This window comes from Hyla sarda, unplaced genomic scaffold, assembly GCF_029499605.1.
Source record: "Hyla sarda isolate aHylSar1 unplaced genomic scaffold, aHylSar1.hap1 scaffold_734, whole genome shotgun sequence".
Taxonomy (NCBI): Eukaryota; Metazoa; Chordata; class Amphibia; order Anura; family Hylidae; genus Hyla; species Hyla sarda.
In genome coordinates, this window is record NW_026610756.1 from 110,001 (window position 1) to 175,661 (window position 65,661).

Below are 65,661 nucleotides of genomic sequence, written 5' to 3' on the forward strand. Positions count from 1 at the left end.
ACAGACCCCCCAGTGACCTACAGACCCCCCAGTGACCTACAGACCCCCAGTGACCTACAGACCCCCAGTGACCTACAGACCCCCAGTGACCTACAGACTCCCAGTGACCTACAAACCCCCAGTGACCAAAAGACCCCCAGTGATCTACAAACCCCCAGTGCCTTACAGACTCCCAGTGCCCTATAGACTCCTAGTGACCTACAGATCCCCAGTGACCTACAGACCCCCAGTGACCTACAGACCCCCAGTGACCTACAGATCCCCAGTGCCCTACAGATCCCCAGTGACCTACAGACTCCCAGTGCCCTACAGACTCCCAGTGACCTACAGACTCCCAGTGCCCTACAGACTCCCAGTGACCTACAGATCCCCAGTGCCCTACAGATCCCCAGTGACCTACAGACTCCCAGTGACATGCAAGTCCATTGGGCACAGAATGTCTTGGGCTGCACACTTTGAGAGCCCCCCCCCCCACACACACACACACACACCTTTTATCCGCATCTATAATGCCCCAAACAGTAAGTTTGCTCCCCTGATGTCTCGCACAGTAAAGTGGGTAGGTAAGTGGTTGGAGTAGGTAGGTCGCTTCAAGGGTAGGTCCTCCAAGAAGGTAGTTCTCCCCCATTAGTCAGATCCTCCCAACAGGTAGTTCTCCCCCATACAGGCCGACAAGTCTGGCTCTGTACGGATGTGCTTAATGCCCACGGAGAATCCGGTCAGCGCCCTTATTGGGATTCATTGGGATTCGGTTGTTGGGATGACAAGAATATGTGCTGCACTATTCCTCCTGCCAAACCTGATGGAACTACGGACAGAGATTTCAGGTGTGAATAGAGTCTTACAAACTCGTCCACCATCTTACATCTGTTTCTCAGTCCATGTTCATTCTGACATTTACGGTGAATTATAGAGCTACATATGGCAGGAACACAATGGACGGAGGACTCACATATCCATATAACAGAAAACTCTTCTCATCTCCTCAGCCACAAACATAGCAAGAAATGGAGAAGCCTCCCAGGATTCTATCTATCAATATACTATAATGGGATACGCCAAAAATGCCATAGATGGGGTCAAAGATGGAAATTTTCACAAGAGCTCCTGCACGCACACCAATGGGTTAAAAGATCCCTGGTGGAAGCTGGACCTGAAACAGACCTACAAGATATCAAACGTTGTCCTAACAAATAGGCAGGACTGCTGTCCGGAGAGGCTGCTGGGGGCCGAGGTCCGAATTGGGAACAACCCCGACAACAACAACCCTGTGTAAGTTCATAAACGGCAACAATAACTCTTCCCTGTCCTACAGATCGAACCATAAATTGTCCTTAGTTCCTCTAAAATCTTCTACTTCTGTCTTGTGTTCCTCCACAATCTTCTACTTCTGTCTTGTGTTCCTCCACAATCCTCTACTTATGTCTTGTGTTCCTCCACAATCTTCTACTTCTGTCTTGTGTTCCTCCACAATCTTCTACTTCTGTCTTGTGTTCCTCCACAATCCTCTACTTCTGTCTTGTGTTCCTCCACAATCTTCTACTTCTGTCTTGAGTTCCTCCACAATCTTCTACTTCTGTCTTGTGTTCCTCCACAATCCTCTACTTATGTCTTGTGTTCCTCCACAATCTTCTACTTCTGTCTTGTGTTCCTCCACAATCTTCTACTTCTGTCTTGTGTTCCTCCACAATGTCTTGTTGGAGCAGAGATAAATATTTCGGCCATGTGATGGGCACCTTGGGGTCTTATTCAGTCACCATATTTCCCCTTATTACATTTGATTCCATACACATTGTATAACATGGGGAGGAGTCTACTGCTCGAGGGGGAAGGATAGTGATATGAAGGGGCAGGAGAGAGACAGGTATACATGTGACAGCTAGAAGGAGGGGTAGAGGGATAAGGGTCAGGGAGGCTAGTCCAGATCTGGAGGGGTAGAGGGATAAGGATCAGGGAGGCTAGTCCTGATGTGGAGGGGTAGAAGGATAAGGGTCAGTGAGGCTAGTCCTGATGTGGAGGAGTAGAGAGATAAAGGTCAGGGAGGCCAGTGGCCTAAGTGACATAGATTGGGACTGCGCCCTCAATGATATAGATTGGTGATAATGATCAGAATATTTGCCTGTTTTCTCCTAGATGCGGCAAAGTCAAAGGTCTTGCATCTGCCGACTTATCATTTTGCTGTAACGGGATGGAAGGTCAGTACGTCAGTGTGGTGATCCCCGGACGCGCGGAGTACTTGACACTGTGTGAGGTGGAGGTTTATGGAGACCTGGTGACGGAGGGTAAACTCTGCTGGTAGACACCTTCAGCCCCGATTCTTCAGCTCTGGTTCTGTTTTGGCTAAAACTGAAAAATAAAGATGTTTTCTTTGCTTTGGCTCGGACCTCTTCTTGTGTAGATGGCGCCTTAGGCCCCTTTCACACTATAAAGTTGTTTCCTGAAAAGATCCGTTATAAACTTCCATTAGAAAAGCCTTAAAAACTGATACTAAACGTCTGTTACAAAATCCCTTTCAAGTCTGTGGGATTTTTTGATTATCCGTTATGATCCGTTATAACCGGTCATGAATAACGGACGTTAATTATGACGGAAGAAAACACGGCACATGCACTAATTTTTCTTCCGTCACAAGAAACGGGTAAATTAACGGCCGTTATTTTTAACATTGACGTCTATGGGTGATGGATGAACCTGTATGTCATCGTCTGCACCCGGTTTATAATATTCGTTATTACTTCTGAGCTCAGAAGAGGTGACATCAGCGACTCCTGCAGTGCTGAGGGACTACTACTACTCCCATCATTGAACAGACGTTTCCATGATGGGAGTAGTAATTCCCTGGCTGCGGGAGTCTGCCGGTGGCTGGGAGGCAACATTAGTGTCTGTACTACTTTCCCCATCATGGAACAGAGTCTGTTCCATGATGGGGATTGTAGTACAGGGGCTGAGGGATTGATCTCACCGGGATTCACTTCTGAGACCCGATGCGATCACAAGTTATTAAACAGGGGAGCGGGCGACATGCTCCGCCACCCTGCGATATATCATGTGTTTTAACTTTTGTATTGTGTGTTTTAACATTTTTGAATCCCCCGCGGGGAGCCCTAAATGGTCAGTACTGAGGAGCCAAATAGGGCTCCTGGCGGAGTTTTTAAAATTAACATTGTGAGTGGCAGCGGGGGCTATATCTATATTAAAAGCGCTGTGGGGGGCAGACATATAGCCTATATATCTAGCCCCCCCCCCCCGCATTAATAAAGATATGACCCCCGCCAGTGCATTTATAAATATATCCCCCCCCTGCAGTGCATTAATAAAGATATGACCCCACGCCGGCACATTTATATATACCCCCCGCAGTGCATTAATAAACATATGACCCCCCCCCCCCCCCGTCGGCGCATTTATAAATATATACCCCCCGAAGTGCATTAATAAAGCTATGACCCCACACCGGCGCATTTATATATACCCCCCGCAGTGCATTAATAAACATTTGACCTTTATAAATATATACCCCCTGCCGGTGTCATATCATGCCACCGCAGCACTATATGTGAAAAGTATTTCTATCAGCATCATTGGGCCGGCCGGCTACTGATAGAAATACTTTTCACATATAGTGCTGCGGTGGCATAATATGACAAATGCGCCGGCGGGGACATATATTTATAAATGCGCCAGCGGGGGTGGGTTGGGGGATATACTTATAAATGCACTGGCAGTGGGCATAGTATACATACACTGCGGAAGTATATATTTATAAATGCGCCAGCGGAGGTCATATCTTCATTAATGCGCTGCAGGGTGGGGTATGTGTGTGTGTGTATGTATATATATATATATATATATATATATATATATATATATATATATATATACACACACACACACACACATGCACTGACAGGTGTCATATCTTTATTAATGCGCTGCGGGGTGCATATTATAAATGTGCTGAGGGGCTAGATATATAGGCTACATGTCTTCCCCCCCCCCCCCCCCCCCGTAGGGCTACATATCTTGGGCCCAGAGCACTTTTTATATATATATGGCCCCCGCTGCCACTCACAATGTTCATTTTAAAAACCTCGCTGGGAGCCCTGATTGGCTCCTCAATACCGGACATTCAGGGCTCCCGCCAGGGATTCAAAAATGAAAGTAAAAACATACGATACATCGCAGGGTTGCGAACAATGCCGCCCATTCCCCTGCTTAATAACTTCTGATCGCATTGGGTCTCAGAAATGAGACCCGGTGCAATCAATCCCTCAGCCCCTGTTCTACTACCCCCATCATGGAACGGAGCCTATTCCATTATGGGGGTAGTAGTACAAACACTAATGTAGCCTCCCCAGCCACCGTCAGACTCCCGCAGCCGGGGAACTATTGTCCCATCATGGAAACAAGTCTGTTCAATGATGGGAGTAGTAGTAGTCCCAGCTGTGGGAGTCTGTAGGCAGAGGTGTTACGGCCGTACATGAGGGATGTTATAATGGGTCTTAACTGATGACTATGCCCGTTATTTTGATGGACATTATTCAGTCGTTACCGCCCGTTACTTCATCCGTTATTATACATTTGTTTTTTAACAGAAAACGGACGTTTAATAACGGATGAAAACGCATAGTGTAATGGAGCCTTATCTACAACCTCCGCCCAATAGCGACCCTAGTAAACCCCAACCCCCAGTAATAAGGAAGGCGCAAATACAGAAGAATTGGAAGGGCGCAGTGTTGGAACTTCACTAGTGCAGATTTCTGGCCCCAAATGGGCAGTATGGGGGAGATTTATCAAAACATGTCCAGGCCTCTGCAGAATGAAAGAAGCAATCTGATTGGTTGCTATGGGCAACTGGGCAATGTTTCCTCGGGACAGGTTTTGATAAATCTCCCCCTTTGATATTAAGTATATTGTACTTGTTATATGTATATATTAGGGATCGACCGATTATCGGTATGGCCGATATTATCGTCCGATAATCACGATTTTGGGCATTATCGGTATCGGCAATTATCTTGCCGATGAGCCGATAATGCCCCGCCCCCACCGCACCGCCACCCCCTTGACCCGCCGCACCGCGTCGCACCCCCCGTGATGCTAGGCGGTATACCGGTATGGATTTTTGCCCATACCGCTATACCGGTCGGGCCTCTCCCCCACCCTCCGAGTCAATAAAAAAATTAAACTTATCCGTAATGGGGGTGGTCCGGGCCATCCATCCATCGTTCCTGTAGTGTCCGGGGGCGTTCCGGGTAGAGGGTGGTCCGGTCCGGGCTGTCCTTCTCCCACGGTCTTCTTCTCCACTCCGGGCAGGCTCCGGCCTAGTACGTTGCATAGACGCCGCTACGCCGCGACGTCAGGTGCGTCGCTGCGCAGCGGCGTCTATGCAGCGTACTAGGCCGGAGCCTGCCCGGAGTGGAGAAGATGACCGCCGGAGAAGAAGGACAGCCCGGACCGGACCACCCTCTACCCGGAACGCCCCCGGACACTACAGGAACGATGGATGGATGTCCCAGACCACCCTGACAGGTAGGGGAGAGAAGTGGGTGTTGGCGGCGGCGGCCTATGGCCCCGCAAAAGCCACTGCAGATCATTGATTTAAAGCACCCGCTTTAAATCAATAATCTGCAGCGGTGTCGCAGGGGGTTAAATAGCAGATAACTTATACCGGAATATCGGTATCAGTTATCGGCTATCGGCCCTAACCTGCACCGATTATGGGTATCGGCCCTAAAAAAACGATATCGGTCGATCCCTAGTATATATGATCATTTTATCATTTATACAGATCACAAAGACCAGGATATGGTGGGTAAACCAATGAACAATATACTACAAAAAGTCACCTGGGTGACCCAAAAATACCCAAGATTTCCTATATATACAAATTAAAGAAGTGCTCAAATTTACTCCGATCCAGGATCGCTTTTAAAGGGGTACTCCGCTGCTCAGCGTTTGGAACAAACAGTTCCGAATGCTGGAGCCGATGTCGGGAGCTTGTGACATCATAGCCCCGCCCCCCTCAATGCAAGTCTATGGGAGGGGGCATGACGACTGTCATGCCCCCTCCCATAGACTTGCATTGAGGGGGCGGGGCATGATGTCATGATGGGGCGGGGCTATGACATCACGAGATCCCGGCTCCAGTGTTCAGAACTGTTTATTCCAAACGCTGACCAGCGGAGTACCCCTTTAAGGAGAGAAAAAACAAAAAATATAAGGGATAAGAGGGATTTTGATCAAGGTCAAATAGGTGAATTAGGTGAATAGACCACCAATAAATAATTACCAAAGATACACTGACATATCAGAATCGGAGTCAGCCAGTGCTGTTGTCCAACACGCTCCATTACCATATAACGAAAAATATAAAAATAAACACAAACCCAACTATAAAAAAAATCAAACCAAAATGGTGGGCGATCAAGAACACAACCGCATCCTCCGACCAACTCGCAACCCCCCCCCCCCCCACTCGAACAAATCAATCTTATCCCACAGGCAATCCCAACAGTGAGCTGCCATGCATAATGGGAAGCATCCCCACCGGATTACCCTCTTCGGCAGTATCTTAGGTTTCATCTACGCAAATAGCGCAACCGATCATTCCTACAGCAGCTCCGATACAGAATACCATCAATGCACAAATTCCTTTTTTAGGGGGAGGCCTACAATTGCGCAACAGAGAACGGTGGGCGTATCCATCCAGAGAACATAAGTGAGGGATGGGATATGCAATTTGTCATCGGTCACACTTACATCTACACCACCATATGATTCCTTTATATGGGTAAAGGATATCAATTTTTTTTTTTTTTTGTTTTTTTTTAAGAGCTGTGGCGCGTGCTCTCTATCACCCAAAGATACCCCTAAAAAACGTTTACAAAGGGTGCGGTCTATTGCTAAGCCCTTCTCCAACAGGAGAGAGACCCCCCCCCCCCAACAAATCTTACCCCTCACCTACGGGCTAAAAGGCACCTGCAAGGATCCAGGTTCGATGCCCCTTTTCACTGAAGCTACTAAGGGGCCGAAAATGCTCCTGGTTTCAACCTAGGTGTTAACCAAGGTATCAGCCGAGGAGCCGTATACTGATGGCATCTCGACCGAAGCCAAGATGTCCAGGGGTTGCAGGGAGGTGAGGAACCTAATGGCCACACACACCTCCCCTAGACCGCCAGGAGGGACACCCAGAAGGGCTACCGCATCCTGACAATCCTGTGTACAAATAAAGATACAAACGTGGCGCAGTGACAAACAAAAAAATAATAAATTAGTGGAAGAGTGCAGATATACTGCCCGGTCATCCGGACGGATCTATAAAAATTTCCCCGATCCTAGCCAGAAGGCCGGGATACCAAGGGTGAGTGCCAAAAGTGAAGAGTAATGGTGCAGAGCGTTCACTCAGTGAGTTATAACACCCAGTGAGTTTCGGCACCTCAGGGTCACCACTCCCCGAGGTACAGAAGTACCTCATCTCTACACCCCTCTACCTCATGGCGAGACCCTGAGGAAACAGGTCAAATCAGGTCAGCCATTGAGCTGGTTATGTGGCCCCGGAACGCCCGGTACACCTGCTCCCCCATGCAGCATCCATCCCCACACTGGCGTGTCTCTCCACCGGCATGAAACTGATAAGAACAGATACTACACTTGATCTTAGCCAAAAGGCCGATATCAATTTGTTTGCCAGGAAGTTGGCCCTTCATAAAGTACATAAAGCAAGAGACAATAATCCACAATGATGAACAAGTCCTATCCGATTTACAGCAACTACCACGGGAGTCATGACACCTGTGCCACCGTACTCTCACATGAAGCCAAAGTCAAACACACAAAAACAACGCCCCCCCCCCCCCCCTTTAGTCAGTTTAATAATATTGACACATTTGTCACGATGGTAACCAATGAGCCGACATACGAGGTTCATGACAATCTGACACCTAATGAAAAGAAAGCAAAATACTGCAATGGTGGTGAAGCCCCCCGATAAGGGGGTCAATATTGTCACAATGAATAGAGAGGACTACAAACAAATGGCACTCCGACTTCTAGAGGATCCTAACACGTATATCCACCTTCACCATAACCCTACAGAAAAATATCTACTTGAATTAAAAGGAATCCTAACAGATGCACAAACCAATGAGTACAGGGTCATGTTTAAAGGGGTACTCCACTGGAAAACATTTTTTTTTTTTTTTATCAACTGGTGCCGGAAAGTTAAAAAGATTTGTAAATTACTTCTTTTAAAAAATCTTAATCCTTCCAGTACTTATCAGCTGCTGTATGATCCACAGGAAGTTCTTTTCTTTTAGAATTTCCTTCCTGTCTGACCACAGTGCTCTCTGCTGACGCCTCTGTCCATTTTAGGAACTGTCCAGAGGAGGAGCAAATCCCCATAGCAAACCTCTCCTGCTCTGGAGAGTTCCTAAAATGGACAGAGGTGTCAGCAGAGAGCACTGTGGTCAGACAGAAAGGAAATTCAATAAGAAAAGAACTTCCTGTGGATCATAACAGCAGCTAATAAGTACTATTAGGATTAAGATTTTTTAATAGAAGTAATTTACAAATCTGTTTAACTTTCCGGCACCAGTTGATTTAAAAAAAATGTTTTCCAGTGGAGTACCCCTTTAACCCTAAACCTGTTTTGGCAACATTTTATGCATTGCCCAAAATGCATAAACAAAGGAACCCGATTCCCGGTCAATTGATCATCTCGGGAAATCAGCAATTAAGTAGATGAGATATTGACACTATATGTTTCGAGTTTACCGTCTTTCATCAAAGACACGCGCAACACTGTCGTCAGGCTCAATGATATTTGTTTCCTGCCAAACACCTTTATAACATCCAACACAAATTAGGTTTGGAGGTGGTAAATTTCTTTCTTTACAATTTAAAGGGGTACTCTGGTGGAAAACTTTTTTTTTTTTTTTTTTTTTTTTATGAACTGGTGCCAGAAAGTTAAACAGATTTGTAAATTACTTCTATTAAAAAATCTTAATCCTTCTAGTACTTATTAGCTGCTGAATACTACAGAGGAAATTATTTTCTTTTTGGAACACAGAGCTCTCTGCTGACATCACAAGCACAGTGCTCTCTGCTGACATCTCTGTCCATTTTAAGAACTGTCCAGAGTAGGAGAAAATCCCCATAGCAAACATATGCTGCTCTGGACAGTTCCTAAAATGGACAGAGATGTCAGCAGAGAGCACTGTGGTCATGATGTCAGCAGAGAGCACTGTGTTCCAAAAAGAAAATAATTTCCTCTGTAGTATTCAGCAGCTAATAAGTACTAGAAGGATTAAGATTTTTTAATAGAAGTAATTTACAAATCTGTTTAACTTTCTGGCACCAGTTAATAAAAAAAAAAAAAAAAAAAAAAAAAATGTTTTCCACCGGAGTACCCCTTTAAATCCCGTTCTCCTCCGTGCCTTCTCCTGTGTCTTATGGGACTTACAGGACCTTCCTGCTCAGGCAATCACTGACCTGACACATGACACCGCTGCAGCCTATGTTTGGCTGAGCTGGAAAGGTCCAGGAACGAGCTGGGAGTACAGAGAATATACTGGGACCGCTCGGAGGAGAGCAGGATATGTGGAAGAGAGGTAAAAATCTGTTTGTTTGTTTTTTCCGCCCCCCCCCCCCCCCATTATTACTTAGCACAGTGTTTCCCAACCATGGTGCCTCCAGCTGTTGCAAAACTACAACTCTCAGCATGTCGTGCTGGGAGGTGTAGTTTTGCAACAGCTGGAGGCACCCTGGTTGGGATGCACTGACTTAGCATTTGAATTTTGGCAGCGGCCCAGTCCCAGACTCTGCATGCATACAGCTGATCACAAATTTTCTATGCAACAGGGGCTGTAAAGTTAATGTAGTCCATAATATAGGGTCTGTCCTTGTGTTTTGTGGTCTCATAATTCTTCTGTGATTTTTGCCCTTGTTTATTTTTAGCAGCATACAAAATGTGTCATCTCAGGTTTTCCCAGGTTGCAGTGCAGCCGGAGACATTACATCACTATTCAGGTGTTCAGAGGGAGCTTGTCTGTGCTTCAATGGCTTGAGCAACCACTGAATTGTAGTTTCAACGACAGCATGTACGGAAGGGAACTCAGCTGTGCTGCAATGGGTGGGGTGGTTGATGTGTGGGAGGGAGAAAAGTGACCTCACACTTACAAACAAGAAATCCTGGGACTTGTAGTTGGAGGGAGGGAACTCCAACAGGAAATAGCCATTTCACAAAAAGAAACCAGCAGCGTTATGGTGGACTCACACCACAGTCATTTAGCCCCAAGAAAAGTGCAGATCCATGCTCTATATATGTTAGTTTGACCGCACCATGAATGGCAAAAGAAAGAAACCCACCTCAAATCTTCCGATTTGAAGCATATGTTATGGAAAAAGGAATGAAGACATTACAAAGTATAATTGGTCCCGTATAAAACCAGCCCTCATATGGGTGTGTAAATTAAAAAATAAAAGTGTTACAGCTATTAAAAGGTGAGAAGGAAAAAAAAAACGAAAGTGCTACAACAAAAATGTGTCTAGTCCTTAACCCCTTAAGGGCGCAGCCCTTTTTCACCTTAAGGACTGAGCCCTTTTTCGCAATTCTGACCACCGTCACTTTACAAATTAATAACGCAAAAACGCTTTTACCGAATATTCTGATTCTGAGATTGTTTTTTCGTTACATATTCTACTTTATTTTGGTGGTAAATTTTCGGCGTTAATTGCATCCTTTTTTGGTGAAAAATCCCAAAATTTCATGAAAATTTTGCATTTTTCTAACTTTGAAGCTCTCTGCTTGTAAGGAAAATGGATATTCCAAATACATTTTATTTTTCTTCACAAACACAATATGTCCACTTTGTGTTGGCATCATAAAATGGAGATATTTTTGCTTTTTGAAAAAATTAGAAGGCTTCAAAAGTAGAGCAGCAATTTTCAAAAAGGTCATGAAAATTGCGAAATCTGAAGGGACAGATGTTACAGAACTACAACTCCCAGCATGCCTGGGCAGTCAAAGCATGCTGAGAGTTGTAGTTTGGCAACATCTGGAGGGCTACTGTTTGGGCACCACTGTAACAGTGGTCTCCAAACTGTGACCCTCCAGATGTTGCAAAACTACAACTCCCAGCATGCCCAGACAGCCTTTGGCTCTCTGGGCATGCTGGGAGTTGCAGTTTGGCCCTCCTAGTGGTTGCCACAGTAAAGATAGATTTACTTTCACTTTCAATTACCCCCCCCCCCCCCCCCCCCACTGTCGATTCCCTACCTCATCAGGATCCTGCAGGCTCCAGTGAAGATCCCAGGTCCCCAGGCATCTTCTCCTGCAGGTACGGCCTCCATCTTCTTCCCAGAGCCCCTCGAGATCCAGGGGCGGGCAGAACGGGGGGTTGCCATGACAACCCCCTGTCCTGCGCTGCCATTGGTCAGAACTCCGTTCCGAGTAATGGCAGGGGATAGGAGTAGATCGCAGCTTTGCGATCTCACTCCAATCCTTTAGGCTGATCGGGGGTGTTGCTGACAACTCCGATCAGCCCTATTTTCCGGGCGATCGGGTCACTAGAGACCCGATCAGCCCGGAATTGGAGAAAATCACATGTCTGAATTGACATGCGATTTTCTCTGATCGCCGACATGGGGGGGCGATGTGCCTTGGTACCTGCTGAATGATTTCAGCAGGCATCCGGCTCCGGTCCCCAACCGGCTAGCGGTGGGGACCGGGATTTCCCACGTGCGTATGGATACGCCCTCGGTCCTTAAGAGGTTAAAGGGGAAGTCAGTCCCTAGACATCTTATCCTTATCCGCACAATCTCCCTACAGCACCCGGCATTTATTTAGAACACTGGCCAGGTCCCCTCAGTGTAAGTCTATTGGAGGAGACGAGGCCGTGAAGTCATCTGGCACGGAGCAAAGTTCGCTCTGTGCACTGAATGTCTGGGGCGCCACAATAGAGATCATGAGGGGTCCCAAAATAATCCTATAGTAATGGGCCCCCACCCCCGTGGAGGGGCAGGAGCCTGGAACTTTTATGGAATAGCAGCTGAAGAATATTTGTAGTTATCTGCTGCCTTCTCTCTGGCACACAGGGTCCCCGCCGGCCAAGTCACCACCTGAAGCACCACAAGGCCTTTGTTTGCCAGATCCTAAACTGTAATGACCGGCGCCTGGTTTCGCATCTAGCAAGAAAACTTCCTGCACTCACGTTAAATGGAGCATTGGTTTCCATTTCTCCAAATGTTTCTACGGACCTGCAGACGTGACAGGTGCCACTACTGCACTACAAGGAGGCGCCTTAAAGATCTGGATATTGCCGACTCGATGGCCTATCCCACATGTCGCAGAGTAGTGAGATAGGATGGGAAACATTCTAACAGTGGTCTCAAACTGTCTCTCTCCAGATGTTGCAAAACTTCAACTCCCAGCATGTAATGACTGGCACCTGGTTTCGCATCCTTGTTTCTATGGACCTGCAGACGTGACAGATACCACTACTGCACTACAAGGAAACGCCTTAAAGATCTGGATATTGCCGACTTGATGGCCTATCCTACATGTCGTGGAGTAGTGGGATAAGATGGGAAACATTCAGTGACAGTGGTATCAAACTGTGTCCCTCCAGCTGTTGTAAATCTTCAACTCCCACCATGCCCGGACAGCCAATGCATGCTGGGAGTTGAAGTTTTTCAACATCTAGAGAGCCCCTATGATGTGTGCACATTTCCATATACATAACCAACTTATCTCACATAATGTTGCCCTTGGTCCAGTAGGCCAAACACTCATAACGTCCTTTCTACGTTGGGAGGAGTCTCCATTTTAATAAAGGTTTTGCTATTATTTACCTGGGAATGAGAATACTGAGTATAGAGTATTCTAATATGGTTATGAACCCTTCTTTTGACCACCACTCTGTTGCTTGAGGTGGGTTTGGAGGACATATTTCCATACATTTTCATCCAGCACAAAACTTACTCATAATGTACTTTAGGGTGCACGGCCTTTACGTAACCTTCTGAGAAATGAAGAGGAAAAATGGTGCATTGGAGTGGCGCTTGGTCCGCTTGTTTCCAAGAAGTAGTTATTAGAGCTAGAATAGAAAGTATTCATTCCATACCCAGACACAACTATTTTGAATTCAGATGTACATACAAAAACACAGATCTGCTATAGGGAGTCATTTTGCCTCGAGTTTTGCAAATCTATTAATGGTCCTTAATAAACTTATGTTCATCTACTCCAACACTCTGTTCCAAAATTGTGTGACATACAAAAGGTACAGCAACGACATTTTTAATATTTGGGATGGAAGTAAAAAAAAAAAATCTCCATACCTTCCTCAATACCCTCAACCATATCACTTGGGGTCTTAAGTTCACACATTCTTAGATTCATTTGGTATTCCCCAACACGTAGAAAGAAATCAATACTAGAACTTTTTTTCAAACCGTGGATAGTGACAGCTCTATCTCGACTATACTAGTTCCCATTATAACAAATGGCTCATAAACATTCCGTTCAACCAGTTTAAAAGGAGAAATTGCAACAAGCAAGAAGATTACCAGACGCAAGGTCAAATTCTTAAGAACAGGTTTATAGCTAAGGGCTATCCAAAACCACCTATTCAACATAGTCTTGATAAAGCTGATACCTTAAATAAGAGAAGTTGCTTCGGGCCAATAACACTCAGAGAAGCCAAGATAAAGAGCTTTCATGTCCTTTAAGAACTGCTTATTCCGCAGATAACAAAGCTATCCGTGGTGTCATTCAGAAGCACTGGAACACTCTTAAGAGCCGAGGAACGTGCTCTCGAATAACCCAAAGTACAGGAAAAAGTGCAAACGTGTTACACAAAAAAAAAAAACGTGCACAAAAGATGCGGTCTATCGCAAGCCCTTCTCCGAAAGGAGAGAGGCCCCAACAAACCTTACCCTTCCCCTCCGGGCTGAAAGGCACCTGCAAGGTTATAGGTTCAATAACCCTTTTCGCCTAAGGGACCACAAATGCTCTCAGCATCCTCCTAGGCGTTTCTGTCCCCTAGGCCAAGGTATCTGTCCACAGAGCCGTTAAGGATCGGTTCCCTGCCCGTGCAGGAGTACCCAGAGTTTTTGCAGCGAGGTGCGGAACCTGATGGCCACGCACACCTCCCCTGGACCGTCAGGAGGGACACCCAGAAGGGCCACCACACCCTGACAATCCTGTGTACAACACAACACGCAAAAAGTGACAGTGAACAAAAAGAAATAAATAAGTGAATGTGTGCAGGTTTACTGGCCGGACATCGAGCCGGATCTATAAAATGTATCAGATACTAGCCAGAAGGCTGGGAATCAAGAGGTGAGTGCCACTGCAACACTCTACTTCTCCATCTTTTTTAAACATTCTTCCAAACAAACCACAGATCACCTTCAGAAAGAGTCGTTCCTTGAACAACCATCCAGCTCCCAGCAAACTAAAAACCATGAAAATGCAACCTGGCACTTTAACCCTCCCCCAAACCATAGGAAGCTTTAAATGGGGGCGGTCTAATTGCAAATGTCTCACGTTCACCCATGGATTAAAATAATTCAAAGGGCTATTCCGGGCAGAAACATTTTATCCCCTATCCAAAGGATAGGGGATAAGATGTCTGATCGCGGGGAGCCCAGTGCTGAGACCCCCCGCGATCTCCCTGCAGCACCCGCATTATATGCGGCTGCTTCATCTCCAGTTTCGGAAACCTCCGGGTTTCCGGGACTGGGGATGTGACGTCACACCACACCCCCTCCATTCATGTCTATGGGAGGGGGCCAGAGTTCCCCTTTAAATGTTGTCCTGGCATAAGTCAATCAGGCCTTATGCCAGGATGTTCTACGTTAGATACTCTGCTGCTGGTCAATGGGATAGTTTCCCCCATACTGTTATCCAATGCAGTTCTGTGTAAATATATTGTTCGGCTGGATAAATATGGGGGGGGTGGGGGGGGGTGTACATTACATCACTTCATCCTATGCTCGTCCTCTCCATGAACATCTCAGACTGGTGTCTTCTGCCAATGGAATCCCAATGAAGGGATCTTCTGCTGATGTTGGGCTCTTTATATACATACATGGGGAATGTTCCCTGCTCTGTACTCCCCCCATAATGCCCCATTGAACATCACTACTACACAATGGGGAGGGGCATATTCAAAACTCATCAAAAATGTAGCGTTTTGGGCCAAAATTTTGGCACGAAAAAGTTCACATCAGATATTCAAAGTGTTTTACATGAGAATTATGCAAGTTTTGCAAAAGTGGGCGTGGCTATGTAAATTTCATTTTTTACATGATATTACATAAAAAATTTCATGCCAGCTTTTTGATAGTGTAGAAATCACAGAAATGGTCGGAGGTTTTTTTTTTCCGCCCTCCGGAAAAGGTGTTATTTAATCAATTATTGAAAAATAAATAATTATTGGAAAATATTATTAAAGAAAATATATATATATATATTTTGTTCATGGTTAATGCACCGACACTCACATTTAAGCCCTAGAAAAGTCTTATTTATACAGTTATCGCTAGTAATCAAGGAATATTACACAAAATAAAAATTTGGCACAATTTTGGCGCAAAAAAAATAAAAAAAACAATATGGCGGCCGCAAAAATAAAAAAAAAAGAAGTTGGACGAAAATGAACTTACATTTTCAAAGCAGCACTAGAGACATTTGGAAATGTGAGGAGAAAACAAAAAACTGTAATTAATATCGCTGGAACAGAAATGACAGTAGTTTTTGAATATCTCCGGGTCCCTCCTCAGTGATGGTTACACAGGACACCGGATCCCGGCTGTTTATATTGGGCACCTTATATATCTGATTATGTATAGGGGACCGATATTAGTAACCAATCACTCGATGCCAATGTGATCCCTTTCGTAACCTTCGTGATAGGGATCGACCGATTATCGGTATGGCCGATAATCACGATTTTGGGCATTATCGGTATCAGCAACCTTGCCGAAAAGCCGATAATGCCCCGCCCCAACGCACCGCCCCCCCCCCCCCCGACCCGCCGCACCGTGACCGCCCCATTGACCCACCGCACCGCGTCGCACCCCCTACCGTAGTGCTGGGCGGTATACCAGTATGGATTTTTGCCCATACCGCTATACCGGTCGGGCCCCTCCCCCACCCTCCGAGTCAATAAAAAAAATTTAACTTCCGCGTAATGGGTGTAGTCCGGGCCATCCATCGTTCCTGTAGTGTCCGGGGGCATTCCAAGTGAACTTGTCCGGGCTGTCCTTCTCCGGCGGTCATCTTCTCCACTCTTCTCCGGCCTAGTACGCTGCATAGACGCCGCTACGCCGTGAAGTCAGGTGCGTCGCTGCGCACGGGCGTCACTGCGCAGCGGCGTCTATGCAGCGTTACTAGGCCGGAGCCTGCCCGGAGTGGAGAAGATGACCGCCGGAGAAGAAGGACAGCCCGGACCGGTTCACCCTCCACCCGGAATGCCGCCAGACACTACAGGAAGGATGGATGGTCCGGACCACCCTGACAGGTAGGGGGAGAGAAGCGGGTGGCGGCGGTGGCCTATGGCACCGTAAAAGCCACTGCAGATCATTGATTTAAAGCGCCTGCTTTATGACCTGCAGTGGTGTTGAGGGGGGATAAATAGCCGATAACTTATACCGGAATATCGGCCCTAACCTCCCCAGATTATCGGTATCGGGCCTAAAAAAAACGATATCGGTCGATCCCTACTTCGTGATATCCAATATTTCATCACATAAATACATTTGTGAATAAATCTGCATTTTTTGTAGCAATTCTCATAATTTGTACAAGAGAGATCCCATTAGATTCCATAATCTTTATGGCAGCAATGCTTATAGGAACATTACGTTCTCGGGGATGAAATACGAAAATGTTCACATAAAGAGTTTTCATGGGGCATCCTTACATTATAGAGATCTCATGATTAAAAAAAATAATAAAACGTATCCCCCCCCCCCCCTATCCACCGGACCCCCTGCAATCTCCTGTATGGACCCCCAAGCTCTCCCCCAGAGCGGCGCGTCACGACCCCTGCCCGAAGCGGGGGCCGCCACGCCACCTCCATATAGCTCTATGGGAGAGCCGAACGGCTCTCCCATAGAGCTATATGGAGGTGGCGTGGCGGCCCCCGCTTCGGGCAGGGGTCGTGACGCGCCGAGGCCCCATACAGGAGATTGCGGGGGGGGGGGGGGGGGGGGGGGGGAGGGGGGATGCCCCCACCAGTCAGATCCCTCCCTCTACCCTCCCCCGCGATCTAAAACTGACACTTTTTTTTTTTACTAGCAGATTTAAAGGGGTACTCCTGTGGAAAACTATTTTATTTTATTTATTTATTTTTAAATCAACTGGTGCCAGAAAGTTACAACAGATTTGTAAGTCACTCCTATTAGAAAATCTTAATCCATCCAGTACTTATCAGCTGCTGTATACTACAGAGGAAGTTGTGTAGTTCTTTCCAGTCTGACCACAGTGTTCTCTGCTGACACCTCTGTCCGTGTCAGGAACTGTCCGGAGCAGAAGAGGTTTGCTATGGGGGATTTGCTCCTACTCTGGACAGTTCCTGACACAGACAGAGGTGTCAGCAGAGAGCACTGTGGTCAGACTGGAAAGAACTACACAACTTCCTCTGTAGTATACAGCAGCTGATAAGTACTGGAAGGATTAAGATTTTTTTTAACGAAAGTAATTTACAAATCTGTTTAACTTTCTGGCACCATTTGATAAAAAAATAAAAATAAAAAAAGGTACCCCTTTAAACTAATTCCACCCCAAATATAAACAGGCTTACTAGTTGTTTAATGTGAATGTGAAACATTTCAGAGATTTTCATAGATGGAACAAAAAAAAAAGGAATTTTTCTTTTATGACAATTCTTGAAAGAGTTTTTAAAAATTCACAGAGAACATCAAAACAGCATCTCCCCTGTGTGAGTTCTCAGATGATTCCGAAGTTTGACTTTAGTGATAAAACATTTCCCACATTCTGAACACGAATAGGGCTTCTCTCCTGTATGAATCCTCTCGTGCACATATAGCTGCGCCCTCTGTACAAAACTTTTCCCACATTCTGAACATGAATACGGCTTCTCTCCTGTGTGAATTCTCTGATGATCCCTGAGCCTGGTTTTAGTAGTGAAACATTTCCCACATTCCAAACAAGGGAACGGCTTCTCTCCCGAGTGACTTCTCTCGTGCACATCAAGATTTGATTTTTGGGTAAAACTTTTACCACATTCTGAACAAGAGAATGGCTTCTCCCCTGTGTGACTTCTCTGATGTTGAACGAGATTTGATTTATAGGTAAAGCATTTCCCACATACAGTACATGAGAATGGCTTCTCTCCTGTGTGACTTCTCTCATGCGTATCGAGATTCGATTTTTGTAGAAAACATTTCCCACACAGTGAACATGAAAACGGCTTCTCTCCTGTGTGACTTTTCTTATGTATAACAAGATATGATTTACTGACAAAACATTTCCCACATTCTGAACAAGAAAAGGACTCTTCTATTGTGTGACTTCTCTCATGTATAACGAGGCCTGATTTTTGTGCAAAACATTTTCCACACTTTAGACATGTATACGGCTTCTCTCCAGTGTGAATTCTTTCATGTTGAACAAGACCCGATTTAAGCTTAAAACATTTTCCACATAGTGAGCATGAATACGGCTTCTCGCCAGTGTGGCATTTCTGATGTGTTTCAAGATTAGATTTTTGTGTAAAACATTTCCCACATTCTGAACATACATACGGCTTCTCTCCGGTGTGAATTCTCTCATGCCTGGCAAGATTTGATCTTTCCGTAAAACATTTTCCACATTCCGAACACGCAAACGGCTTCTCCCCTGTGTGAATCCTCTCATGATTAACAAGAACAGCTTTTTCTCCGAAACATTTTCCACATTCTGCACATGAATACGGCTTCTCCCCTCTGTGAATTTTCTCATGTATAGCAAGCTTTGTTTTTTCTGTAAAACATTTCCCACACTCTAAACATGAAAATGGCTTCTCCCCACACTGTTCACAGGAGTATGGCTTCTCCCCTCGGTGAAGACTTGAGCTTATTGTAAACTCTTTTCCACATTCACCACATTCAATCCTTTTCCCCTTTTTCTGTCCTGTCCTTGTGGTAACAACGTGTAGTTGTTCAGGAGAAGGTCCCTCATGATCAGGGGGAATATTATATTGCGGATCTGTCCTGTGAAGTCCCAGATGAACTCCTGAGGTGTCCTCCATGATACATTCATCCTCTAGGTCAGATTTAAGCGATAACATGTGGTTTCCATCAAAGTTCTTACTGGGATTTTCTGTTAGGAATAAAATGGAACCCAAGATTTTTATTTATTTATTTGTTTATATTTTTTTAAGCTATAAAGTAAAAAACAAAAAAACAAAAATGTATAACATTCTATGGGATGTCCCATAGAGAAGTATACATCCTTGCTCTAGATTTCCCATTCCTCTTGAACCCACTTTTGGTTTTGGCTTAAAGGGGTACTTCGCCCCTAGACAACGAAAGGATAGGGGATAAGATGTCTGATTGCAGGGGTCCGGTCGCTGGGACCCCCCCGTCATCTCACTGCGGGAATCCTGGCGTTGTGAACATTTATGTTCCGAACGCTGGGTTCGCGCGGTTGCGACGTCACGCCCCGACCCCTCCATGTTAATGGACGTCACAACCACGGCCGCACGAACCCAGCGTTCGGAACATATATGTTCCCAACGCCAGGGTGCCCACACAGAGATAGCAAGGAGGCCCAGCGGCCAAACCCCCACGATTAGACATCTTGTCTAGGGGTGAAGTACCCCTTTAAATGGGCATGTCACAAGGAGTCGTGCATGTTTAATCATCCAGAGCCATCCTGTAGTTGGAGACTGAGGCGATCGGTCTGAATGTCCTATAGATTTGTATGGGGCTTCTGGCATTCTGACTTCTGGGCAAGTCTCAGGCTACGAGACCGCCCGGGACGTTTAAACATATCCTCAGCGTGACAGGAATACAGGTAAAAACTGCAGTGAAAAGTTTTCAAAAAATAAAATAAAAAAGAAAGCAAGTAAGAAAGAAAAAGAAAGAAAAAAAAAGGAAAAAAAACAGAGGAAAAAAAAAAAAAGGAGAAAAAATAAATAAAAAAAAGTGTTGCCATGCTTTATACAGTGGTCCCTCAACATACGATGGTAATCCGTTCCAAATGGACCATTGTTTGTTGAAACCATCGCATGTTGAGGGATCCGTGCAATGTAAAGTATAGGACAGTGGTCTACAACCTGCGGACCTCCAGATGTTGCAAAACTACAACACTCAGCATGCCCGGACAGCCGTTGGCTGTCCGGGCATGCTGGGTGTTGTAGTTTTGCAACATCTGGAGGTCCGCAGGTTGTAGACCACTGGTAGAAGAAGTTGTACTCACCTGACCCCGCCGCTCCGGACCGTCGCCGCTCCGGCAAGGCCTCTGCTTCCCCGGCATCCTCGCTCTCCGTCGCCGCCATCACGTTGTTACACACGCCGCTCCTATTGGATGACGATGACGTGATGACGACGATGGAGAGCGCCGACGATGCAGAGGATCCCGAAGAGGACGCGCCGGAGCCCCGAGGACAGGTAAGTGATAGTCAGCGGACCACACGGGGCACCGTAAACGGCTATCCGGTGGCAGCTGAAGCAGTCTGCGCTGAGGGATAGACGTTTATGCGATGGCCCCGACATACAAAAGCATCGTATGTTGAAATGATCGTATGTCGGGGCCTTCATAGGTCGGGGGGGTCACGGTATATGGTAAAAATCTGATGACAGGTTCCCTATAAATGACCAAATAAAAGATCCAATCAGCCTATGAACAAGATGACTGCCGGACCTTTAACACGGGGCCTTTATCGTGAACGCTCCTTTGTCCAATAATCGTCCCATGTATAAGAGGCTTGGAGGTGGCGCCTCACCTGAAGAATCCTCTCTGTAAATCCATTGCTACATACCTGGGGTAACACCTCCTGGAATTTCCTCCTTCACTTCCCTCATAGACAGGAGGTCACTCCTCATCCTCTCTTCTTCATCCTCCACTTTAATAACAGTCAGATCTTCACCCTAATATCACATAAAAAACAATTTTCTACAATACAACACAAAAAGTCTATGATACCTATTACTCGGGGCTAGGGGGTCACCTACCTGATGGTTCTCGGGGTCACCTACCTGATGGTTCTCGGGGACACCTATCTGACAGTCCTGGGAATACAGAGGACAGGGACACCTCTCTGGTGGATTTCTTCTACTGGATCCATCTGGAGGAAAGTGATGAATTGTTAGCATGTGATGAATGTAGTATATCTAGGGCAGTGGTCTACAAACTGTGGACCTCCAGTTGTTGCAAAACTACAACTCCCAGCATGCCCGGACAGCCGTTGGCTGTCCGGGCATGCTGGGAGTTGTAGTCTTGCAACATCTAGGAGGGCCACATTTTGAAGAGCACTGATCTAGGAGAAGCTCAATATAGGATTTACCAAACATGAGGGAGTCCTCCTCCTTACACTGCAGATCGGCCATGAGATCCGTCTTCTCTTCTGATCCATCTATAAGATCAACATCAACCAGATCTTCACCCTAAAGAGACAAGGAGGGTAGGAATTCATCCTCACTGCTAATTCAGTATCCTATAAGAAGGATAGCCTTATACCTATCCCTATCTTATATGAAGGATAGCCTTATACCTATCCCTATCTTATATGAAGGATAGCCTTATACCTATCTCTATCTTATATGAAGGATAGCCTTATACCTATCCCTATCTTATATGAAGGATATCCTTATACCTATCTCTATCTTATATGAAGGAGCCTTATACCTATTTCTATCTTATATGAAGGATAGCCTTATACCTATCCCTATCTTATATGAAGGATAGCCTTATACCTATCTCTATCTTATATGAAGGATAGCCTTATACCTATCCCTATCTTATATGAAGGATATCCTTATACCTATCTCTATCTTATATGAAGGAGCCTTATACCTATTTCTATCTTATATGAAGGATAGCCTTATACCTATCCCTATCTTATATGAAGGATAGCCTTATACCTATCTCTATCTTATATGAAGGATAGCCTTATACCTATCCCTATCTTATATGAAGGATAGCCTTATACCTATCTCTATCTTATATGAAGGATAGCCTTATACCTATCTCTATCTTATATGAAGGATAGCCTTATACCTATCTCTATCTTATATGAAGGATAGCCTTATACCTATCTCTATCTTATATGAAGGATAGCCTTATACCTATCTCTATCTTATATGAAGGATAGTCTTATACCTATCTCTATCTTATATGAAGGATAGCCTTATACTTATCTCTATCTTATATGAAGGATAGCCTTATACCTATCTCTATCTTATATGAAGGATAGCCTTATACCTATGCCCCCATGCTTACACTCCTCAGTAGGGCTGCAACGATTAATCAATAAAATTAGATAACAGCATTTGTTGTCACCGAATCCCGTTATCGAATAATCGCCCGATTCGTTGTCTGTAGCCAGGAGGGCGATACAATTTCCAGAGGGACTCACTGTCACTGTGGCTGCTGCGGGGTTTTCGGGACTCGTGCCTGACCGCCGCAGCCTCAGTGACCGTGAGTCACTATGGAAATTGTATCACCTGGGACATGCAGTTGTAGGTGCCGGGCAGGTGAATTCTTCAGGCTTCGTGGTAAGAAGGGCCAAATGCCTGAGGGATTCACATATAACAACCGGTTCTGCCCTGTAACTAAACTCCTATAGACTGCAGCCTATAGCGACCCGCGCAGGACGACAGCGTCCCGGCATAGGCGCGTGCGATGACATCACTCATCGCGCGCACCGAGGATAGGGTCCAGTAACAACAATGACCGCCGAGCCCCTGAGCCTGCCGGAGCGCACATGGGGGAGGAGTACAGGTAGTGGGGGATCAGAGACGAGGTTTGGTAATAATGTGGTACAGGAGAGGGGAGGGGGTTGGGCTGAAATATCATGACACGGGGGGCATCAGAGGAGGGGTATAATGACACGAGGGGCATCAGAGGAGGGGTATAATGACACGACGGGCATCAGAGGAGGGGTATAATGACACGGGGGGCCTCAGAGGAGGGGTATAATGACACGGGAGTGAATAGAGGGGGTATGATGACACAGGGGGCATCAGAGGGGGGTTATATAATGACACAGGAGTGAATAGAGGGGGTATGATGACACAGGGGGCATCAGAGGGGGGTTATATAATGGCACAGGAGTCATTAGAGGGGGTATGATGACACGGGGCATCAGAGGGGGGTTATATAATGGCGCAGGAGTCATTAGAGGGGGTATGATGACACAGGGGGCATCAGAGGGGGGGTTATATAATGGCACAGGAGTCATTAGAGGGGGTATGATGACACGGGGCATCATAGGGGGGGGGGGGTTATATAATGTCCCTATTTAATAAAGTGTGGGCAGTGCACACCGCTTTACCCATGGGGATATGTGCAGAGCATTGCACCCTTGTGCCTGTAGTACATATACACATGGTAGTATGCGCAGAGCATTGCATCCTAGTGTTTGTAGTACTACAGACATGGGTTGGGTGCAATGCTCTGCTGTCATGTGTATAGGAGTGCAATATAAATAAAATAAAGTAAATAAACCGTTCCACCAATAGAAACTAGTTCCCCTTTTCCTATTGCTATATATACCTGATATTGCCGCACGGCCAACTGTCTGATCTATTACAATTAAGTGTTAGTAAATCATTAACATTTTATTTTAATAGTTCAGATAGTTACCCATGCGGCAATATCAAATTTACGCTGGTTTCTGTACAGGATCATTAATAATAATCGGCGTAACCTGTACGGCATAAACGTAAAAAATAACCCTCCCAAATTGCTGCTGTTTGGTGACATCACACGCTAGAAGCTTTTAATATTCCCATTGTACGTCATTTTTCAAGTAGAATCAGCTGAACCCCTTTTTTTGGCATTTTGAAGAGTTTTCCGATTAATCGATGAAATAATCGACAACTAATCGATTATTAAAATAATCATTAGCTGCAGCCCAACTCCTCAGTGAACCTTCAGCTACCACCTCTGCAGGAAGGCTCTCCCATCCACTACTCTCTACAGTAATATTCTCTTTCATGACGGCTACAAAAATAAAAGGTAAAATTACACCTGGAGACCTGAGAGTCCATAATTCAGTAAAAAAAGAGCTGGATTCACCTTAAAGGGGTACTCCGCCCCTAGCATCTTAAAGGGGTACTCCGCCCCTAGCAAAGGATAGGGGATAAGATGTCAGATCGCTGGGGTCCTGCTGTTGGGGACCCCCGGGATCTCCGCTGCGGCACCGCGCTCTGTGCATAATGACAGGGCTGGATCATCGTGACGTCACGGCCCGCCCCCTCAATACAAGTCTATTGGAGGGGGCATGGTAACTATCACACCACCTCCCATAGACTTGCATTAAGGGGGCGGAGCCGTGACATCACGATGATCCGGCCCCTGTATCGCCCATCATTACGCACAGAGCATGTGTGCCGCAGCCGAGATCCCGGGGGTCCCCCCCCAGCGATCTGACATCTTATCCCCTATCCTTTGAATAGGGGAAAAGATGTCTAGGGGCGGACTACCCCTTTAAGGCCGTGTTCACAAGACAGAATATCTGAGCCAAATCGGCCAAAAACTTTCAATGGGATTCCACTGCTAGGTAATCCCTTTAATTCTTATCTTTCTAGGAACATAAATTCACCTAAGATTGAATGCATTGGGGACTGCTAAACTACAACTCCCAGCATGCCCAGACAGCCATGGGGTGTTTGGGCATGCTGGGAGTTGTAATCTTGAAACAGCTGGAGACACCCTGTTTGGAACAGATTAGGTGACAATATTTCTGTGTTGCGCCGTCATGGAAGTTCAGTTCACTTTATGGTTATATATTGTGGAGACTTCAGCGCCATCTACCTGATGGTTTTCTGGGACATTTCCCTCCGGACAGCCCTGGGAATACAGAGGACGGGGACACCTCTCAGATGGATTTATTCTACAGGATCCATCTGTGGGGAACACAAAACACATCATACTGTATATCCGTCTATATAAAGAAGTACTGGGCCCCACATTAGGGATAGATACATTTATATTTACATATGTATAGTATCTGTATACAGGGTCTTTGGTGTATATAAACTATAGGGAAACAAGTATTGGCCCTTCCACGTGTCTCTCCCTCCCCCCCCCCCAGGAACTTTTATGAAGACGTGCTAAGTCCATAGACCTTAATATAGAGCAGCTACCTGTTCTCTATCCATAGACATTAATATGGAGCTGCTACCTGTTCTCTATCCATAGACATTAATATGGAGCTGCTACCTGTTCTCTGTCCATAGACATTAACATGGAGTCATCCTCATTCTCTGTCCATAGACATTAATATGGAGTCACTCCTGTTCTCTGTCCATAGACATTAATATGGAGTCACTCCCGTTCTCTGTCCATAGACATTAATATGGAGTCATCCTCATGCTCTGTCCATAGACATTAATCTCGCTCGCGTTCTCTGTCCATAGACATTAATATGGAGTCACTCCTGTTCTCTGTCCATAGACATTAATATGAAGTCACTCCTGTTCTCTGTCCATAGGCATTAATATAGAGCCGCTACCTGTTCTCTGTCCATAGACATTAATATAGAGCCGCTACCTGTTCTCTGTCCATAGACATTAATATTGCTCCTGTTCTCTGTCCATAGACCTTAATATAGAGCCGCTACCTGTTCACTGTACATAGACATTAATATGGAGTCACTCCTGTTCTCTGTCCATAGACATTAATATGGAGTTGCTCCTGTTTTCTGTCCATAGACATTAATATGGAGTCACTCCTGTTTTCTGTCCATAGACATTAATATGGAGTCACTCCTGTTTTCTGTCCATAGACATTACTATGGAGTCACTCCCATTCTCTTTCCATAGACATTAATATAGAGCCGCTACCTGTTCTCTGTCTATAGACATTAATATGGAGTTGCTCCTGTTCTCTGTCCATAGACATTAATATGGAGTAACAAGGAGAAGGAATTGACCGCTCACCCAGTATTCCCGCAGCTGTGCGTGGATCCACCAGCCCCGCCTCCGGCTCCACTCACGGAATATAGAGATACTTCCAGCACCAGGATGCGGTATAAAAACGGGAATATTTATTGATTCAAAGACAGGCTACAATACACGGATAACTGACGCGTTTCACGCTTTCGCGCTTAGTCATAGAGTTGTGACTCTATGACTAAGCGCGAAAGCGTGAAACGCGTCAGAGTTATCCGTGTATTGTAGCCTGTCTTTGAATCAATAAATATTCCCGTTTTTATACCGCATCCTGGTGCTGGAAGTATCTCTATATTAATATGGAGTCGCTCCCGTTCTCTGTCCATAGACATTAATATGGAGTCGCTCCCGTTCTCTGTCCATAGACATTAATATGGAGTCGCTCCTGTTCTCTGTCCATAGACATTAATATGGAGTCGCTCCCGTTCTCTGTCCATAGACATTAATATGGAGTCGCTCCTGTTCTCTGTCCATAGACATTAATATGGAGTCGCTCCTGTTCTCTGTCCATAGACATTAATATGGAGTCGCTCCTGTTCTCTGTCCATAGACATTAATATGGAGTTGGTGAGCAGCCTTGACACTTCAGCCCAAAATATAAACCTAATCTTATGACTACTCTACTTCAGTAAATGAGATAATGTTCAGGTTATTGCACCAATATCTGTCAGCCCATGTCTGCAGCCATATGAGGGGTGAACTCACTTATGGAACACCTGTGCCTTCTTACCTTGTGATGTGAGGGGCTGCCGATCCTCCATCATGTCCTGGTACAGATCCTTGAGTCCTTCTACATACTCCCACTCCTCCATGGAGAAATAGACCGCCACATCCTGACACCTTATAGGAACCTGACACACAATGATACCGTCATCACCAGACCCCTCCATTACTGTATAATGCCCCAGCAGTGTCACCTCTCTAATCATCACCAGACCCCTCCATTACTGTATAATGTCCCAGCAGTGTCACCTATCATCACCAGACCCCTCCATTACTGTATAATGTCCCAGCAGTGTCACCTATCATCACCAGACCCCTCCATTACTGTATAATGTCCCAGCAGTGTCACCTATCATCACCAGACCCCTCCATTACTGTATAATGTCCCAGCAGGGTCACCTCTCCAGTCATCACCAGACCCCTCCATTACTGTATAATGTCCCAGCAGTGTCACCTCTCTAGTCATCACCAGACCCCTCCATTACTGTATAATGTCCCAGCAGTGTCACCTCTCCAGTCATCACCAGACCCCTCCATTACTGTATAATGTCCCAGCAGGGTCACCTCTCCAGTTATCACCAGACCCCTCCATTACTGTATAATGTCCCAGCAGTGTCACCTCTCCAGTCATCACCAGACCCCTCCATTACTGTATAATGTCCCAGCAGGGTCACCTCTCCAGTCATCACCAGACCCCTCCATTACTGTATAATGTCCAGCAGTGTCACCTTTCTAGTCATCACCAGACCCCTCCATTACAGTATAATGTCCCAGCAGTGTCACCTCTCCAGTCATCACCAGACCCCTCCATTACTGTATAATGTCCCAGCAGTGTCACCTCTCCAGTCATCACCAGACCCCTCCATTACTGTATAATGTCCCAGCAGTGTCACCTCTCCAGTCATCACCAGACCCCTCCACTACTGTATAATGTCCCAGCAGTGTCACCTCTCCAGTCATCACCAGACCCCTCCATTACTGTATAATGATCCAGCAGTGTCACCTCTCCAGTCATCACCAGACCCCTCCATTACTGTATAATGTCCCAGCAGTGTCACCTATCATCACCAGACCCCTCCATTACTGTATAATTTCCCAGCAGTGTCACCTCTCCAGTCAGCAGCTCAGTGATTCTGTGGGTGAGTTCTAGGATCTTCTCTTCATGTATCTGTGAGTAAGGTGGAGGCTCCGTGATGGGGCTCCGGGCCCTGCTGTGTCCTTCTGACTCATGGCTGCAGGGGGCCACGCACTCCCCCCATGTCTTCTTCACTATGGTGTAATCCTGTGTATGGAGAGAAAATGAGGAGATTAAACCCATGATTCCTTCTTCACTACAAAGAGGACATTGTGGCCCCTGTTTGGCACCTTCCCCCAAATAAAGATGAAAGAAATGTAGATGGGGGGGGGGACAACAATGGCGGACATGTAGATGGGGGGGACAACAATGGCGGACATGTAGATGGGGGGGGGCAACAATGGCGGACATGTAGATGGGGGGGGCAACAATGGCGGACATGTAGATGGGGGGGACAACAATGGCGGAAATGTAGATGGGGGGACAGCAATGGCGGAAATCTAGATGTGGGGGACAGCAATGGCGGAAATGTAGATGTGGGGGACAGCAATGGCGGAAATGTAGATGTGGGGGACAGCAATGGCGGAAATGTAGATGTGGGGGACAACAATGGCGAAAATGTAGATGGGGGACAACAATGGCGGAAATGTAGATGTTGGGACAACAATGGCGGAAATGTAGATGGGGACAACAATGGCGGAAATGTAGATGGGGGACAACAATGGTGGAAATGTAGATGGGAGGGGACAATGGTGGAAATGTAGATGGGGACACAACAATGGCGGAAATGTAGATGGGGACAACAATGGCGGAAATGTAGATGGGGACAACAATGGTGGAAATGTAGATGGGAGTGGACAATGGTGGAAATGTAGATGGGGACAACAATGGTGGAAATGTAGATGGGAGGGGACAATGGTGGAAATGTAGATGGGGACACAACAATGGTGGAAATGTAGATGGGGGGGGGGGGACAACAATGTTGGAAATGTAGATGGGGACAACAATGGTGGAAATGTAGATGGGTCACCTCACCTCTCCGGTCAGCAGGTGGAGGATCTCCAAAGTTAAGTGAATTATTCTCTTAGTCATCTCATTCCTGTCCTTGTCCATCCCTGGGGGGTCATTGAGGAGAAGAACCATTTTGGATGATAAAATAACTGGATCAGGTGGAGGGACCTCGTCCTGCCGGGGCCTCTATAAAAGAAGAGGAAGAGCTCTAAATCGTACAGGGGCCAAGATCATGTGACATATAGATTCCCACTTATAAAGCGTTGATAGACGCAGCCTCTCAAAGCCTTCACCACGTAGTAAAAAAAAGGTGTCCCCTAACATGGTCTATTATAGGAGCATCCGCCAGTGTGTGGTTTGTCCTGGCACTCAACGCTACCGTCCTGCCATCGCTGCTCCCCATCTGCTGGTTCAGGCTTCCTCCTCAAAGCTTTGCCCGATCTAGGAAACACTGGTTTAACCCATTCTGGACAGTGCTGTATCTCTTGCTATAACCACCAGGCTGCCAACCTGTTGCACCAGCCTCACCTCCACCTGTATCCCTGGTGCCACTGGTGAGGCAGCGACCTGGTATAAAGGGGGAAAACCTAGAGGATATTTAGGAGTCCAAGTCAAAGTGTTATGGTAACAGAGCGGGTCCGCAGCCGAAGTATCCCCAGACATATGTAAGCTGATGCCCACCTAAAATCATCTTTCTGTTGTCCTAGTTGCTTCATACGCCAATAGAAAAAAAATAGGAAATCACTGAACCTGGACTAGACCAGAGACCTCACCACAGAACCTGGACTAGACCTCCTCGCTAGGCTAACCACACAACCTGGACTAGACCTTCTCGCTAGGCTAACCACACAACCTGGACTAGACCTCCACGCTAGGCTAATCACAGAACCTGGACTAGACCTCCACGCTAGGCTAACCACAGAAGACACATACAGTCATTTCCCACAGTAAAGTATTGCAGTAACACATGTTTTGCTATACACATGTTTATTCCCTTTGCTTTTTTTTTCCTCCTTTTTTGGTTTAGTTCCAATACACACAAATTGGACATAATGTCACCAAACTCCAAAAATGGTCTGGACAAAATTATTGGCCCCTTAACTTAATATTTGGTCGCACACCCTTTGGAAAAAATAAGTGAAATCAGTGGCTTCCTATAACCATCAATAAGCTTCTTACACCTCTCAGCCGGAATGTTGGACCACTCTTCCTATAACCATCAATAAGCTTCTTACACCTCTCAGCCGGAATGTTGGACCACTCTTCCTATAACCATCAATAAGCTTCTTACACCTCTCAGCCGGGATGTTGGACCACTCTTCCTTTACAAACTGCTCCCGGTCTCTTATTGGACGGCGCCTTTTCCCAACAGTAATTATAAGATCTCTCCACAGGTGATCAATGGGATTTAGATCTGGACTCATTGCTGACACTTCAGAACTCTCCAGCACTTTGTTGTCATCCATTTCTGGGGCTTTTTGACGTATGTTTGGGGTCATTGTCCTGCTGGAAGACCCAAGATCTCGGACACAAACCCAGCTTTCTGACACTGGGCTGTACAGTGCGACCCAAAATCCATTGGTAATCCTCAGATTTCATGATGTCTTGTACACATTCAAGGCCCCCAGTGCCAGAGGCAGCAAAACAACCCAAAACATCACTGACCTCCCCCATATGTCACTGTAGGTACTGTGCTCTTTTCTTTGTAGGCCTCATTCCGTTTTCGGTAAACAGTAGAATTATTTGCTTTACCAAAAAGATCTATCTTGGTCTCATCTGTCCACGAGACGTTTTCCCAGAAGGATTTTGGTTACTCAAGTTCATTTTGGTAAAATGTAGTCTTGGTTTTTTATGTCTGTGTCAGCAGTGGGGTCCTCCTGGGTCTCCTCCATAGTGGGGTCCTCCTGGGTCTCCTCCATAGTGGGGTCCTCCTGGGTCTCCTCCATAGCGGGGTCCTCCTGGGTCTCCTCCATAGCGTTTTATTTCATTTAAATGTTGACAGTTCACGCTGACACTGATGCTCCCTGAGCCTGCAGGACAGCTTGAATATCTTTGGAACTTGTTTGGGGCTGCTTATCCACCATCCGGACTTATCCACCTGCAGTGACACCTTTCATAAATTTTTCTCTTCCGTCCACACCCAGGGAGATTAGCTACAGGGCCATGGGTTGTAAACTTCTTGATAATGTTGCGCACTGTGGTCAAAGGTAAATCTAGAAACCTTTGTTGATATTTTTCCACAATTTTGGTTCCCAAGTCCTCAGACAGTTCTCTTCTCCTCTTTCTGTTGTCCATGCTTAGTGTGACACACACACAGACACACAATGCAAAGACTAAGTGAACTTCTCTCCTTTTTATCTGCTTTCAGGTGTGATTTTTATATTGCCCACACCTGTTACTTTCCCCAGGTGAGTATAAAGGAACATCACAGGCTGGAAACAATCTTATTTTTCTACAATTTTGAAAGGGGCCAATAATTGTGTCCGGACCATTTTTGGAGTTTGGTGACATTATGTCCAATTAGCTTTTTTTGTTTAGTTCCAATACACACAAAGGGAATAAACATGTGTATAGCAAAACCTGTGTTACTGCAATATATATATACAGAGGAGAGGAGATCTATATATATATATATATATATATATATATATATATATATATATATATATACACAGAGGAGAGGAGATCTATATATATATATATATATATATATATATATATATATATACACACAGAGGAGAGGAGATCTATATATATATATATATATATATATATATATATATATATATATATATATATTTATACAGAGGAGAGGAGATCTATATATATATATATATATATATATATATATATATATACAGAGGAGAGGAGATCTATATATATATATATATATATATATATATATACACACAGAGGAGAGGAGATCTATATATATATATATATATATATATATATATATACAGAGGAGAGGAGATCTATATATATATATATATATATATATATATATATATATATATATATATATATATATATATATATATATACACACACACAAAGGGAATAAACATGTGTATAGCAAAACCTGTGTTACTGCAATATATATATATATATATACAGAGGAGAGGAGATCTATATATATATATACAGAGGAGAGGAGATCTATATATATATACAGAGGAGAGGAGATCTATATATATATATATACAGAGGAGAGGAGATCTATATATATATATATATATATACACACACAAAGGGAATAAACATGTGTATAGCAAAACCTGTGTTACTGCAATCCTTTCCTGTGAGGAATACTTCATTATATAGAAACATTTCAGGGGGCCAACATTTACCGCCATGATTGTATACTAGGGATCGACCGATTATCGGTTCAGCCGATATTCACGATTTTGGACATTATCGGCAATTACCTTGCCGATAACCCGATAATGCCCTGCATACACCCCCCCCACCACCACCACACTGCACCGCCTCGGCCAGAGACCGCTCCCCCATCCCCGGTTTTATTATTACCTGTTCCCGAGGCCCACGCTACTTCTGGCTCCTGCGGCGTCCTGCGTTACGCTGTGCGCTGCGCAACGACGAGTGACGTTCTCAACGCGACATCACCCTCAGTGCGCACAGTGTCAGCTCAGGACGCGGCCGGAGCCAGAAGTAGCGCGGCCCCCGATAACTTATACCGGAATATCAGTATAAGTTATTGGCCTTAACCTTATCGGTATCGGCCCTAAAAAAAAAAATCGATATCGGTTGATCCCTATTGTATACAGCTTTCCTCTGCACCATGAGGCCCATATTTAAGAAACCATCCTGTCCCCCAGGCCTCCTATTCTTCCCTTACAGACCGAGAAACCTCATCTAATGAGGGACGGGAGGGCGACATCCAAGCTACAGAACCATGGATTGTTGAGTTGTGTCAAAAGTGATTGAAATGGTTTACATGACGGTCCAGGAATCCCACAAACACATGACGGTCCAGGAATCGCACACACACACACACGACGGTCCAGGAATCACACACACACACACACACACACACACACACGACGGTCCAGGAATCACACACACACACACACGACGGTCCAGGAATCACACACACACACACACACACACACACGACGGTCCAGGAATCACACACAAACACGACGGTCCGGGAATCACACACACACACACACACACGACGGTCCAGGAATCACACACACACACACACGACGGTCCAGGAATCACACACACACACGACGGTCCAGGAATCCCACAAACACACGACGGTCCAGGAATCCCACAAACACACGACGGTCCAGGAATCCCACAAACACACGACGGTCCAGGAATCACACACACACACACACACACACGACGGTCCAGGAATCACACACACACACACACACGACGGTCCAGGAATCACACAAACGACGGTCCAGGAATCACACAAACACACGACGGTCCAGGAATCCCACAAACACACGACGGTCCAGGAACCACACACACGACGGTCCAGGAATCACACAAACACACGGCGGTCCAGGAACCACACACACACACGACGGTCCAGGAATCACACACACACACACACACGACGGTCCAGGAATCCCACAAACACACGACGGTCCAGGAATCCCACAAACACACGACGGTCCAGGAATCACACAAACACATGACGGTCCAGGAATCACACAAACACACGACGGTCCGGGAATCACACAAACACACGACGGTCCGGGAATCACACAAACACACGACGGTCCGGGAATCACACACACACACGACGGTCCGGGAATCCCACAAACACACGAGGGTCCAGGAATCACACAAACACACGACGGTCCAGGAATCGCACAAACACACGACGGTCCAGGAATCGCACAAACACACGACGGTCCAGGAATCGCACAAACACACGACGGTCCAGGAATCACACAAACACACGACGGTCCAGGAGTCTCACACACACATTATATATATATACACATACATACACACACACACATACATACACAGTACACACACGCTCATATACACATACATCTATACAAACACACATATACATATATATATATATATATATATATATATATATGTACACACACAGTGACGTCATGACTCCAGCTCTGGTCTCTCACATAAAATAACAATCTGCTGGTCACCTGACTCGCACAGTACAGGTCACGTGTCTGCTCCTCTTGTAACCTGGAGGGTATATAGGGGCAGCCCCCACAGCCGCCTCACCTCACACCATGGGACACCAGGACTACCACAGCAGGACCTGCCAAGATATCATGTGATCAGTCACATGCGGGGGCGGGGCTCAGCGGTAGAGAGGATAAATAGTGAATAAAGGACCTGTGATAATGATCATGTGATGTGAGGGGGCGGGACTCAGTATTATAGAAAATAAGTGGCTGATAAAGGACCTGTGATGATCATGTGACGTGAGGGGGCGGGGCTCTTTTCTCATATCACCCGTCTGTAACGTCCTCTGATATCCCATAATAACACAATAGACATGCTGGGAGTTGCAGTTCTCTCCTCTGATATCCCATAATAACACAATGGACATGCTGGGAGTTGTAGTTTTCTCCTCTTTACCTTCTCCCTGTAATGTCCTCTGATATCCCATAATAACAGACCGGACATGCTGGGAGTTGTAGTTCTCTCCTCTTTACTTCCTCCCTGTAATGTCCTCTGATATCCCATAATAACAGACTGGACATGCTGGGAGTTGTAGTTTTCTCCTCTTTACCTTCTCCCTGTAATGTCCTCTGATATCCCATAATAACACAATGGACATGCTGGGAGTTGCAGTTCTCTCCTCTGATAGCCCATAGTAACACAATGGACATGCTGGGAGTTGTAGTTCTTTCCTCTGATATCCCATAGTAACACAATGGACATGCTGGGAGTTGTAGTTCTCTCCTCTGATATCCCATAGTAACACAATGGACATGCTGGGAGTTGTAGTTCTCTCCTCTGATATCCCATAATAACACAATAGACATGCTGGGAGTTGTAGTTCTCTCCTCTGATATCCCATAATAACACAATAGACATGCTGGGAGTTGTAGTTCTCTCCTCTTTACTTCCTCCCTGTAATGTCCTCTGATATCCCATAATAACACAATGGACATGCTGGGAGTTGTAGTTCTCTCCTCTGATATCCCATAATAACAGCCTGGACATGCTGGGAGTTGTAGTTCTCTCCTCTGATATCCCATAATAACAGCCTGGACATGCTGGGAGTTGTAGTTCTCTCCTCTGATATCCCATAATAACAGCCTGGACATGCTGGGAGTTGTAGTTCTCTCCTCTGATATCCCATAATAACAGCCTGGACATGCTGGGAGTTGTACTCCTTTCCTCTCATACCTCCTCTGATATCACATAATAACAGCCTGGACATGCTGGGAGTTGTAGTTTTCTTATACCACCTCCCTGCCATGTCCTCTCATATCACATAGCAGCCTGGACATGTTGGGAGTTGTACTCCTCTCCTCTTATACCTCCTCTGATATCCCATAATAACAGCCTGGACATGCTGGGAGTTGTACTACTCTCATACCTCCTCTGATATCCCATAATAACAGCCTGGGCATGCTGGGAGTTGTACTCCTCTCCTCTTATACCTCCTCTGATATCCCATAATAACAGCCTGGGCATGCTGGGAGTTGTACTCCTCTCCTCTGATATCCCATAATAACAGCCTGGACATGCTGGGAGTTGTACTACTCTCATACCTCCTCTGATATCCCATAATAACAGCCTGGGCATGCTGGGAGTTGTACTCCTCTTCTCTGATATCCCATAATAACAGCCTGTACATGCTGGGAGTTGTACTCCTCTTATACCTCCTCTGATATCCCATAATAACAGCCTGGACATGCTGGGAGTTGTACTCCTCTTCTCTGATATCCCATAATAACAGCCTGCACATGCTGGGAGTTTTACTCCTCTTATACCTCCTCTGATATCCCATAATAACAGCCTGGACATGCTGGGAGTTGTACTCCTTTCCTCTCATACCTCCTCTGATATCACATAATAACAGCCTGGACATGCTGGGAGTTGTAGTTTTCTTATACCACCTTCCTGCCATGTCCTCTCATATCACATAGCAGCCTGGACATGCTGGGAGTTGTACTCCTCTCCTCTGATATCCCATAATAACAGCCTGGACATGCTGGGAGTTGTACTCCTCTTATACCTCCTCTGATATCCCATAATAACAGCCTGGGCATGCTGGGAGTTGTACTACTCTCATACCTCCTCTGATATCCCATAATAACAGCCTGGGCATGCTGGGAGTTGTACTCCTCTCCTCTGATATCCCATAATAACAGCCTGGACATGCTGGGAGTTGTACTACTCTCATACCTCCTCTGATATCCCATAATAACAGCCTGGGCATGCTGGGAGTTGTACTCCTCTTCTCTGATATCCCATAATAACAGCCTGTACATGCTGGGAGTTGTACTCCTCTTATACCTCCTCTGATATCCCATAATAACAGCCTGGACATGCTGGGAGTTGTACTCCTCTCCTCTCAGACCTCCTCTGATATCCCATAATAACAGCCTGGACATGCTGGGAGTTGTACTCCTCTTATACCTCCTCTGATATCCCATAATAACAGCCTGGACATGCTGGGAGTTGTACTCCTTTCCTCTCATACCTCCTCTGATATCCCATAATAACAGCCTGGACATGCTGGGAGTTGTAGTTCTGTTATACCACCTCCCTGTAAGTTTCTCCGTTATCACATAATAACAGCCTGGACATGCTGGGAGTTGTAGTTCTGTTATACCACCTCCCTGTAAGTTTCTCCGTTATCACATAATAACAGCCTGGACATGCTGGGAGTTGTAGTTCTGTTATACCACCTCCCTGTAAGTTTCTCCGTTATCACATAATAACAGCCTGGACATGCTGGGAGTTGTAGTTCTGTTATACCAGGCCCAAGCAATTTACCAACCTAATGATAGAGACCGACACACGGAGGATCATCATAAGGAGGAGGAGGAGCATCATCACGAGAAGGAGGAGGAGGAGCATCATCAGGAGGAGGAGGAGGAGGAGGAGGAGCATCATCAGGAGGAGGAGGAGGAGCATCAGGAGGAGGAGGAGGAGGAGCATCATCAGGAGGAGGAGGAGGAGCATCATCAGGAGAAGGAGGAGGATCATAAGGAGGAGGAGCATCATCAGGAAAAGGAGGAGGATCATCAGGAGGAGGAGCATCAGCAGGAGGAGGAGTATCATCATCAGGAGGAAGAGGAGGATCATGAGGAGGAGGAGCATCATCAGGAGGAGGAGGAACATCATCAGGAGAAGGAGGAGGAGCATCATCAGGAGGAGGAGGAGGAGTATCATCATCAGGAGGAGGAGGAGGATCATAAGGAGGAGGAGGAGCATCATCAGGAGGAGGAGGATCATCATCATCAGGAGGAGGAGGTGGAGGAGCATCATCAGGAGAAGGAGGAGGATCATAAGGAGGAGGAGGAGCATCATCAGGAGGAGGAGGAACATCATCAGGAGGAGGAGGAGGAGTATCATCATCAGGAGGAGGAGGAGGATCATGTGGAGGAGGAGCATCATCAGGAGGAGGAGGAGGAGCATCATCAGGAGGAGGAGGAGGAGTATCATCATCAGGAGGAGGAGGAGGGTCATAAGGAGGAGGAGCATCATTAGGAGGAGGAGAATCATCATCATGAGAAGGAGGTGGAGGAGGATCATCAGGGGAAGGAGTTGGAGAAGGATCATCAGGGGAAGGAGGTGGAGGAAGATCATCAGGGGAAGGAGTTGGAGGAGGATCATCAGGGGAAGGAGGTGGAGGAGGATCATCAGGAGAAGGAGGTGGAGGAGGATCCTCTTTAGGAGGAGGAGGAAGATCATCAGGGGAAGGAGGTGGAGGAAGATCATCTTTAGGAGGAGGAGGATGATCATCAGAGAAAGGAGATGGAGGAGGATCATCAGGAGAAGGAGGTGGAGGAGGATCATCAGGGGAAGGAGTTGGAGAAGGATCATCAGGAGAAGGAGTTGGAGGAGGATCATCAGGAGAAGGAGGAGGATCATCAGGAGGAGGAGCATCATCAGGAGGAGGAGGAGGAGGAGTATCATCATCAGGAGGAGGAGGAGGATCATGAGGAGGAGGAGCATCATCAGGAGGAGGAGGAACATCATCAGGAGAAGGAGGAGGAGCATCATCAGGAGGAGGAGGAGGAGTATCATCATCAGGAGGAGGAGGAGGATCATAAGGAGGAGGAGGAGCATCATCAGGAGGAGGAGGATCATCATCATCAGGAGGAGGAGGTGGAGGAGCATCATCAGGAGAAGGAGGAGGATCATAAGGAGGAGGAGGAGCATCATCAGGAGGAGGAGGAACATCATCAGGAGGAGGAGGAGTATCATCATCAGGAGGAGGAGGAGGATCATGTGGAGGAGGAGCATCATCAGGAGAAGGAGGAGGAGCATCATCAGGAGGAGGAGGAGGAGGATCATAAGGAGGAGGAGGAGCATTATCATCAGGAGGAGGAGGAGCATCATCAGGAGGAGGAGGTGGAGGAGCATCATCAGGAGAAGGAGGAGGATCATAAGGAGGAGGAGCATCATTAGGAGGAGGAGAATCATCATCATGAGAAGGAGGTGGAGGAGGATCATCAGGGGTAGGAGTTGGAGAAGGATCATCAGGGGAAGGAGGTGGAGGAAGATCATCAGGGGAAGGAGTTGGAGGAGGATCATCAGGGGAAGGAGGTGGAGGAGGATCATCAGGAGAAGGAGGTGGAGGAGGATCCTCTTTAGGAGGAGGAGGAAGATCATCAGGGGAAGGAGGTGGAGGAGGATCATCAGGAGAAGGAGGTGGAGGAGGATCCTCTTTAGGAGGAGGAGGAAGATCATCAGGGGAAGGAGGTGGAGGAAGATCATCTTTAGGAGGAGGAGGATGATCATCAGAGAAAGGAGATGGAGGAGGATCATCAGGAGAAGGAGGTGGAGGAAGATCATCAGGGGAAGGAGTTGGAGAAGGATCATCAGGAGAAGGAGTTGGGTAAGGATCATCAGGAGAAGGAGTTGGAGGAGGATCATCAGGGGAAGGAGGTGGAGGAGGATCATCAGGGGAAGGAGGTGGAGGAGGATCATCAGGGGAAGGAGGTGGAGGAGGATCATCAGGGGAAGGAGGTGGAGGAGGATCATCAGGGGAAGGAGGTGGAGGAGGATCATCAGGGGAAGGAGTTGGGGAAGGATCATCAGGAGAATGAGTTGGAGGAGGATCATCAGGGGAAGGAGGTGGAGGAGGATCATCAGGGGAAGGAGGTGGAGGAGGATCATCAGGGGAAGGAGGTGGAGGAGGATCATCAGGAGAAGGAGGTGGAGGAGGATCATCAGGGGAAGGAGGTGGAGGAGGATCATCAGGAGAAGGAGGTGGAGGAGGATCATCAGGGGAAGGAGGTGGAGGAGGATCATCTTTAGGAGAAGGATCATAAGGAGGGGGAGGATCTGAAGTTTTCATTGGTACCATTTTTGTTTTGATTGGCCTGACCACAGTGCTCTCTGCTGACACCTCTGTCCATGTCAGGAACTGTCCAGAGCAGGAGCAAATCCCATGGCAAACCTATACTGCTCTGGACAGTTCCTGACATGGACAGAGGTGTCAGCAGAGAGCACTGTGGTCAGGCAGAAAGGAAAGAAAAAAAAAGAAAAAAACTTCCTGTGTATTATACAGCAGCTGATAAGTACTGGAAGGATTGGGAATTTTTAATAGAAGTAATTTACAAATCTGTTTAACTTTCTGGAACCAGAATTTAAAAGAAATTTTTTTTTTCCGGTGGAGTACCCCTTTAACCACTGAGAACAATATATGACAATTTAATTTTAACTAATTGGTTCTATACACCAACCAAATTAGCAAAATGTCACCAATCTATTTCTAATAAATGTTGAAGAAATTGTTATCCTTAAAGCATCTTTTCTGGAATTGCCCTATTATTGCTCCATTTTGGTCAGATGTTGAAAAGCTTATCAATAACTTGATTGGAAAACATACCTGCCTTAAAGGGGTACTCCCACCCTAGACATCTTATCCCCTATCCAAAGGATAGGGAATAAGATGTCTGATCATGGGGGTCCCACCACTGGGGACCCCCGCATTATTGCATGTGGCACCCACCTCTTTTTACGGCCGTCACGCCCCCTCCCATAGACTTGCATTGAGGGGACGGACGTGACGTCACACGGGGGCGGAGTCCTGATGTCACTGAAATCACGGGGGTCCCACCACTGGGCACCCACGCATTATTGCATGTGGCACCCACCTCTTTTTACACCAGAACCTCTGGACGCTCTGAGTCGCGAGTCCGGGACGGAAGTCATGTCAGGACTCCGCCCCCGTGTGACGTCTAAGACTTGCATTGAGGGAACGGGCGTGATGTCACACGGGGGCGGAGTTCTGACGTCACAGACTTCCGTCCCGGACTCACGACTCAGAGCCTCCAGCGGTTCCGGTGTAAAAAGAGGTGGGTGCCACATGCAATAATGCGGGGGTCCCCAGCGGCGGGACCCCCATGATCAGACATCTTATCCCCTATCCTTTGGTTAGGGGATAAGATGTCTAGGGTGGGAGTACCCCTTTAAAGGGGTTATCCAGGATTTGTTTTATATATATATATATATTTATGGTTTGATAGTAGAGAAGATCCTGCAACACTGGTTACTAAGAATAAGACGTGTTTTAATTTCTCTGAATTAGGGTTGAGGAACCCGAGTGAACTTCAGCCACAGGTTGACCCACATGCGATTCAGACATTCTCTGATTGTGTTAAAAAAAAGAGTTTGATCAAATCCGTCTGAATCCAACTTCTCTATCACATCCCAATCTTACTAGAATGGAAATTGATGCATTGCAAGAGCTCGTCCATGACCACCACCTTGTCATAAAACCAGCGGACATGGGTGGTGCGGCGGTCGTGGTCATGGACAGGCTTGTATACATCAAAGAGGCCGAGAGACAATTACATGACCCTTTAGTATATCAATCTTTACCGAGAGATCCGAAAAAGGATATACAAGAAAAAATGGATAAGATCATCTCAAAGGCCGACAGTGATGGCATAATTGATCGGGAGGTTAAAAAATGTCTCACAGTTGACACCCCCACTACACCAATGCTGTATCTCTAGTTACTAACTGGTGGAGTATTTGGGTACTATAACAGTTACCCATACCTTATACTGTGTACCACTATCCCTATCCCTGATGAACCCGTTCTCCATCTGAACGGGAGAAACGCGTCGGATTATTACATGGAGATATAACACCATGGTAATAAGGGATATACTGTATAATTTTAATCATTGGTTGTATCCAACGTGTATCGGGCCAATACAACCACTGTGCATAATTATATTTATGGACAAAGTAAAAATTGATTGGGAGCTCTACATAAAACAGAATCCTGAACCGAGGATACTGCGATACACATTACCCTATGTGCCCAGGACAAAAAATTAGGATTAAAAAAACAGTAAGGATATGAAAATGGAAGAAAAAAAAGAAAGAAAAGAGGAAATACGTCCAATAAATTAAATTACAATTTATTTAAAATATATTAAGATGTCTTCTGCAGGGCCCTGGCATCAGACATAAGTTACGAACGTCCCTGTGCGTCGTTGTCAAGGCAACGTCACTAGTCCGGGGCCGGGCCCGAAGCGTGAAGAATAGGCCCCCCCGGTGAAAATGGACAGCCTGCAACGACTAACCATCCCCACCGGACGGTCCCTGCAGCATACATGCCCCGGACCAGCTCATCCTAATGTCCCGCCGAGGGGAGGTGAGTACAAAACAAAAGTGGGGGGGGGGCTGGATGATGACGAAGGCCGCAGTGGTCTTCAACCTGCGGACCTCCAGATGTTGCAAAACTACAACTCCCAGCATGCCCGGACAGCTGAAAAACTGAAAAACCCGGCTTATACTCGAGTATATACGGTAAAAATAAAAATAAAGTAATAAATGATGTTATACAGTGATACGGTATTAATCCAATGTGATGGCTCGGGCGCCGCCGTGTTAGGAACCAAAAGTAAAGTTAGTGGGTGTCGGCATGTAGATATTTACAAATATCTAGGCACATCGTTACCGAATACACCTCCCATTGATTTTACCAACGCACCCAACGTTGGAATCCAAGTTGCCCCAAACATCCGCACTAGACAAGAAAGCAAATCGGATTCGTGATTGTCCACGAAGGGGTTCCATCGATGTGGTCTCTCATGTCGCAAAATAACTAAAAATCCCATCCACATCCAATGGATTCCAGTGGGAAATTAATCAACATTGGGAAAACCAATCATTGGGAAAACCAAACGGCCACTAAAACATCACATCGCAAAAAACATCTACAACATAAAAGAAGCAATGACGAACATATCAGACCATATTCATACAGATCCGGCCGGCCTTAAAGGGGTATTCCGGCGCTAAGACATCTCATCACCTATACAAAGGATAGGGGATAAGATGCCTGATCGCAGGGGTCCCGCCGCTGGGGACCCCCGTGATCTTCCACGCCGCACCCTGTTAGAATCAGCCCCCCCCGGAGGGGCGTGGCGAGGCGCCATTGAAGATGGCAGCTCACTGGTAGAGCTCCGGCGCCACGAGGGTCCTGCCTGCAATTATAAGCCCTGACCACCTGCTCTTACATGGGGAAACCCTCCCGGAAGGTCCCCAGAAGATCCACAGCCATTAGGAACCCACCTCCCGGCCGGTCCACAGAGGGATCCAGCGGTTCTCTCACCCCCGTCCTGTCCCTGGGCCTCCGGACTCGCCCGCCATTGTTGGTCCCGCCTCCGGCCTGCGTTCGTGCACGGGGACTCCGACTGCCCTTTGCTTACCTGCTCCTGTGCTGCCTCTGCCTCCGGGATCGGCTGTGGACTGCTCCGGCTCTCCTCCTGTGGTCCCAGCTGCCGTCTGTGCCTCCAGAACTCCGGAGCATCCCCGGGCTGACCAGCTTCCTGAAGGTGAGCGCGGGCCACCAGGGGAGTCAGTTCTGATGCCGCACACAAGTAGCGGTGGTGTCTCCCTGCTAGCACGGTCCTCCTGCCCTGAGGCCCCTGCACTGCCTGCTGACCCCGAGTGGCCCCCTGCGGTCTGGGGTCTTGAGAACCTGGGGTGCTTGGCTCCCCCTCAGTCTCCCTGGGCTTCGGTGGTGAAGGGGCTCCTGACCTCCCCCTCCCCCCTACCAGACCAGCCTGCACATCCTGCTGCCCAGGACCCCCTGGACCCTCGGATGGACTGTGTCCCTGCTGTCCTGGACTGGCCTCCCTTCACTTCCTCCGCTGAGCACCTGCCCTCTGGAGAGCCCCTGATTCCCCCCTCGCCTGGAGCCTTTCCTGCCCTTCTCCCAAAACCCCCCAGGGTAATGGCCACGGCCCTCAGTGTGCCTGGAAGGCTGCCTCCCTCCCCCCAGGGGAACTCTGCTACACTGGTGCCCCCACAAGGCACCCCCCTCGGGTGTAGGGGGTTCATCTCCTAGGGACAGTCCCTCAATAATGGAGCTGGCATTCTCGGGGGCCCCTGCCCCTTCACCGACCCCTTTTGATCTCTCACAGCTTCTGTCGCACTTGCCCTCTAGGGAGGACTTTCGCTCCTTGATCTCTGAAGTCAAAGAGGCCTGTAAAGCAGAAATTGCCTCCATGCTCAAGGATTTACAACATGTCTCTGACCGTGTGGACACTCTGGAGGACTCTCATGACTCCACTAGGGGATATATTGCTCAACTCCAGTCCACGGTTGCTTCTTAGTCGGAATTTCTTTGTGACATGCATAATCACCTGGAGGACTTAGACAATAGGGGTAGACGGAATAACATCCAGGTGCGGGGCCTCCCCGAAGCTACCAGGGATATGATATTGCATTTTTAGTTTTAGTTCTGTTTGGTCTTTAGACCTAACTTGTTCATGGTTTCTTTCGCTGCATTTTTCTAGTGGTCACCGATTTTTTGCAGTCTTTGGCATGACCTTGTGGGGCGGCTCCTTTTGGGCCTGTCAATCTGACTTCGGTAATGGTCTCTCATTCCCCCGCTGATGTATTCCCAAATACGGCACTGCTTTGTTTGTATTATTGTATCTTACTTCTGCCTGTATTTAGGACCTCTTCCTTGACCTTTGGGTCACGGGTTAACTTTTTGATTGGTCTATACATGCTTGTTCCTATTTGTTTATTGTTCCCCCTCCCAATTTCCTGATGTGTCCTTCCCTCCCATCCCTCTCCCATTTTCCTACAGCTCGTTGGGAGGTACCTTGCCTTTCTTTGCTGCCTGCTGGCTTCGAGTGGACCCCTGGGGGTTGGATTCTGTCTCCTGCTCTTGGGTGAGTGTATCCTTTTCTTTGGCCTTATCCTTCCTTCATTACCTAGATTATGGCTAAGTGTGTCTCCTTGAATGTGAAGGGCCTTAACTCCCCCCCTAAGAGGCGTCTCCTGCAACGGGAGTTGATCTCGCAGAGAGCCGATATTGTGTTCCTTCAGGAGACACACTTTGACCATTCTGGCTCTTTTCAATTCTTACACCATCTTTACCCTGTTGCCTTTTCTGCTTCTTCGGGTAGGAAGACGGCTGGGGTGGCGATCTTACTCTCTCGCTCTTGCCCTTTTCAGGTTTCTTCTTCCTATGCTGATCCCCTAGGCCGATATGTGATAGTGGAGGGTTCCATGCGGGGTAGGCCTCTTCTTCTCTGTAATGTCTACACGCCTAACTCGTCTCAGATCCCCTTTTTGCGTCGGGTCCTCGCTTGACTGAACAGATATTCCCCATCGGCTTGGCTTCTTGGAGGCGACTTTAACCTTATTTTCTCCCCGTCTATGGATAATTTTTCCGTGTCGGGTTCCCCCCCCCCCCCCCGCCTCCTGCTCAGTTGCGATTGGCTACCCTTTTCCGTCGCCTGATTCGCGCGTCCTCTTTGTACGATCTCTGGCGGATTAATCACCCTACTGACAGATCCTTTTCCTTCTACTCCCACCCACACAAGCTATATACTCGCATAGATTCCTTTTTTGGCAACCTGCCCATGGTCCGTATGCTTTCCTCTGCTTCTCTTGATCCTATTTCTTGGTCTGACCATTGCCCTGTACTTCTTTCCTTTTCTCCCTTTTCTTCCTCTCCTCGCTGCTGTCACTGGAGGCTTAATGACTCTCTACTTAAGTCTTTGCCCTCCCGGGAATCGATCCAGGCATCCATCACTGAATATTTCACTCTTAACCAGGGTTCTGTCTCCTCTCAGGCTGTGCTTTGGAAGCCCATAAATCGGTGGTTAGGGGGCATTGTATAGCCTTGGGTTCTCGCTTGAAACATGATGCTCTGGCTTGGGCCCGGGAGTTGCAAACGCTTGTCCGTACCCTGGAGGGGGACTTGCTTCTCCACCCCTCCCTTCGGGTGCTGAGGCGCCTGGTTGTGGCACGTGCTCAGTTGGGCGAGCTAGCGCTTCGGAAAGTGGAGCGACAGCTTCTCTACGCTAAGCAACGATTTTACGAGAAAGGTAATAAGGCGCATTCTATGTTGGCCAGACGCCTTAGGGATCGTGCTGCGGCCCAGGCACCCTCGGCCGTGAGGGACCCTTTTCTTACTCTGCACTACCATCCCAACGAGGTTTCTCACCTCTTTAGGGACTACTACTCGAAACTGTATTCTCTTCCTTCACAGGTTCCCTCCGACCCCGGCGCACGGGACGCTCGATTGGACTCTTTTTTTGTCTGATTGTCATCTGCCATCCCTCACTGCTGGTGATGATCAGGCTTCTTTGAATGCTCCGATCACGCCGGAGGAGATCTCAGAGGTTCTCAAGTCTCTCCATGGGGGCCGTTCCCCGGGTCCGGACACACCTACTTGTATTATAAAACTTTTTCTGCTCTTCTTCTTCCTCATCTGGTCCCTCTGTTTAACTCTTTTCTAGGGGGGGGGGGAGGGGGTTCCCCAGTCCTTTTTACATTCCCTGCTTACCCTTATCCCTAAACCGGCAAGGATCCACATGATTGCTCTAGCTACAGGCCCATTGCCCTGCTCAATACCGACTTAAAGCTGTTTTCCAAGATTTTGGCTACCTGTCTCAGTTGTCTCCTCCCATCACTCATTCATAAGGACCAGGTGGGATTTATTCCCTGTCGGCAGGGGGGAGATAATACGAGACGGGTGATTGATTTGATTAATCTGATTAACCGGCGGTCTGAGCGGGCTGTTGTCCTTAGCTTAGACGCTAAAAAGGCTTTGATAGGTTGGATTTGCCTTTTCCTTTCGCTACCCTTAAAAAATGTGGGATAACTGGCCCCTTTCTTACAGCGCTGCGGGGCCTCTACTCCTCCCCTACTGCCTCCCTTAAGCTCCCTCATACAGCCTCTCCCTCTTTTCCCTTGTTTAATGGTACCAGACAGGGATGTCCGCTGTCTCCCCTGATCTTTGCTCTATGTATTGAACCTCTTGCTGCTATCATCCGGGGGAACATGGACATCTCTGGGATTACCCTGCATGATAGAGAATTGGCCTCTTCGCTGATGATGTTCTCCTTACTCTTACTAAACCGCTGACTACTCTCCCTACGCTTTATAGGGTCCTCCATGACTATGGCACTGTTTCTGGCTATAAAATTAATCTCTCCAAGACTGAAGTCCTTCCTTTAAATCTCCCTCCTTCGCTGGCTGCCCAGCTACATGCTTCCTACTCTTTCCGTTGGTCTCCCTCTGCTCTTTCCTATCTGGGGTTACGCCTCACCCCAAGCTACTCTTCTCTTTACTCCACTAATTACACTCCTCTCTTTCAGCACCCCCGGGCGCTTATGGATAAATGGCGGTCCCAATATATTTCTTTTTTCGGGAGAATCGCGGCGGTAAAGATGACCATCCTCCTGAAGTTGCTTTACTTTTTTGAAATGCTACCTGTCCGTGTCCCACTGTCAGCCTTGAAGGCATTCCAGTCCGCTATTTTTCGCTTTATTTGGCGTGGTGAGAGGCATCGCCTGCCGATGTCGGAAATGACGGCAGGTAGGTCTATGGGGGGGTTTGTCTACTAAATACTACTGGGCAGTGCACTTGCGCCATCTGGCGGCTTGGGCTACTTATCGGGTTTATAGTTGCTGAATGGAAATTGAGAAGTTGTGGTTAGCTCTATATCACCCGAATACGTTTCTCTGGTGCCCCTCCTCCCCTAGTGTCCCCTCCGGCCCCCTACTAGGACCTATGTCCTTTTCTAGGTATGTCTGGGGGTACTGCTCCAGGAAGTTTCAGCTTTTCTCCCGTGTCTCTCCCCTTCAATCTTTTCTCTACAACCCTGCCTTCTCCCCGGGTCTCACGTCTGGTGTGGTTATGGAGTGGGGGGGTCGGGATCTCTTTTGTTGGGCGGACATAGTGGACCCCCTCTCCCGTGACTTGCTCTCCTTTGATAATTTAGTCTCCTACTATGGCCTTCCCTCCTCCGAGCGCCTCCACTATCTTCAGCTCTGGCATTTCATGTTGAAATGCGTTGGGTACCTCTACGGTCTCGCTGCCCATGGCGTTTGAAAGGCTGTGTCGCTCAGGGCCTCAGACGAAAGGTCTCCTGTCTGATATCTACTCCATTCCCAACGCGCCTTTGGCGGGGAATGGGCCATCTCATTGCTACATGAGTCGCTGGGAGGAAGCTTTGAACGCCACAATTACCCTGCCCCAGTGGAGGATCATTTGGGAGAGGGCTTCTAAAGCCTCTATCTGTACAGTTTATAAAGAGACGCAATATAGGATGTTGATGGGTTGGTATCACACCCTCGCCCTGTTAAACCGTTTGAATCCTGACATCCCACCGCAATGTTGGCGTTGTGGGGTGGGGCTTAGTACGGTTTATCACATATTTTGGTCCTGTCCTCTGATAGTCCCCTTCTGGAACTTGGTGAGGGGGGTGGTGCTGGATGTTTTGGGTGTTCAGGTGCCCTTAGACCCACTGGTGTATTTACTGTTCCTATCCTCTAGGGCTTTGCCAAGCGCCCGTTTAACCCCTTAAGGACCGGGGCTTTTTCCGTTTTTTCATTTTCAATTTTTCCTCCTTAACTTAAAAAAATCATAACTCAAAAATTTTCACCTAAAATTCCATATGATGGCTTATTTTTTGTGCCACCAATTCTACTTTGTAATGACATCAGTCATTTTACCCAAAAATCTACGGTGAAATGGGAAAAAAAATCATTGTGCGAAAAAAAAAAAAAAAGCCATTTTGTAACTTTTATGGGCTTCCGTTTTTACGTAGTACATTTTTCGGTAAAAATGACACCTCATCTTTATTCTGTAGGTCCATACGGTTAAAATGATCCCCGACTTATATAGGTGATTTTGTCGGACTACTGAAAAAAAATCATAACTACATGCAGGAAAATTTATACATTTAAAATTGTCATTTTCTGACCCCTATAACTTTTTTATTTTTCCATGTTCAGGAGGCTATGAGGGCTAATTTTTTGCGCCGTGATCTGAAGTTTTTGTCGGTACCATTTTTGCATTGATCTGACTTTTTGATCGCTTTTTATTCATCTTTTCATGATATAAAAAGTGACCAAAAATGCGCTATTTTGGACTTAGGAATTTTTTGGCGCGTACGCCATTGAACGTGCGGTTTAAAAAGCGGTATATTTTTATAATTCGGACATTTCCGCACGCGGTAATACCACATATGTTTATTTTTATTTACACAGATTTTTTTTTATTCTTGGAAATGCCGGGTGATTCAAACTTTTATTAGGGGAAGGGATCATTGAAAGGGTTAGTGATTTTTTTTTACACTTTTCTTATGCCATATTATAGCCCCCAGGGGGGGCTATAACATTGCATGTACTGATCTTTACCACTGATTGATGCATCTCCTTAGGAATGCATCAACCAGTGTTTTCGGCGATTAAATGCTCAAGCCTGGAGAAGACCTTCCTCCTGAAGTATAGCTGTTCGGGATGCCGCGATTTTACCGCAGCGATCCCGAACAGCTCCCTGAGCTAACCGGCACATTTTACTTTCACTTTTAGCCGCGCGGCTCAGCTTTGATCAGTGCCGCGTGCTATTAGCGGCGGGTCCCGGCTTCACTACCGTGTAACCCCGCATTATATCATGGGAGCGGGACCAAGGGCGTAAGTTTAGGCCCTTGGTCCTTAAGGGGTTAAATGGTTTATGCATATTGTTTTAGCAACTAAAACCCTTATTGCTAAATTTTCTTTCCCCCCCCCCCCCCCCTCTGAACTGGATTTGATAGCGAGGATTTGGGAGATTCGCTCCCTCGAATCGCTCGCAGCCTCTCTTAATATTGCACTGCCTCTCTTTCAGTCGGTGTGGGAGCCGGGGGACAGCTTTGTGGATAGGCGACCCCCCTAGCTTCTCTCCCCCCCCTATGTCTCTCCCCTTCTTGTTTTTTCCTTTATGTTGTGCTGTCGTTGTCTTTGTCTGTCTTGTGTTGCTGGGGTTGGTCCCCCTCCCCCCCCCCCCTCCTATTTGGACCCTTGGGGTCTTTTCAGTTACTCCTCTGATGCTTTCATGCGGTTTTTGCTTTGAAATGTTATTTGATGTTAATACTGTAATCCCATCTCACGATTGCTTATCTTGACGCTCCTCTGATGGGCCATATTGTCTTTACGTTGTAAATCTTGAAAACTTTAATAAAAATTTACAGTTGAAAAAAAAAAAAGAATCATCCCCCGGAGCGTGATCGCTCTGGGTTTGATTACTGGCAATCACGGGGATGGAGCATAGTGACGTCACGACTCCGCCCCCGTGTGACGTCACGCTCCGCCCCCTCAATGCAAGCCTATGGAGGGGGCGTGACAGCCCATATTTTATTTTTATTTTTAACTTATGTCTGATGCCAGGGCCCTGCAGAAGACATCTTAGTATATTCTAAATAAATTGTAATTTAATCTATTGGACGTATTTCCTCTTGTCTTTTCTTCCATTTTCATTTTCATATCCTTAACCTAGCAGGACTGTTTTTTTAATCCTAATTTTTTCTAATTATATTTATATTTTGGTTTTCCTTTGTCACGTGTGTTCACAGTTTTTTGTGTTTTGGTGTTGATATTTTGGCCCTATACATGTTTGTTTGAGTATAAGAGGGTTTGACTATCCTCTCCATGACGCAGACCGCATTGACCATCTCCAGCTTATACATCTAAGTACAACTTGCTGAGATCTCCGTCTCTACCTGTGCACATTAAAGGGGTACTCCGGCCCTAAGACATCCTATCCCCTATCCAAAGGAGTATCGTGACATCACGACTCAGCCCCCCGTGTGATGTCACACCCAGCCCCGCCCCCGCTATACAAGTCTATAGAAGGGGGAGTGATTTCACGATACTCCGGCTCCGTGGTCGGCACCTGGCAGTTTGTGAGCTGGCAGTGCGGCGTGCAGCTCAAAGAGGTGGTTGCCGTATGCAAGATTGTGGGGGTCCCCAGCAGCGGGACCCCCGCGGTCAGACATCTTACATCCTATTAAGGAGATGGGTCACTCAATAGCAGTTTTAAATTGCACTGCATCTTAAGTCTAACTCCAAGTGCTGGAAATAAATATCAATAAAACCAGGACAATTAGCCCATCACTGCGCTGCACAGCAAGGAGAGGGTCGCTATCTGCTGGGGTCCCCCAGGAACCCCCTGTAGGTTTTCAGATCTATGAACACTTTATACATCAGTGGTTAGAAGGAATTATTCTACCACCCAAACCCTTTCAACATTCAAAGTGCATAACCCAGATTAATACTGAGGACCATCTAAGAATTTAGGCTCGCGCGGTCCGGGAGCCGGATCCTACAACTGTGTTGTCCCATCGTTACCTGTAGTTTATTCCCTGACACCAGGATCTTGTGTTTTTAATACTTTTGTTCCTCACACATAATATTTAGTTTAATAAAGGTTTATATTCATATTTGTGTGACATGGAATTGAGAGACTGTTTAAGCCTCCTGGGTTATTAATTTGTTGTCTAATTTGATACCTTAATCCATCTCGTTGGGCCGTAAGGTAGTAGTTTAGTGACGGTGGCACATACACCTTCCCCCGCCCTCCAATTCTTTCCTCCTAAACCTTGTGGACCATATTGAGTATACAGTGGGAGGGCAGTCCGATATATCTAACCCTTTCTACTCCTATCTATATACCTCTAGTAGAAATCTGTCCTATAATGTATGGGTGGCGCCAGTTCACACTTTATCTCAGTACATTTCACCCTCTTTCATTGCATTCTGACTACATGTGTACACGTTGCCTATTTTTGTTCTTATTTACTTTTGTGTTGTCACTTTAATAATAAAAGTTATATTTTATAAGCCCCTAAAGGGTCGTCACCCATTCCTTGTATATGATACTTTTTGTGATTGGCAATCCATTACCCTGGGGCGTGTACCGTATCAGTTTGCGGAGTATTTGATACCGTCCTTATTTTTCTGATATCCCATCAGTTCAAGAACTCATAGAAAATGTAACTACCAACTGCAAATGTGAAATTACACTGTGGTGCCGGGTGAGGGTAATGTGGGTATTAACCCTATCATGATCGTGACGCCAGGGCGTGGTTAACCTATTCACCACCTGAGGTGGAGCCAGCTTTTCCTGTGCCAGGCACGGTGGAAATAAATACTCCGACGCAAGGTTACGTATAACTGGCTTTACTGAGGTTGGCAAGATGTTAAGTAGAGATGAGCGAAGTTACAGTTATTCGATTCGTCATGAACTTCACGGCTCGGCGGTTGATGACTTTATCCTGCATAAATTAGTTCAGCTTTCAGGCGCTCCGGTGGCTGGAAAAGTTGGATACAGTCCTAGGAGAGTCTCCAGCCACCGAAGCACCTGAAAGCTGAACTAATTTATGCAGGATAAAGTCATCAACCGACGAGCCGCAAGGTTCGTGACGAATCGAAGTACTGTAACTTCTCTCATCTTTAATCTTAAAGGGGTACTCAGCTGCTCATCGTTTGGAACAAACTGTTCCGAATGCTGGAGCTGGAACCAGGAGCTTGTGACATCATAGCCCCGCCCCTCATGATGTCACACCCCACCCCCTCAATGCAAGTCTATGGGAGTAGGCATGACAGCCGTCACGCCCCCTCCCATAGCAGTGGATGACCCCTTTAAGTCCAATACAGCTCAGATCAGCATAAAGGAGATGACTTGTACAGTGGTCCCTGAAGTTACAATATTAATTGGTTCCAGGACGCCCATTGTATGTTGAAACCATTGTATGTTGGGACCATAACTCTATGAAAACCTGGTAATTGGTTCTGAAGCCATCAAAATGTCATCCAAAAATAGGAAAAAGTGAGGATTAAAGAAAAATAAGTAGATAACAAATAGAGGTAAAGCAAATCCTTCCATATAAAAGTAATAAAGATCTTCTGGAGCTGTAATCACTGTCTATGTGGAGGACAGGAGCTTCTTCAGGGTCCTGTACAATACACAGTGTCCTAAAAAAAAGTAACATGGAGCCGTTGGTATGCTATATCCTCACAAGTAGTAGCCGACTCCACACCTCTTTTATGTTTTGTATTATGGCTTCTTTCCTGTGTGAATTCTTACATGTTGTTTAAGATTAGAATTTTGTGTAAAACATTTCCCACATTCTGAACATGAATATGGCTTCTCTCCTGTGTGAATTCTCTCATGTCCTTTAAGGTGTGACTGTTGTATAAAACTTTTCCCACATTCTGAACATGAATATGGCTTCACTCCTGTGTGAATTCTTTGATGACTTACAAGATGAGATCTACATCTAAAACATTTCCCACATTCTGAACATGAATATGGCTTCTCTCCTGTGTGAATTCTCTCATGTCGTTTAAGCTTTGATTTTCGTATAAAACATCTACCACATTCTGAACATGAATATGGTTTATCTCCTATGTGAATTCTCTCATGTTCTTTAAGGTTTGACTGTTGTATAAAACATTTCCCACATTCTGAACATGAATATGGCTTCTCTCCGGTGTGAATTCTCTCATGCTCTGTAAGATTTGATTTACATGTAAAGTATTTCCCACATTCATTACATTGAAACTTCCCCCCCTCTTTCTGTCCTGTCCTTGTGATAACAATGTGTGGTTGGTCAGGAGAAGGTCCCTCATGATCAGGGGGATTATTATATGATGTCCTGTGAAGTCCTGGATGTACATGGAGGGTAGTGATGTTTTCTCCTGAGGTGTCCTCCATGATATCTTCATCCTCTATGTCAGATTTCAGCGATAACATGAAATATTCCTCATTGTACGTCCTGGGAATTTCTGTGGGGATGAAAATTATTTTTTTTTACCTTTTTTTTTTTTACACAAGGCAGAAAAACATATAACATTCTTATTAGGCTGGAAAAACACAGGTAGTATTTGGCGCAGTTTTGGAGCAGTTTTTGGTGCATTTTTTATCCAGTTTTTAGTGCCGTTTTTGATGCTGTTTTTGGTGAATTTTTAATGCATTCTTGGTGCCGTTTTGGTGCAGTTTTTGATTCAGGTTTGGTGCATTTTTTGATGCATTTGTGGTGCCATTTTTTATGCAGTTTTTGGTGCATTTTTTTAATGCAGTTTTGGTGCAGTTTTTGAGTTTTTTGTGCATTTTTTAATGCAGTTTTTAGTGCTGTTTTTATGCTGTTTTGGTGCATTTTTAATGCATTTTTGGTGCCGTTTTGGATTCAGGTTTGGTGCATTTTGTTATGCATTTGTGGTGCCATTTTTGGTGCAGTTTTTGGTGCAGTTTCTGAAGGAGTGTCTCAGATCCAGTAGGAAGGAGAAGTATACGTCCTTCTTCTAGATTTCCCGATCCTCTTGGATCAGTTCCCGCCTTTGGCTCAATACATCAATAGTAAATGTGAACTAAGCCCTGCAGCCAAAAATAGAATCAATTATTTATTTGTATCTACCTCCCACTCTGTGTTCTGTGATACAATGTGTCTCATACAGGAAACAATAAAGTCCACAATTGGTGGAGGTGCATTCAGGAGGAAACAATAGTGTCCAAATGTATCGTCTGCATAAACAATGAAGAGTAAGGAAGGAACGCTGCACTCACCGGTACCTGCTGACCGGAAGAAGCGTCCACCTGTGACGTGAAACTAGTCGCATTGAGAGCGGCGTCTCTCGTGCTCCCCGCATGGGTTGAAGTCTATCACCGTTTGTGAAAAATTCGGAAATAAAGAAGATTTTCCTCAGTCTGGTGAGTGCAGCGTTCCTTCCTTACTCTTCATTGTTTACGCACATCAATAAACTGTCCCTCTCCCCCTAGGGACCGTTTGGGGTCTGAACACTCAGGAACCATTTATCAAAACCCTGGACATTAAATATTGATTATTGTTATAGATGATGTAATCATGGCCGCATTAAAAGGGTACTCCGCCTCTAGACATCTGATCCCCTATCCCGCTGCTGGTGACCTCTGCCATCTCACTGCTGTTTAGAAAGTTGGATGCAGCGCCAGAGGCTCGTGACGTCACGGCCCCACCCCCTCCATGCAAGTCTATGGGAGGGGTCATGACGGCTGCCACGTCCACTCCCATAGACTTTCATTCAGGGGGCGTGGTCATGATGTCATGGGCGGGGCTTGGCCGTGGAGTCACAAACCACTCATCGCCAGTCATCCTGCACAGAGTGAATTGGTCCATGCCCCCGATGTCTGTGTTGCCACAGCCAAGAGCACGGGGGACCCCAGCAGCGAGACCCCCACAATCGATCATCTTATAACCTATCCTTTGGATTCGGGATAAGATGTCTAGGGGCGGAGAACTCCTTTAACACCTTTCCGATCTATGACATACAAGCATGTGAAGAGTCGGGTCATGGGACGGTTATGATTTGGGACCAGTAAACTGGAATAAATCCCGGCACTCACTCTTCGTATCATGCAGAAAGGATCTTTATTTACGCAAGACGCGTTTCAGCTACAAGCCTTTTTCAATTGCAAACATATATATGATATATGTTTGCAATTGAAAAAGGCTTGTAGCCGAAACGCGTCTTGCGTAAATAAAGATCCTTTCTGCATGATACAAAGAGTGAGTGCCAGGCTTTATTCCAGTTTACTTTACTAATTTTCCTCGTGCACCACGCTAGTTCATGTGCCGCCCTACATTTTGAACTATCATTTGGGACCAGACTGGGCAACCCCATCCCTTGTGCCCCCTTAGATCCCCCCAGTTTGTGCCTGTAATACGGTCCGGACATGGAGGTTCAGAGAGATGGGTGTCCCTGATCCTAACATCTTATGTTCTGTGGGCTCCCCGGGTTTAATAAAGGGGGCTGCTATAGAGAATTATGCTTTAGTCCCCCTCCTCCTGAAGGGGGCGCCCACCTCTCCCCCATCCAGATATATTCCCCTAATGTATACAGCCCATGTGCACTCAGCCCCCTAGATACTAAGGCACTGTTCACACATGGTTTTTCCCTATAGGTTTTTTATGTTTGTATCAGATCTATTTATTTATTTTTTATATATATAACTTTATTTATTAGAATTTTATAATTTTTTCAATAGAGAAAAGGTTGAACATAAGAAAAGATGTATCCACAGTGTATGGAACATTCTCACATTACTCGTCTCATAGTTGGCTAATGCAATATGGTAGGTAACTGTTCCGAAGGCTGGAGCCGGCGCAGGGAGCTTGTGACATCATAGCCCTGCCCCCTCATGATGTCACGCCCCGCCCCCTCAATGCAAGTCTATGGGAGGGGGTGTGACAGCAAACACTTTGCACATGCTGTCAGGTAATACCCTTGATAAAGCCACGTGAGTGGCGAAACATGTCGGGGTGTGACAGCCTGACCTTTTAGATGCTCTCCCAATCCATCTTATAACAATTCTCCTTATACTTTGTATCTCTAAGAATTAATTAGCTGTTAATTATAATCCTAATAAGTCCAGACCTGGTGCAAAGTGTTTGAGATACATAAACCCCCAATAAATCAGACAGTCCTAATTATGGGGGAGGTCACTCTTAGTAGTGTCCTGTGAAGCGCAGGGTCTGACCACTTGGTAGTGTCGCTGTTATACGTGAGCTATACAGCTGTATAACGGAGTCACCTGAATGCCACTTAAAGGGGTACTCCGGCCCCAAGACATCTTATCTCCCATCCAAAGGATAGGGGATAAGATGTCTGACCGAGGGGGTCCCGCCGCTGGGGACCCCGCAATCTTGCCTTTGGCACCCGCCTCTCTGAGCTGCTCCCCGCACTGCTAGTTCACAAACTGCCGGGTGCCAAGGGAACAAGACCGCACCCTCCATATAACACAGGGAACAAGACCGCACCCTCCATATAACACAGGAAACAAGACCGCACCCTCCATATAACACAGGAAACAAGACCGCACCCTCCATATAACACAGGGAACAAGACCGCACCCTCCATATAACACAGGGGACAAGACCGCACCCTCCATATAACACGGGGAACAAGACCGCACCCTCCATATAACACAGAGAACAAGACCGCACCCTCCATATAACACAGGAAACAAGACCGCACCCTCCATATAACACAGAGAACAAGACCGCACCCTCCATATAACACAGGAAACAAGACCGCACCCTCCATATAACACAGGGAACAAGACCGCACCCTCCATATAACACAGGGGACAAGACCGCACCCTCCATATAACACGGGGAACAAGACCGCACCCTCCATATAACACAGAGAACAAGACCGCACCCTCCATATAACACAGGAAACAAGACCGCACCCTCCATATAACACAGGGAACAAGACCGCACCCTCCATATAACACAGGGAACAAGACCGCACCCTCCATATAACACAGGGGACAAGACCGCACCCTCCATATAACACGGGGAACAAGACCGCACCCTCCATATAACACGGGGAACAAGACCGCACCCTCCATATAACACAGAGAACAAGACCGCACCCTCCATATAACACAGGAAACAAGACCGCACCCTCCATATAACACAGGGAACAAGACCGCACCCTCCATATAACACAGGGGACAAGACCGCACCCTCCATATAACACGGGGAACAAGACCGCACCCTCCATATAACACGGGGAACAAGACCGCACCCTCCATATAACACAGGGAACAAGACTGCACCCTCCATATAACACAGGAGACAAGACCGCACCCTCCATATAACAGAGGGAACAAGACCGCACCCTCCATATAACACAGGGAACAAGACCGCACCCTCCATATAACACGGGGAACAAGACCGCACCCTCCATATAACACAGGGAACAAGACCGCACCCTCCATATAACACAGGGAACAAGACCGCACCCTCCATATAACACAGGGAACAAGACCGCACCCTCCATATAACACGGGGAACAAGACCGCACCCTCCATATAACACGGGGAACAAGACTGCACCCTCCATATAACACAGGAGACAAGACCGCACCCTCCATATAACAGAGGGAACAAGACCGCACCCTCCATATAACACAGAGAACAAGACCGCACCCTCCATATAACACAGGAAACAAGACCGCACCCTCCATATAACACAGGGAACAAGACCGCACCCTCCATATAACACAGGGAACAAGACCGCACCCTCCATATAACACAGGGGACAAGACCGCACCCTCCATATAACACGGGGAACAAGACCGCACCCTCCATATAACACGGGGAACAAGACCGCACCCTCCATATAACACAGAGAACAAGACCGCACCCTCCATATAACACAGGAAACAAGACCGCACCCTCCATATAACACAGGGAACAAGACCGCACCCTCCATATAACACAGGGGACAAGACCGCACCCTCCATATAACACGGGGAACAAGACCGCACCCTCCATATAACACGGGGAACAAGACCGCACCCTCCATATAACACGGGGAACAAGACTGCACCCTCCATATAACACAGGAGACAAGACCGCACCCTCCATATAACAGAGGGAACAAGACCGCACCCTCCATATAACACAGGGAACAAGACCGCACCCTCCATATAACACGGGGAACAAGACCGCACCCTCCATATAACACAGGGAACAAGACCGCACCCTCCATATAACACAGGGAACAAGACCGCACCCTCCATATAACACAGGGAACAAGACTGCACCCTCCATATAACACAGGGAACAAGACCGCACCCTCCATATAACACGGGGAACAAGACCGCACCCTCCATATAACACGGGGAACAAGACTGCACCCTCCATATAACACAGGAGACAAGACCGCACCCTCCATATAACAGAGGGAACAAGACCGCACCCTCCATATAACACGGGGAACAAGACCGCACCCTCCATATAACACGGGGAACAAGACCGCACCCTCCATATAACAGAGGGAACAAGACCGCACCCTCCATATAATACGGGGAACAAGACCGCACCCTCCATATAACACCGGAAACAAGACCGCACCCTCCATATAACACGGGGAACAAGACCGCACCCTCCATATAACAGAGGGAACAAGACCGCACCCTCCATATAACAGAGGGAACAAGACCGCACCCTCCATATAACAGAGGGAACAAGACCGCACCCTCCATATAACACAGAGAACAAGACCGCACCCTCCATATAACAGAGGGAACAAGACCGCACCCTCCATATAACACGGGGAACAAGACCGCACCCTCCATATAACAGAGGGAACAAGACCGCACCCTCCATATAACACGGGGAACAAGACCGCACCCTCCATATAACACGGGGAACAAGACCGCACCCTCCATATAACACAGGGGACAAGACCGCACCCTCCATATAACACGGGGAACAAGACCGCACCCTCCATATAACACGGGGAACAAGACCGCACCCTCCATATAACAGAGGGAACAAGACCGCACCCTCCATATAACACAGGGAACAAGACCGCACCCTCCATAGAACAGAGGGAACAAGACCGCACCCTCCATATAACACAGGGAACAAGACCGCACCCTCCATATAACAGAGGGAACAAGACCGCACCCTCCATATAACACAGGGAACAAGACCGCACCCTCCATATAACACAGGAAACAAGACCGCATCCTCCATATAACACAGGGAACAAGACCGCACCCTCCATATAACACAGAGAACAAGACCGCACCCTCCATATAACACAGCAGACAAGACCGCACCCTCCATATAACACAGGGAACAAGACCGCACCCTCCATATAACACAGGGGACAAGACCGCACCCTCCATATAACACAGGGGACAAGACCGCACCCTCCATATAACACAGGGGACAAGACCGCACCCTCCATATAACACAGGGAACAAGACCGCACCCTCCATATAACACAGGGGACAAGACCGCACCCTCCATATAACACAGGGAACAAGACCGCACCCTCCATATAACACAGGGGACAAGACCGCACCCTCCATATAACACAGGGGACAAGACCGCACCCTCCATATAACACAGGAGACAAGACCGCACCCTCCATATAACACAGGGAACAAGACCGCACCCTCCATATAACACAGGGAACAAGACCGCACCCTCCATATAACACAGGGGACAAGACCGCACCCTCCATATAACACAGGGGACAAGACCGCACCCTCCATATAACACAGGGAACAAGACCGCACCCTCCATATAACAGAGGGAACAAGACCGCACCCTCCATATAACACAGGGGACAAGACCGCACCCTCCATATAACACGGGGAACAAGACCGCACCCTCCATATAACACAGGAAACAAGACCGCACCCTCCATATAACACAGGGAACAAGACCGCACCCTCCATATAACACAGGGAACAAGACCGCACCCTCCATATAACACAGGGAACAAGACCGCACCCTCCATATAACACAGAGAACAAGAACGCACCCTCCATATAACACAGGGAACAAGACCGCACCCTCCATATAACACGGGGAACAAGACCGCACCCTCCATATAACACGGGGAACAAGACCGCACCCTCCATATAACAGAGGGAACAAGACCGCACCCTCCATATAACACAGGGAACAAGACCGCACCCTCCATATAACAGAGGGAACAAGACCGCACCCTCCATATAACACAGGGAACAAGACCGCACCCTCCATATAACACAGGGGACAAGACCGCACCCTCCATATAACACAGAGAACAAGACCGCACCCTCCATATAACACAGGGAACAAGACCGCACCCTCCATATAACACAGGGAACAAGACCGCACCCTCCATATAACACGGGGAACAAGACCGCACCCTCCATATAACAGAGGGAACAAGACCGCACCCTCCATATAACACAGGAGACAAGACCGCACCCTCCATATAACAGAGGGAACAAGACCGCACCCTCCATATAACACAGGGAACAAGACCGCACCCTCCATATAACACAGGGAACAAGACCGCACCCTCCATATAACACAGGGAACAAGACCGCACCCTCCATATAACACAGGGAACAAGACCGCACCCTCCATATAACACGGGGAACAAGACCGCACCCTCCATATAACACGGGGAACAAGACCGCACCCTCCATATAACACAGGGAACAAGACCGCACCCTCCATATAACACAGGGAACAAGACCGCACCCTCCATATAACACAGGGAACAAGACCGCACCCTCCATATAACACAGGGAACAAGACCGCACCCTCCATATAACACAGGGAACAAGACCGCACCCTCCATATAACACAGGGAAAAAGACCGCACCCTCCATATAACACAGGGAACAAGACCGCACCCTCCATATAACACAGGGAACAAGACCGCACCCTCCATATAACACAGGGAACAAGACCGCACCCTCCATATAACACGGGGAACAAGACCGCACCCTCCATATAACACGGGGAACAAGACCGCACCCTCCATATAACACAGGAGACAAGACCGCACCCTCCATATAACACGGGGAACAAGACCGCACCCTTCATATAACACAGAGAACAAGACTGCACCCTCCATATAACACAGGGAACAAGACCGCACCCTCCATATAACACAGGGAACAAGACCGCACCCTCCATATAACACAGGGGACAAGACCGCACCCTCCATATAACACGGGGAACAAGACCGCACCCTCCATATAACACGGGGAACAAGACCGCACCCTCCATATAACACGGGGAACAAGACCGCACCCTCCATATAACACAGGGAACAAGACCGCACCCTCCATATAACACGGGGAACAAGACCGCACCCTCCATATAACACAGGGAACAAGACCGCACCCTCCATATAACACAGGGAACAAGACCGCACCCTCCATATAACACAGGGGACAAGACCGCACCCTCCATATAACACGGGGAACAGGACCGCACCCTCCATATAACACGAGGAACAAGACCGCACCCTCCATATAACACAGAGAACAAGACCGCACCCTCCATATAACACAGGGAACAAGACCGCACCCTCCATATAACACAGGGAACAAGACCGCACCCTCCATATAACACAGGGAAAAAGACCGCACCCTCCATATAACACAGGGAACAAGACCGCACCCTCCATATAACACAGGGAACAAGACCGCACCCTCCATATAACACGGGGAACAAGACCGCACCCTCCATATAACACAGAGAACAAGACTGCACCCTCCATATAACACAGGGAACAAGACCGCACCCTCCATATAACACAGGGAACAAGACCGCACCCTCCATATAACACAGGGGACAAGACCGCACCCTCCATATAACACGGGGAACAAGACCGCACCCTCCATATAACACAGGGGACAAGACCGCACCCTCCATATAACACGGGGAACAGGACCGCACCCTCCATATAACACGAGGAACAAGACCGCACCCTCCATATAACACAGGGGACAAGACCGCACCCTCCATATAACACAGGGAACAAGACCGCACCCTCCATATAACACGGGGAACAAGACCGCACCCTCCATATAACACAGGGGACAAGACCGCACCCTCCATATAACACAGGGAACAAGACCGCACCCTCCATATAACACAGGGGACAAGACCGCACCCTCCATATAACACAGGAGACAAGACCGCACCCTCCATATAACACAGGGGACAAGACCGCACCCTCCATATAACACGGGGAACAAGACCGCACCCTCCATATAACACAGGGGACAAGACCGCACCCTCCATATAACACAGGGAACAAGACCGCACCCTCCATATAACACAGGGAACAAGACCGCACCCTCCATATAACACAGGGGACAAGACTGCACCCTCCATATAACACGGGGAACAAGACCGCACCCTCCATATAACACAGGGGACAAGACCGCACCCTCCATATAACACGGGGAACAAGACCGCACCCTCCATATAACACAGGGAACAAGACTGCACCCTCCATATAACACAGGGAACAAGACCGCACCCTCCATATAACACAGGGAACAAGACCGCACCCTCCATATAACACAGGGAACAAGACCGCACCCTCCATATAACACAGGGAACAAGACCGCACCCTCCATATAACACAGGGAAAAAGACCGCACCCTCCATATAACACAGGGAACAAGACCGCACCCTCCATATAACACAGGGAACAAGACCGCACCCTTCATATAACACAGAGAACAAGACCGCACCCTCCATATAACACGGGGAACAGGACCGCACCCTCCATATAACACGAGGAACAAGACCGCACCCTCCATATAACACAGGGGACAAGACCGCACCCTCCATATAACACAGGGAACAAGACCGCACCCTCCATATAACACGGGGAACAAGACCGCACCCTCCATATAACACAGGGGACAAGACCGCACCCTCCATATAACACAGGGAACAAGACCGCACCCTCCATATAACACAGGGAACAAGACCGCACCCTCCATATAACACAGGGACAAGACCGCACCCTCCATATAACACGGGGAACAAGACCGCACCCTCCATATAACACAGGGGACAAGACCGCACCCTCCATATAACACAGGGAACAAGACCGCACCCTCCATATAACACGGGGAACAAGACCGCACCCTCCATATAACACAGGGAACAAGACCGCACCCTCCATATAACACGGGGAACAAGACCGCACCCTCCATATAACACAGAGAACAAGACCGCACCCTCCATATAACACAGGGGACAAGACCGCACCCTCCATATAACACAGGGAACAAGACCGCACCCTCCATATAACACAGGGGACAAGACCGCACCCTCCATATAACACAGGGAACAAGACCGCACCCTCCATATAACACAGGGAACAAGACCGCACCCTCCATATAACACAGGGAACAAGACCGCACCCTCCATATAACACAGGGAACAAGACCGCACCCTCCATATAACACAGGGAACAAGACCGCACCCTCCATATAACACAGGGAACAAGACCGCACCCTCCATATAACACAGGGAAAAAGACCGCACCCTCCATATAACACAGGGAACAAGACCGCACCCTCCATATAACACAGGGAACAAGACCGCACCCTCCATATAACACAGGGAACAAGACCGCACCCTCCATATAACACGGGGAACAAGACCGCACCCTCCATATAACACGGGGAACAAGACCGCACCCTCCATATAACACAGGAGACAAGACCGCACCCTCCATATAACACGGGGAACAAGACCGCACCCTTCATATAACACAGAGAACAAGACCGCACCCTCCATATAACACAGGGAACAAGACCGCACCCTCCATATAACACAGAGAACAAGACCGCACCCTCCATATAACACGGGGAACAAGACCGCACCCTTCATATAACACAGGGAACAAGACCGCACCCTCCATATAACACAGGGAACAAGACCGCACCCTCCATATAACACAGGGGACAAGACCGCACCCTCCATATAACACGGGGAACAAGACCGCACCCTCCATATAACACGGGGAACAAGACCGCACCCTCCATATAACACGGGGAACAAGACCGCACCCTCCATATAACACAGGGAACAAGACCGCACCCTCCATATAACACGGGGAACAAGACCGCACCCTCCATATAACACAGGGAACAAGACCGCACCCTCCATATAACACAGGGAACAAGACCGCACCCTCCATATAACACAGGGGACAAGACCGCACCCTCCATATAACACGGGGAACAGGACCGCACCCTCCATATAACACGAGGAACAAGACCGCACCCTCCATATAACACAGAGAACAAGACCGCACCCTCCATATAACACAGGGAACAAGACCGCACCCTCCATATAACACAGGGAACAAGACCGCACCCTCCATATAACACAGGGAAAAAGACCGCACCCTCCATATAACACAGGGAACAAGACCGCACCCTCCATATAACACAGGGAACAAGACCGCACCCTCCATATAACACGGGGAACAAGACCGCACCCTCCATATAACACAGAGAACAAGACTGCACCCTCCATATAACACAGGGGACAAGACCGCACCCTCCATATAACACAGGGAACAAGACCGCACCCTCCATATAACACAGGGAACAAGACCGCACCCTCCATATAACACAGGGGACAAGACCGCAACCCTCCATATAACACGGGGAACAAGACCGCACCCTCCATATAACACAGGGGACAAGACCGCACCCTCCATATAACACGGGGAACAGGACCGCACCCTCCATATAACACGAGGAACAAGACCGCACCCTCCATATAACACAGGGGACAAGACCGCACCCTCCATATAACACAGGGAACAAGACCGCACCCTCCATATAACACGGGGAACAAGACCGCACCCTCCATATAACACAGGGGACAAGACCGCACCCTCCATATAACACAGGGGAACAAGACCGCACCCTCCATATAACACAGGGGACAAGACCGCACCCTCCATATAACACAGGAGACAAGACCGCACCCTCCATATAACACAGGGGACAAGACCGCACCCTCCATATAACACGGGGAACAAGACCGCACCCTCCATATAACACAGGGGAACAAGACCGCACCCTCCATATAACACAGGGAACAAGACCGCACCCTCCATATAACACAGGGAACAAGACCGCACCCTCCATATAACACAGGGGACAAGACTGCACCCTCCATATAACACGGGGAACAAGACCGCACCCTCCATATAACACAGGGGACAAGACCGCACCCTCCATATAACACGGGGAACAAGACCGCACCCTCCATATAACACAGGGGAACAAGACTGCACCCTCCATATAACACAGGGAACAAGACCGCACCCTCCATATAACACAGGGAACAAGACCGCACCCTCCATATAACACAGGGAACAAGACCGCACCCTCCATATAACACAGGGAACAAGACCGCACCCTCCATATAACACAGGGAAAAAGACCGCACCCTCCATATAACACAGGGAACAAGACCGCACCCTCCATATAACACAGGGAACAAGGACCGCACCCTCCATATAACACAGAGAACAAGACCGCACCCTCCATATAACACGGGGAACAAGGACCGCACCCTCCATATAACACGAGGGAACAAGACCGCACCCTCCATATAACACAGGGGACAAGACCGCACCCTCCATATAACACAGGGAACAAGACCGCACCCTCCATATAACACAGGGGACAAGACCGCACCCTCCATATAACACTGGGAACAAGACCGCACCCTCCATATAACACAGGGGAACAAGACCGCACCCTCCATATAACACAGGGAACAAGACCGCACCCTCCATATAACAGAGGGGAACAAGACCGCACCCTCCATATAACACAGGGGACAAGACCGCACCCTCCATATAACACGGGGAACAAGACCGCACCCTCCATATAACACAGGGGACA

The 65,661-nt window shown here is 47.3% G+C and overlaps 2 protein-coding genes across 2 annotated transcripts in view; one reads left to right on the forward strand and one right to left on the reverse strand.

Annotated features, from left to right (window-relative positions):
- LOC130344774 (fucolectin-6-like) overlaps positions 1 to 2,308 on the forward strand; it is a 4,613-nt gene extending 2,305 nt beyond the window's left edge. Inside the window, exons 2-3 of the mRNA XM_056554469.1 lie at positions 990 to 1,272; positions 2,134 to 2,308. Of these exons, the coding sequence (XP_056410444.1) occupies positions 990 to 1,272; positions 2,134 to 2,299 (449 nt within the window). The 3' untranslated portion in view covers positions 2,300 to 2,308. The remainder of the gene's footprint in view (positions 1 to 989; positions 1,273 to 2,133) is intronic.
- A 15,462-nt stretch (positions 2,309 to 17,770) lies between these two features.
- On the reverse strand, positions 17,771 to 42,852 carry LOC130344772 (oocyte zinc finger protein XlCOF6-like). Its single transcript, XM_056554468.1, has 9 exons — positions 42,832 to 42,852; positions 28,967 to 29,128; positions 27,965 to 28,138; positions 26,864 to 26,984; positions 24,995 to 25,086; positions 21,522 to 21,621; positions 21,190 to 21,302; positions 20,997 to 21,105; positions 17,771 to 19,333 (listed from the first exon to the last, which is right to left on the reverse strand). The coding sequence occupies exons 2-9, from the start codon at positions 29,072 to 29,074 to the stop codon at positions 17,931 to 17,933; spliced, it is 2,220 nt and encodes a 739-aa protein (XP_056410443.1). The 5' UTR covers positions 29,075 to 29,128; positions 42,832 to 42,852; the 3' UTR covers positions 17,771 to 17,930.
- Positions 42,853 to 65,661: the final 22,809 nt, after the last annotated feature.

Coding starts and splice junctions, on each gene's coding strand:
- LOC130344772 (XM_056554468.1), bottom strand. CDS start 29,074: ATGGTTCTTCTCCTCAATGACCCCCCAGGGATGGACAAGGACAGGAAT. Junction 28,139..28,966: donor TCCACCTGCTGACCGGAGAG/GTGAGGTGACCC, acceptor CTCCATACACAG/GATTACACCATAGTGAAGAA. Junction 21,303..21,521: donor GGAGGACTCCCTCATGTTTG/GTAAATCCTATA, acceptor ACTTTCCTCCAG/ATGGATCCAGTAGAAGAAAT.